The sequence below is a fragment of the Myxocyprinus asiaticus genome, chromosome 4, assembly GCF_019703515.2.
Source record: "Myxocyprinus asiaticus isolate MX2 ecotype Aquarium Trade chromosome 4, UBuf_Myxa_2, whole genome shotgun sequence".
Lineage (NCBI taxonomy): Eukaryota > Metazoa > Chordata > Actinopteri > Cypriniformes > Catostomidae > Myxocyprinus > Myxocyprinus asiaticus.
Window position 1 is genome coordinate 36,020,879 of NC_059347.1, and position 72,089 is coordinate 36,092,967.

Below are 72,089 nucleotides of genomic sequence, written 5' to 3' on the forward strand. Positions count from 1 at the left end.
TCCTACCCTCTTGATGGAAGTGAGTGCAGTCAGGAGGGCAGTCTTCAAGGAGGGTGCCTTAAGCTCAGCTGACTGCAAGGACTCAAAGGGGGCTCTCTGAAGACCATGAAGAGGCACAGTCTGAAGGGATTCAACCTCCTGGCGCCTCTCAGGAACCTGATGATCAGGTCATGCTTCCCTAAGGACTTACCGTCCACTGTGTTGTGATGTGCCGCTATAGCTGCTACATACACCTTCAAGGTGGAAGGGGACAGCCGCCCTTCCAACCTCTCCTGCAGGAAGGAAAGCACCGACCCAACTGCGCATCTCTGGGGGTCTTCGCATCGGGAAGAACACCACTTAGCAAACAGACGCCACTTAAAGGCATACAGGTGCCTTGTAGAGGAGGCCCTAGCCTGAGTGATTGTGTCTACCACCGCTTAAGTCTTCTGTGTCCCGTCCAGGTGCCAGACATGGAGATTCCAGAGGTCTGGTCACGGGTGCCAGATGGAGTACCGTCCCTGAGAAAGAAGGTCCTTCCTCAGGGGAATTTGCCGGGGGGGGGGGGGGGCTGTCGCGAGGAGCGTGAGGTCCGAGAACCACGTCTGGGTGGGCCAGTAGGGTGCTACCAGGACAACCTGCTCCTCATCCTCACTGACCTTGCACAGGGTCTGTGCAAGTAGGCTCACTGGGGGAAACGCATATTTGTGAAGTCCAGGGGGCCAGCGGTGTGCCGTGGTGCCTCGGTCAGGGCGTACCAGAGCGGGCAGTGGGAGGATTCTTGGGAGGTGAACAGGTCTACCTGTGCCTATTTGAATCGACTCCAGATCAGCTGGACCACCTGAGAGTGGAGTCTTCTCTCTTCCCTGAGGGTAAACTGCCGTGACAGCGCGTCCGCTGCAGTGTTGAGGTCGCCCAGGATGTGAGTGGCTCGCAGTGACTTGAGGTGCTGCTGACTCCAGGGAGGAGACGGCGGGTGAGTTGTGACATACAACGGGAGTGCAGACCACCTTGACGGTTGACATATGCTACCGTTGCCGTGTTGTCTGTCCGAACTAACACGTGCTTGCCCTGGATCAATGGCCGGAACCTCCGAGGGTGAGCAGAAGTGCCAGCAACTCGAGGCAGTTGATGTGCCAACGCAGCCGTGGGCCCTCCATAAGCCGGCGGCTGCGTGCCCGTTGCAAACAGCGCCCCAGCCCATTTTGGAGGCGTCTGTCGTAACCACGACGCGCCTGGAGACCTGCTCTAGGGGAACGCCTGCCCGTAGAAATGTGAGGTCGGTCCAAGTGCTGAAGAGGCGGTGACAGATCGGCGTGATGGCCACGGGCTGATGAGGGGTTGTAAAACCCCTTCTTCATCTTGGCCGGAGGGACAGGCTCTATCGCATCCTTCCGTAGGAAGGTAGCAATCTCCGCGTGGAAGGTAGCAGCATTCTTGCCCTTCACCGAGGTGAAGTGGATGCCGCTGAACCTGGGTGGATGCCTGGCGAACTGAATCGCATAGCCGGGATCTTGAGCCACACCGGGGCAGGATGTGCCAGATAGCCTCCGTCTGCTGCTTCACCGTCGAGAACTGCTGGGCAAAGTCCTTGACGGTGTCGCCGAATAGGCCAACCTGGGAAATGGGTGCAGCAAGGAACCATGCCTTGTCGGCCTCACCCATCTCGACCAGGCTGAGCCAAAGGTGGTGCTCCTGGACCACTAAGGCGGACATCGCCCGCCCGAGAGACTGCGCCGTGACCTTCGTCGCCTGGAGAGCGAGGTCAGTCACCGAGCGCAGTTCCTGCATCAAATCTGGGGTGTAACTACCCTTGTGCAGTTCCTTTAGCACCTTGGCTTGGTGGACTTGCAGGAGAGCCATGGCGTGCAGGGCCGAGGCAGCTTGTCCAGCGGCACTGTAGGCTTTGGCCGTCAGGGACAATGTAAACCTACAGGCCTTGGATGGAAGCTTTGGGCATCCACGCCAGGTGGCGGCGCTCTGCAGGCATAGGTGCAATGGAAATGTCCAAATAGCCCCTGGCTGCCCCGCCATCGAGGGTAGCAAGGTCAGGACCGGGCAGTAAAAGGTGCCTCCCACGATCTTGTCAGCTCCTCAAGCACTTCCGGGAAGAAAGGGACTGGAGCGGGGCATGGCTGCTTTGAGCGGCACCGCGAGCTCAGGAACCAATCATCGAGCCGTGAGGGTTCAGGGGAGAGCGGAGGGTTCCACTCTAGCCTGATGCTCGCGGCTGCCCGGGAAAGCATGTCCGTCATTTCCACATCAGCCTGTTACTGGGCAACCTTACCCAACGGGGGGAGCCCAGTTGAGGCTTCTGCGTCCGACTGGACGAGCCCGCTCTCCGATGCTGCGCTTGAGAGCTCATCAGCTTCGCGGGCTCCGAACAAGAGGTCGAACTCAACATAAGATGAGCCGGCGGACTCATCCGGAAGCCTGATCGGGGCAGATGAGCGTGCTGGGGAATGGGAGGTCCGTGGGGGGATACCCGGTGGAGGTGGTCCCATTGGGTTCCCCAAATCACCCCCAGTGCTAGCCGCGCTGGCCTCATACCCGTAGGTAGAAGGACCGAGGTGGGAAGCCCCTGGGGTGGCTTGCTTTCTTACTAAAGCAAGCCACGACCGCAACGTTGCCATGGTCATGTTCTCGCAGTGAGTACATGTTCCACCCACAAACGCTGTTTGCGCGTGGGTCGTGCCCAGACATCAAAGACAGCGATCGTGACCGTCAGAAGTTGAGAGGTAACGACCGCAACCAGGAATAACACATAAACAGAAAGCATCTTTAAAAAGATGCATCTTTAAAAAGATGTTCCGTGTGTGCCGCTCTTTTAGAGAAATATACTCTTTTAGAAAAATATACTGTCTTTTTTCTGCCAAAGCGCCCAGGGGCATTCTCTGCAGTGCACCAGTGCAGAGGAGGGAGAAACCACTGAAATGCGCCATCAGATCCAGCAGAGTTGAATGAACAGTCAGCTCAGTAAACATCGACCGTTTGGCTCAGAAGAGAAAATCTGAATGAGTGGTTGCATACTAGCTCCTTTTATACCCGGATGTCCGGGGGAGTGGTATGTAAATACCACTCGCCAATTTTCAATGGCCTTTTATCAAAGACCAGAGGTGTCTCGGGCTCCCAAGAGTGACCCCTAGTGTCACTACATCGACACAACATCGAGTGAGTGACAGATAGGGAACAAGCCATTGTATTTCCTGCTTGTTCTCTATGTCTGTTGTTAATGATAAATAACAAAATGATATTCATAATTATTTTGCTCAAAATTGTAATCACGATTATTAATCACTATTATTCTTTCATTTGATATTTATTTTTCTGTATTACAGGGCTGCACAATTTGTTGCCATTGCTTAGATATCAATTCTTAAAAGACAAAAAGAATAGTACAGTATTACATTAAACAGCAGCTCTCATGTTCAACAAGGTGTTAAAACTGCAATTTAGTACATTATTGCCATTATAATAGTTACTCTGTAGGGTGTTCACACCTGAGTCCTGTGTAAAAGATCAATTGTACTTATTATTATTGCGACATACAATAGTAATATATTTGTATAATTATTTAGCACACGGCATTGCTATATAGTCTCTAGCCTTTATTTTGACAGAAAACTAAAGAAGTGTGTGTTGCTGTTTCTGTGTTCAGTTTGGATGTAACATTTCTGGTAGTAGTGACACAGGAGCAGACGAAGACGATGATGATGTTAAGAACCCAAGTGCAGTTTATTTACAAGATGAGTGATATATCCAAACAACGTGAAATCCAAACGTGAACAGAAACAAAACATAAAAATGAACTTGACTTGAAAACATCTTGGTTACTGATGTAACCTCTGTTCCCTGATGGAGGAAACGAGACATTGTGTCGATGTAGACACAAGGGGGTTCCTATATTAAACGCCGCAGGGGTTGAACCGTGTCACGAGGTACGGAGGAGCGGACATGGTCAAGCTGCTGCGTGCCTCGCAGTGAGCGCTCGACCACGTCGTGACCTTCCAGCGTGTCAAGTAAGGCGCCTCCCTGGTCCCGTTAAGGGTGGGAGGAGGGCACTTACCAGAGGAGGCTACAGGCGGTGGCCTTTCCTGATTTTTGTATTAAGCAATTTCCCGCCGAGCACCTAATAGAATAGTGCTGAGGAAGTGCTCTTCCCTCTCCAGGAGGGAGAGCACTATGGAGACCACATCCTACAGGAGGGAGGTTAACATTTGGAGAATACCTCACATGGACTTACCGACCGGGAAGTTCACATATGGAACGAAACCCCTGGGGAGGACCCTATCTATGGAGAGGGTACACAGCCACAGTGGCTGAGGCAGAACAAAGCTCTGCCGAGGGGAATATGCGGAGCTTGTAGAACCTCGCAAAGGTATTGGGTGTAGCCCAACCTGCTGCTCTGCATATGTCTGTTAGAGAGGCGCCATTCGCCAGTGCCCAGGAGGATGCAACACCTCTGGTGGAGTGCACCTGAACTCCTAAGGGGCATGGCAGTTCTTGCGATTGGTAAGCCAAAGATATGGCATGCACAATCCAATGGGCCAGCCTCTGTTTGGAGACAGCCTTCCCCTTCTGCTGTCCTCCAAACAGACAAAGAGCTTCTCCTGTTGTGGCTTCTGCCACCTCTGTGAAACATCACTCTTGAAGTCTTGGGGTTTTGATGCCAGAAGATAGACTTTATTATCAGTGATAAAAAGCTGAGTTGTTCTCATCACAACAACTACAACAACTTGGTTTGCACCTGCATATATACATATCATCTACCAAGGAGTGGCCAATACATTCCATACATGTCACCATTCCTATTCTTTGACTCCAATCTGTTTATTTTAAGAAGTGGACAGGAGACACCTGTGGAGGAACCTCAACATATATTTTCTCAGCAGTCATGAGAGCAGTGTGGCTTCTCCACACACACACTAGGATTCATGCTTTACCATCAGAAATATTTGTAGAATAAAATGGCTATATTAACATTGATTATACTTGATTAATTTATACTCAACTTGATAAAAATATTCTACATTACCCCCCCTCTGAGACTTACATAAGTCTCACCTTCACTGTCCTTATTCAGAGTGCAGTTTCATAATTCACTCTCCTCAGTTATGCTTTCTAGCGACTTAGTTAAGTCACACAGCTTCACCACCAATGACCAGATTATGCATCCACACTCCGGTGGGGATTTCCGAATCAAACGTCTCCATCCAAGTTTGATTAAGAATGTAGTAAAAGTTTCTGTCTCATTTTTCCTTCATTCAATAAATGAAACCTATAAGCATGTTATACTGTAAGCATGAGCGTGAAATTGGTTCAGCCTTGTCTTTGGTTGTCACAGTTATGTAGAGTATATCAAACATAAAACAAAATATTCATCATCATATTAAGAGTTCTTTTTTGTAGTGTAGATATCTTCAACCCAGATACTTTGCGCATCGTAGAGGGTCACCCTTTGGGGAGAGGTTAGGCTAGCACTTACACCCAGGGTATGGCTCATTATTCATCTCCTCATACATATCTTCACTGGAGGAATCAATTTGCTCCCAATCTGGTATTTCTGTCCATCCAGAGTAGGTGTCATTGCATTGGACCGTTCACATTGATCGATGTCATCTGCTTCACTGTTGCACGGATCAAGCATGATTTTACTAATGGTATCACACAACAGAATATTATTCCTTCCACAAAGATTGTTATTCTAATCATTATATTAATTTTAGCCAATCATACACCCCATTTCTTCAAGAATTCTATTTAAATTGTTATAAACAAACAAGACAAGCAATGTCAATCTTTAGTCACCACAATGTTTTCTTTTTCCATTCTTCATTAATATTAAAATATACATGAGTTCAATAAAAGCATAAGTAAAAGTAATAAATCCTTTTTCACTCTTAATTCTTCATCATACAAACATTCCCAGGTTTGTTTAATATTACTTCAATAAGTCAGGCACTCCTTTGTCTGCAATGGCTCTCAAAACTTTACCCCTAAAACCAATCTATAAATAATCTTCTACACAGGGTATGATCCCCTGATGGCACAGCGACAGAATGCTTGGTGTTTAACACTGTGATAAGTTGTTTTAGTAAAGCTGTTATTAAAATGCAGCCGGGTTGAGTGGAACTCACTATTTTTGGGCAGATTTTTTCTAGACCTCCCATTTGATGCTTCCGATCTAAAAACATCCATCCACTTCCTTAAACCCATCTCACCCATTCTTGGACAGGCTAATAAGGGTGGTAATGCCCTGCCTTAGGTTGCCTCCCCTTCTTGCCATTGGAGAGTCTTACCCATCATTGGGTCATCACCTCTTGCCACTGGTCTCGATACCGCTCAGTCCTATTAGCCAATCTTTAACAATTTGGTATCAGTAAACAGACATTTTCTTTTGTTTCAGGGAGTATCACCTGAGAACCGTCACTGCTAATGGAACCATCTACAACTGCTTAAATATGGAGACAATTCAAAACATGGTCAAATTTAAAAAGCATTATTCAAAATGTAACAATCTATTACAATTGTCCAAATTAAAAGTAAAATAACAATGCTAAAATTGAACCCATTTACAGATCATTAATTTCCATTCAGATTGTATTTCTGCTCCTTTAGCAAGCATCACAAAAGACCATGTATCATGGTGGGGACTAACATCAGAACAAAACAAAATAAAGGTAGTCTTTCTCAAGCTTCTAGGAAGCTTAATTTAAAAACATCACCTTAATTCAATAATAGTCTCTAGATTGTTTTGAACCTACATCTGTTCTTTCAGATGAACTTTCAACTGAATCTCTTGTCTTTAGTATAAACCCTTAATTCAAATTGCCCTCTGAATATATAAAATCATTAATCATGATGAGGAAAGCTGTTTGAACCTCTCCTTCATATCACTGTATCTAACATTATTGTCAAATCACATCATTTTTCATATACAATAAAATAAAATCAAAAGAAAATAAAACAATTCAGAGATGTGCCTTTAGCACACTTCAAAAACTTAAACTGAGAGTGAGAGAGAGGGCAGGGTAGGAATTCGGAGGGGGACATTCCACTCCTTCACACTGTTTCTATTCTCATTACAGCTATTCCTTCTTTTTCATTTTAGAATCTCATAATAATTTAAATTATTCTTCAACAGTGAAAATAGTGATAATTATACAACACCTATCTTGTAGTCCTGTCATCTTATTACTAATATAATCCCCTCTTTTTTCTTTTTTTTTTTTAGTCAATTAACTCTCTTATGATTACTTTCTCCCTTGTCTCAGGAGAAGTTACTTTCATTCTATCTAATGAAGCAACACAAATCACCTTTTTAAATAAACAGAAAAGTAATTAAAAATTTTAAACAAAATAAAGTAGTAACGAGGCACAATGCAAATTCAAATAAATCTTTTTTTCTTGTGTTTTGAAATAATTGCTCAGTAAAATACACTACATCCTTTTAATTTCTCATGACTCTTATTTTTTATATCCTAATGTTTACCATCATTTAACAATAAGATTTTCCATTTATTATTTTCTTATTCTTCTCAGCATTTCCTGACAAATTATTCAGTTAAATAGTAGAGACAAACATCATTGTGCAGAAACTGTATGCCTCTAAAGTGATCATTTCATGGATTCATCTCAAAATAGAAATAGTTTACTAGAAAAAGGCACTCTATCAACTCTTTGTAGCACCCACTAACCATTTTCTTTAAAGTGAGGGTACTCTCTGGAAAATTTGGGGGGTAACCAATCCAATAGGTAACTCTAACTTTGCCATCAAGTTTGTAATATTTACTCTTTAAATCAATGAATCAGCTGTTAGATGCTGGATTTAAATTTAGACCCTCAGAACAATTTAGACATGGGTCTTGAACCCATTGATGGCAATCTGGAAGTATAAGACTGAAATCAACTTATCCAGAGAAATTTGAATCCACATTTGAAATGTCAAATTAGTATTGATTACCAGCAATCATGAGAGCGGGAGGGCCAATCAGATAATAGCCCACATCATTTTCAGTCTTTTTTCCTTCTGACTTCCTCCTGCAGTATTAATATCTTCAATAAATCATCTGGCCCAGCCATCTGCAATGGTGAGAGACTTGTTCCAGAATGAGTTAATGAAACAATATACACATAATGATGACAACAGAATGGGTAAAACATAGTTAGTATCAAAGACACTATCAGAATAGATGCATGTATATGAAGTATTAACAATTCATAGTTGAGGAATTTATGATGTTCAGTTTAATCTTAACGTTTCTCCATGGGTTTCACCTGCTATCCATGACCAATTTTTCCTTAGCATTTATCAATATTTTTTTACGGATACGTCACAGATATTTCTTAAATCTTCAAATCAGAACTTCTAGCATGAATAACATTATTTTATGCATGTCCAAAAGGAAAAAACTTTTATTTAGTTAAATATCAGAGCATCTGAGCAAAACTGTTTACAACGTTTGCTTAGTTCCTCCTCATTGTAGTTTGGGACTTTATTTTCCATTTTATATGGCATGATTGATCACAGAACAAACCCAAGGAAAAAGCATCACAATATTGGCAAGGGTGCAACACATAAAGATCAGAAAACAAATATTAAGAGCACAACTTTTCCAACAAATTGAAAAAACAGAGAACATGTAATGATCCAAATCATTCCTAATTTTCTTTCCTTTAATTTTAATCTCAAAGGCAGCTTCTCAGTGCACCCACAATCAACCAGTGTACACTGTGTGTTTAAAACAAGAAATAAAAAAAATAAAAAAAGATCAAATATTAACTAAAAGAATCTGCTATCTCTCTTTTCTAAATTCGGGGTGCCCCGTCTGAGTGGAGACACCAAGAGAGACAAGGTTCTGTAGACTATTCTTGGCGCCATTCTTACAGAGTAAGAGGTCATAGGTCTTTGTTTTATTCAGGGCCCTACCAACATCTGTCTCAGTCTCTCCATCAGATAGTCCCTAACAAAAATTATAAACTCTACCTATCTTAGTTTTGTTGGTTGAACAAGTTTACACCGATAAAGTTGCAACTCACATGTAAATTTGTTCTTCAGACATATTTAAACACATAGAAAATCAAAAACAAAACAAATAATCATGGGTTCTTACATTTAAATATCAAGACTTTATAGTGTTTAATTTAATATTAAAAAATTTATTCTCTCATAAACTTGACCAGACAGAACATAAAACAGACACATGAATGTTAAGTTTTCACATTTAAGGTTTACTTTTCATACTCAAGTTACAAAATATAATTTTCTTATTCATCAGTTTCACCTTTCTTTTTAATTTCTCTTTCCCATTTTCTTGACATCTTAGCATTACCATTTGCTTAACCGTGGCTTTGATAACTAATGACCTCCATGAAGGAAGTACACAACAAAACGATAGCCCTCCTAGCATTATTGCAATTCCCAAAAATGTTCCCAATTTACATAATGTATCTCTCCCTAACAAATTAACAGGATTCTGATTTGTATGGTTGGGCTTTTGATTTTAGTTTGTAGCATTTTCTCTTCCCTGTGCCCACCTTCTTATATTTTTTAGATAATTTTCTCCTTCCTTTTTGAACAGTGACTCCTCTTCACTTTCTCTTTCCCTACTATCCAGTAGTCTACTTCTATTTCTCAACTTATCTGTGTCTTTTATAATTTTTTCTGTTTCTATTATTTGCGCTTCTGCTTCAATCTCCTCTTGTTCTCTTGTTACTTGCCCTTTTTGTTTCTCTCTTTTTATTTTTTACTCTTATCTTTAGTTTTATAATTTTTTATCAAAGTTTCCATTTCCTTGCACAACGCTACATCAAATGTCCCTTACTTTGGCCATTTTGTCATCATATCTTTGTTCTCTTTTGCCATTTGCTTGAGAGCTTATCTATAATTCTCTACACAATGGATATTTTAATCCTAATTAGGGAAAATGTATCAGTGTATACATTTTTGTATTTTGTTCTAATATCATGATATTCCAAAAGAAATTCAATTATTTTTATGTATTTATAAACCAATTTCCCATATCCTCTCCTGTAACATGCACTTCAATTGTAATAATCGTTATACCATATACATGTACAAATTTTCCTATATGTTGTCAATTTACTTTTAGGATCACTCTGAATCCAAATAGTGCCAGACAACAATAACAGCAGCTTTTTCTTAGATAAGCTGAGTCTTTATTTCTTTCACTGTTATTTTGACTTGGCATATAAAGAATGAAAAATTATTTTATCATCATTCATTTAGATTAATCACTAAATTTAGAGAATAAACGTATATCTTACTATTTTTATTTATTTTTTACTACAATAATCTGCAAAGCCAATATATTGAAACATTTTTTCTAATTTGTTTCATCTTCACTCTTCAATACACAACGTTCATACAAGTCCCTTTATTATTTATTTATTTTGCTTTCTCATTTCTTTGAGATTTTATCAATCAATTATTTACACAGTGGATTTCTAGATTTTAGTATTTCCACTGGAGTGTTTGCCATAATTATACCTTATGTACTATAATAACACTTATCTTAAATACAACCTTTGTTTAAAATCCAATTACTTAGTTGACTTTAGTTTAATGCGATACACTGGACTCAAAGCTTTATTGTTTGTCCAGATAATGTGATTTCCCAAATGGAATTCAATCACTTTTATAGTTCTTTATAATTTCAATATTCTTATTTGATACTGTGATATGAACTTTAAGCACAGTTATACCACTTTTATGTATAAATGATCTGTATGAAGTCAAGTAAATGTCTATGCTACAGTCTAGTTTAGGAGTTATGACCTGGCACATGTCCAACAACAGCTGCTTTTTCTAAGTTTATTTAATCTTACTTCAGGCTTCATGGCATGAAAAGAACAGCCCAAGACTAAATTTAGTTTAGCCAGCTAAGAGTTAACTTTTTGCTTTCATGCATATTTTGTTTTACAGCTGTGTTGTCTCACCATTTTTATTCTTTTTCCTATTGTCAGTTTATATTGTATTATATTTACTCTTCCATATATATATTTTTATCATTTGTTTTAACTCCACTATACAACCAGAATAATTTTTAAGTGCCCTCTTTGCCTCTAATCATCATACCTCTTCTGCCTCATATATTGATGGAAGGTTGAAAATAAGCCTTAATAGATTTTCTTTGCTGTAAATTGCATATATACTCCTCATTAGTTACACAGCAAAGGTTGAGTCTCTCTATCTGGATCACAAATTCTACAATTTGAAGAATGGCCAAACAACCTACAAACCAATATCTCTTTTTTAGTTTTCTCTGTGTTAACAAAGGAAATTCCTTTCCAAATTTTCACAAAAGACAGGCTTTCCTTCCCAACATCCATTCAACATATAATAGACAAACCTTCTTTATTAGGCAACATTTATTTTATACATCGTATCCCTTTAATTTTTTATTTAATTTTTAGGGATCATATTACATTTAAATTCACACTTGTCCCCTTATTTATAGGGCTCATATTACATACACTCTGTGTTCCTTTTATTTTAAGGACACATCATACATTCCTGTCCTTCTACTGGGCTCATACTTGTACTCAGTCATACACTTCCATACGCAATTGTACTTCAGTCACACTTCACACACTTTCAAACACAGACACAAACACTCTCACAGACACAGAAACGTTCACACTTTTTACAGACACAAGGCCTTTATAAACACAGAGCTCTCAAAAAATACTATAAAATTCTAAAACGCAATTATTTTACCACCTCTCTTAGGTGACCTACCAAACAGCCCTTCTCGCCGATTCACTTCCTCAACATGACGAAAAGCCTATTTATTAGGCTTCTTGCCTACCCTGACCTCTGTGATTCACTTCCACAACACAACAGAGCATTTCCCACAGGGCTCTTGCCTAGGGCTTCCTTAAACGTTATCTACGCAATTATTGTTATTCATCTAGGCCTCTTAACAGAAAAAACAGATCATTGCATGCAATTATTTCTTCTGGAATCAAAACCCTTTATGTTCTTTAAATTTGGAGAAGATTTTTGAGTGTCCTTACCACCACGGGCAAAATTACCTAACTCGCTGGAAGGTCACGACATGGTTGAGAGCTCGCTGCGAGGCACACAGCAGCTTGCCCATGTCCACTGTTCCGTACCTCGTGACACGGTTCAGTGCCTGCGCCGTTTCCTATTGGAACCCCTAGTGTCACTACATCGACAAAACGTCGAGTGAGTGAATGTCTTGGTTACTGATGTAACCTCTGTTCCCTGATGTAGGGAATGAGATGTTGTGTCCCTCCTGCTGCGGTGCTGAACCAGTCGCTGACATGGCCGGGACTCTCTATCGGCTCCTCAGCATAAATCTGAATGAGTGGTGCATGCCATCTTGACAATGACAAGGTTGGGTCTTCTTCCTCTGAAGGGAGCGCTTGCAGGTTCACCACCTGATCCCGAAAGGGAGTGGTGGGAACTTTGGGCAAGTAACCGGGTCGGGGTCTCAAGATCATGTGAGAGTGTCCCGGCCCGAACTCCAGTTATTCGCTGGTGACAGAGAGCACCTGCAGGTCCTCAACCCTCTTGATAGTGGTGAGCACTACCAGGAGGGCCGTCTTCAGTGACAGAGTGCTGAGCTCGGCCTGCTTCAGGGGCTCAAAGGGGGCTCTCTGTAAGGATGGTAGAACCACAGAGAGATCCCAAGAGGGAATCAGGTGCAGTCTAGGAGGATTCAATCTCCTTGTGCCCTTGAGGAACCTGATGATCAGGTCATGCTGCCACGAGGGTCTTCCATCCAGTGTATCGTGATACGCTGCTATAGCAGCCACGTACACTTTCAGGGTGGAGGGAGACAGCCGTTTCTCCAGCCCCTCCTGTAAGCAGGGAGATCTACTGAAAATAATGAAAAATACTTTTATGCATCCTAGGCCTTAGTCCCCTTAGTATGTTGTTGAGGGGCACTGGACGTGTCACCGTGAGAAACTTGGGATCTGTCGGACCTACCAACGCAACCTGCCATGCCTTCATCCACATACAATGTTTACCACTTATTTCTATACTCTGTTTATGGACACCACTCCGAAACCTCCAAATGACTCCAATTTGAAATCTATATCTTCTCAGGGGTCCCCTAGACAGTGTGCAAAGTTTAAAGTGTGAATGAGTTGGTTAAGTGCTAAACTGGCTGACTTTTGAGTGAAAAGTGACAGTTATTTTTCTAGAATATTTTTCCTGATTTATTTCAAGTACTTGCCCTGCATCAATCAAAATAAAATTTCAATATATTGTTCATGAGGGCTCAATGAATAAGCATTCAAAGCCTAGGCACCTAGGTGTTTGCACCACATTTAAGGGTATTTTCACTCTGTCATGCAGGAAGGCCCAGCTGCAATGTATGTAATGCCCGCCATATACATGGTCTTTGGACACTCATTTTTTATGCATATTATACATATTAATGAGTTGTAAGTTACATAAATGGGTTCTACTGATATGTATAAGTAGCCTTAAAGTGGTACATTCACAATGATCATTATATATGTAATATTAAACCTCATATAAGAAAAAGCTCTAAGTCATTCAGGAAGATCCCAGCTGCAATGTATGTAATGGCCACCAAATACATGCTTTATGGACAGTCATTTTGTAAGCAAATTATAAAAAAATATGAAATGTTGGTTAGATGAATGGCTCTATGGAGCACACTGAGTGTCATACACATGTTTTAATCAATCAAGTTTAATGTCAAGACTCATAAAATGTGTTATAAGTCAAATGTCCACCAACCATGTATTTTTGACAATGTAAATACATTGTACGAGGGACCATCCAATTCCCAATGTATTTACATTGTCAAAAATTCAATACAATTTTACAAGGTCCATACTTAAAATATTGACAAAAAGCATATTTAGGTGACTATATGACTACCTCTGAACAACATGTACCCTTCAAAACCTCAAAAATCAACTGTCCACCAACCATGTATATTTTTGTATTGTATACATTGCAGGTGGGATCTCCATATTCGACACTGGGACCACTTAGAGAGCTGAAACCTGCACTCCTGTGCTCGTCTTGACGTCCCTGTTCATGTTTCATGAGTTCATCAAGAAGATTGGAGAAAGTCAAACATTTTGTGCAAAAAATTTGAACTGTCTGTGAATTTGTCCTAAAAGTACACTTTTTAGCACTTTTGCACAGTGCAATTCTCAATATGTGAGATATCTATCTATCTATCTATCTATGTATCTATCTGTCTGCTCTATTTTTGTCAATATTGTTATTATGGATCTTATAAAAATTGATGTCCACCAACTATGTATTTTTGATAATGTAAATACATTGGAAATGGGATGGTCCCTCGTACAATGTATTTACATGATCAAAAATACATGGTTGGTGGACATCCATTTTTAAAGGTACAGGATCAAAATACTGACAAAACACATATTTATGTGACTATGTGACTCCCTCTGAACAGCATGTACCCTTCAAATCCTCAAAAATCAACTGTCCACCAACCATTTATATTTTTGTATAGTATACATTGCAGGTGAGATCTCCATTTCTCAGACAGGGGACCACTTAGAGAGATTAAACCTGCACTCCTGTGCTTGTCTTTACCTCCCCTGTTCATGTTTTGAATATCAAGAAGATTGGAGAAAGTCAAAAAATGTTGGGCTCAATGAACTCAAAAATTCAATTCATTTAAATGTCCATAAACCTAGTATTTGGAGGCCATTAAATACATTGCATGTTGGATCTTCCTGTGTTTTGAGATGAAGTGGCATAATATATTGGTAAGTGGACAAATACTCTGTTTATGGACAGCCCCACCCCCTCCCAGACACACCCCCGGGTTTCGGGGCCCCCAGGGATGAAGTGGCGTAATATACTTGGTAAGTGGACAAATACTCTGTTTATGGATGGCCCTGCCCCCACCTGGACACACCCTGGGGTCTGGGGCCCCACAGGGATGAAGTGGCATAATATACTTGGTAAGTGGACTAATACTCTGTTTATGGACAACCCTGCCCCCTCCCAGACACACCCTGGCATCAGCCAATCAGAGCCTGATACCGGGGGGCTCTTCCCCCAAATAGCAGGTAAGGGGACAAATACATGGTCTGTGGAACATTGGGGGGTGTTCCCTAACCCACCTGGGTGTCCAGCTGCAATGTATATGAATGGAGAAAGCACCCACTGTTATAAATCTGCTGTGGGACGTGGTGTCGCCACCCTGTGGGTGATGGCTGAACTGCTTTTCGGGGGGGGGGCATTTTCAATGGCTCCTAGCATGGCCACCTTGGGGCGCAGCCGCTCGGGGACTCCTCTGATCATCTCTGGCGGACCCCCAGGCCGGCACGATAATGTGGAAGGCTTCAGCAAAAATCACCTAGGTGGTGCTGCGCAGCGTCCAGGAACCATGTACCATGGAGCTATAAAGTAGATTGCCCGTTATGTTCAGGTCTTAGAAAGGATAACACAGACCTGACCGTGCACATCTGTGGATCTTCCTCACAGGAAGAACACCAGTTCACGAAAAGATGCCACTTCAGAGCGTACAGCCGCCTTGTGGTAATCATATCTATCACCGCTGGCGGAATGCCTGCTAGGTTTTCCGCGTCCTGTCCAGGAGCAGACATGGAGGTTCCAGAGGTCTGGCAACAGGTGGCGGAGCATGCCCTGCCCCTGAGTGAGAAGGTCCCACCTCAGGGGAATACGCCAGGGAGGGGCTACTGCCAGGAGCATCAGGTCTGAGAACCAAGTCCAGTTGGGCCAGTACGGCGCAACCATCAGGACTTGCTCCCCATCCTCCCTGACTTTGCACAATGTCTGTGCAATGAGGCTTACTGGGGGAAATGCATACTTTCGCAGCCCTTGAGGCCAGCTGTGCACCAAGGCATCCATGCCGAGGGGAGCCTCGGACAGGGAGTACCAAGGGGGCAATGAGAGGACTCTCGGGAGGCGAACACGTCCACCTGTGCCTCCCCGAATCTCTCCCAAATCAGCTGGACTATGTGGGGGTGGAGTCTCCACTCAACATCTGCTGACTCCAAAGAAGGAGGCGGCGGGCGAGTTGCGACATGCGATGTGAGCGTACGCCGCCCTGGCAGTTTATGTATGCCATGGTCGCTGTGTTGTCCGTCCAGACCAACACATAATTGCCCTGAATCAACGGCTGAAGCCTCCACAGGGCCAGCGATACTGCCAGCAACTCTAGGCATTTGATGTGCCACTGAAGGCGGGGCCCTGTCCAGAGCCCCGATACTGCCTGCCCGTTGCACACGGCATCCCAGCCTGAATTCGAGGCATCCGTTGTGACCACAACGTGCCTCAAGACCTGCTCTAAGGGAACCCCTGCCTGTAGAAATACCAGGTCTGACCAAAGCCAGTGCTGGAGCGGTCTAATATGCATCAACCAAATGGGGAGTACTGCCGCTGAGCATGCCATATGCCCCAGGAGCCTCTGAAATTGTTTCAGTGGCACCACTGTCCTCCGCCTGAAGGTTTTCAGGCAGGCCAGCACTGACTGTGCATTTTTCCTGGTTGACCTGAAGTCCCAGTCGGTCGATGTGCTGAAGCACGAGGTCGCTGTACGCACACAATAGATCTCGCGAGTGAGCTATTATCAGCCAGTCGTCGAGATAATTGAGGATGAGAATACCCTTCTCCCTTAGCGGGGCCAGGGCAGCCTCTGCGACTTTGGGAAAGACGTGAGGAGACAGGGACAGACCGAAGGGGAGGACCTTGTACTGGTACGCTCATCCCTCGAAGGCAAACTGAAGAAAGGGTCTGTGTCATGGAAGGATTGATACATGAAAGTATGCATCCTTCAGGTCGATGGCCACAAACCAATCCTGATTTCTCACTGATGCCAGGATGCGCTTCTGCATCAGCATCTTGTATGGAAACCTGTGTAAGGCTCTGTTCAGGGCACGCAGATCCAGAATTGGGCACAACCCACCCCTCTCTTGGGCACGATAAAATAAGGGCTGTAGAAGCCCTTGTGCATCTCGACTAGGGGGACGAGCACTATTGCTCCCTTTGCCAGAAGGGTGATGACCTCCGCCCGAAGGACCGAGGCATCCTCGCCTTGCACCGAGGTGGAGAGGGTGCCACTGAACCTGGGTGGCCGTCTGGTGAACTGGATCATGTAGCCAAGATGGATTGTTCTGATGAGCCATCATGACGGGCTGGGAAGCGCTAACCAGGCTCCCAGCCTCTGCACTAATGGCACCAGGGGGACAGTTGGTTTTATCACACCCGGGGTGGGTGGTTCGTGGTGAGGCAGAGCCGATGCCCCACCGGGAAGATCATCCGGGGGAGGCGTGCTGCTCCACCAGCCCGCAACGGTGGCCAGCAGCTGGGGCAGGCGAGCGGCCCCGAGAACCACCAAACTTACCTGTTTGCCGGCTTCCTTTCGATGGAGAACAGTGAAAAGTGAGATGCTCACATCCCGCTTGCTGACTGGAAACATTTTCAGCGTCTGGCCGTCGCGAGCACGAGGGCCGGAAGGGCTGAGGATAAGAGAATGACCCAGGGAATGAGGAAACTGCTCTTTTACTGACAAATTGGGTGCCCCAGTGGGCACCTGGCGATGTTGTGAGTGGAGGCGTACTCACCTTGTGCTGGCCCAGGGTGAGCACAAGGTGCAGTGGAGCCCGTACGCTCACCTGGGTCAGACCAGGCAGAGTCAGCAACCTCATCCCTGGGTCACCTGTCTCAGGGCTGCTTCGAAGCCCGTCTGGGGTTCTTGGCAGTGCCACCTTCCTGCGGGATGATCTTCTACACAGAGGATGGCATGTGGGCTCCGATGGTGGGGGAGCCGGGGTTGACACCGCAGGAGGACGGCCTTGGCCATGCAAATTCCACTCACCAATTTTCATTGGCCTTTTCTGAATAAATCAAAGGTGATTGGGGCTCTCAAGAGCGAACCCTGAGTGTCATTACATCGACACAATGTCGAGTGAGTGACAGACAGGGAACCAAACCACGTTACATTAACACAATACTTGACAAATGACAATGGCAAACATGAGGGCTTAAATACATGGACAAGTGTAACATGACAACCAATGAACAGACAGAACTATAAACAAGATAACAAGACTAATAAACTTAAGCCAATGAAAAGTCTAGACTGCTAACAAGATACTTAAACAATGAACCAATGAAAACATGACACATGAACAGGGGAAACACATGACAGGATCACATGACAAGATCACATGTGGGAACAGGAAATCACATGACATGAACACATGACTATAAAACAGGAACTAAACTATTAACATAAGTCATGAAATCAAAACATGAACAAAAAGCACATTTCAGTGTGACATATTCCCCCCACTAGGGGTGGCTCCCGACGCCCCAGAACATAATAAGTTCCATCAGGGAGCTGGGTGGGGAATCTTGGAAAACATAGGGGATCAGACGGGGCTGGAGACCATAGTGGGACCGGTGGAGGATCTGGAGACCAGCATGGCTCAGGAAACCAGGGAGGAGCCGGTGGTGGGTCTGGCAAGGCAGGACGTGGAGGCAGAGACCCAGGGGATACAGAAGTGGTGGCCATGGTGACTTAACGTGGCAGGGGGGCCGTGGCGACTTGACATGGCAGGGTGGCCATGGTGACTTGATGTGGCTGGGCGACTTGACTAGCCGTGGCAGGTGTAGCAGCTTGGCTTGGCATGGCAGGTGGAGCCATGGAAGATGGAGCCGTGAGAGGCTCGAGGGGCAGAGCCATGGAAGGTGGAGCCGTGAGAGGCTCGAGGGGCGAAACCGGAGAACTTGGAGCCCGGAGAGTAGCCGAAGGCTCGAAGGGCCAGGGTGAAGACGGAGGCTTGGAGGACCAAGGCAGCGCTGGAGGTTCAGAGGACCAAGGCAGAGCTGGGGGATCGGAAGACCGAGGCGGAGCCAGTGGGGCTGAGGACCAAGGCGGAGCTGTAGGGATGGAGGTCCCTGGTGGAGTCGAAGGATCAGAGAGCCAAGGCAGAGCCAGGTGACCGACAGACCAAGGAGGAGCTTGAGGGACAAAGAACCCTGGTGAAGCCAATAGGATAGAGGACCATGGTGGAGCCGAGGGAACGTAGAGCAGAGGTGATGTTGAGGGATCGGAGGGTCTAGGCAGAGTCGGAGGGTCAGAAGTTCCCCTTGTCTGGGATGTCACAGGGGTGATAATCGAGCCAGTGACTTGGGGGGAACCGGCTGATCAGGAGGAGGAGGAATACTCAGGGTGGGCACAAGGGCGGGAACCAACTCCAGGTCTACTAGCTCAGTGAGAGCTGGCTCTGGGACTGACGAGGCTTGCAATGCTGGCTCTGGGATGGACGAGGCTTGTAATGCTGGCTCTGGGACGGATGAGGCTTGCAATGCTGGTTTGTTGGCTGTGGCAGGCGTGGGCGTTGTCTCGTTGGCTGTGGTAGGTGTGGGCATTGGCTCTTGGAACAGAGATAAGCCTGTGACAAGGCATGGAGCAGACTGAAGCTTGGCTGTGACATGGCATGGAGCAGACTCAGGAGTGGCTGTGACATGGCATGAAGCACACTCAGGCGTGGCTGTGACATGGCATGGAGCAGACTCAGGTGTGGCTGTGACATGGCATAGAGCAGACTCAGGCATGGCTGTGACATGGCATGGAGCAGACTCAGGATCCGGAACAGAAGGTGGCACAAGCTCTGCAACCATGACGTGGGACCCTGGCTCGGCGACCGTGAAGTGGGACCCTGTCTCGGCGACCATGACGTGAGACCCTGGCTCGGCGACCATGACGAGAGACCCTGGCTCGGCGGCCACTGTAGGAGTGCATAGTTCCTCAGCCTCTCCTACAGTGAAAGATGAACCACTCAGCTGCAGGGCAAAGTCAAGGTATTGAGCCAGAGTCCATGGAGTCTTGCCTTCAGGCATCATGGAGCAGACTGTTTCATTTAAGCCCACCCGGAACAAGTCTTTGAGGGCGATCTCATTGAAATTCACCTCACTGGCCAAAGCGCAGAAGTCCTCTACTTATTCCTCCATGGACCGGTTTACCTGGCATAACCGTATGAGGCAAACTGCTGGGTTCATGTTGCAGTCAAGTATTCTGTAACATTTCTGGCAGTAGTGACACAGGAGCAGACGAAGTCGATGATGATATGAAGAACCCAAGTGCAGTTTACCCTACAAGATGAGTGATATATCCAAACAATGTGAAATCCAAACGTGAATAAAAACAAAACATAAACATGAACTTGACTTGACTTGAAAACCAAACCACATTACATTAACACAATACTTGACAACTGACAATGGCAAACATGAGGGCTTAAATACATGGACAAAGGTAACATGATAACCAATGAACAGACAGAACTATAAACAAGATAACAAGACTAATAAACTTAAACTAATGAAAAGACAAGACTGCTAACAAGATACTTAAACAATGAACCAATGAAAACAAAACACATGAACAGGGAAAACACATGACAGGATCACATGACAAGATCACATGAGGGAACAGGAAATCACATGACATGAACACATGACTATAAAACAGGAACTAAATTATTAACACAAGACATGAAATCAAAACATGAACAAAAAACACATTTAAACGTGACAGTGGAAGGAGCAGGAGCACAAAGCTGTTGTGAAATGTTGTGAACTCAAAAATACGTTCATTTCCTCCTTGCTCCAGACAACCCTGGTGCCATGGGTTTACTTTAGATTTGTTTAAAAACTTGTAATAGCTAAACATATTTGGAATTACGCAAATTTGCATCTGAAATAAATCAGGTGTGCTTTAAATATAACACGTTTAGCACATGTAGCGACGTGCACAAACCGAAATTCAGAGCACAGCTGTTCTGTATAACACATAATAGAGCACAAGATGATTTCATGTGTATCGAGCACAGAACTAAGACCACCGAAACGCTGTATCATCAGACTTGTGTGTGCTCCGAGTATGTGTGGAACACTACAGATCAGAGCGACGCACATAAGAGACATACAATACTCGTAAACTCCTACACCTACGAATTTCCAAGCGTGTTTGAAAGTGAAAGAGTTGAGTGGTCAGTGGCAAACTTTTTAAAGAGAGTATGATAGGACAGTTGAAAATGGACTTCAGAAGAGCTTGTGAGTAGGTCTATCATCCGTAGACACAGCCCATAATGAAAGCGAACAACAATTTGCAACTTGACTTGCCTTAAAATTTTTGTTTGTTTGCTCACTAATACCATAGACAATTATGCTTAAGTAACCGTGAGAGCCAGAAACCGTGATCGTGGTTAAAATACGATTAACTGTGCAGCCCTATCTCCTTCTCTTCTTTTTTCTCAGTTACATTTGCAAGCTTCATAATTTTGGAAATATTGGACCAATATACTTTTATATACAGCTGAATATAGTTTAATATATAGTGTAAGTAACAATTTTGAAATTCTCTAGCCTAGATCTTGTATAGATTTATAGTAGACTCTACAAACAGCTAAGTCACATTGTCTACCACATTTATATTTCACATAAGTTCATTGCAGGGTAATGACTCCCTGGTTTTATTTGCTTTTTTGAATTGCTTAATTGTGCTGTAACAATGATTACAGAAAAAATACGGCGGTGATACAATGGTACAGTAATTGTTTCAGATTACTCCAAGGTACTTCTAATACCATGGTGTTCTTATAAGTACCTTGGAGTACCATGTAAATACCATGCACATGAATGTCAGTGCCATTGAATATATCAAAGTACCATGGTATTATCCTCTGAAACTCTCATTGTACCATAGTAGCATCACTGTACTTTTTTGTAAGTATTGTAACAGCACAGCTGAGCAATTCTGAGAAGCAAAATTCTAAGAAAACATGGTAGTACCTTGGTAAATTTTTTAAGAGATATAGGACTGGAAATAATGAATGAATCAGCCATTGATGTTACAAATAGCCTATTCCTTTTACTCCTTGAATCCTCCCTGAACCCAGAATTTTCTTTCAGTCTGTGTTCATCAGGTCTCAGCAGTCCTGCTTAATTCTGCATAGTGCTGTGCAGTCAACCCCTCACTTCTGAAGATGAGTTGTTTGGAATTAAAAATTACCATGTAAGCAAGGGTCAGACTGCCCCAGACACTCATTTTTCTTTCCTGTGATGTCATCAAAGAGTGCTTTGAGAACTGGCAGTGCTAAAAATGATAATGATGAAAATTCTGCTAAAATTCAGATGTTACCAGGTAATTCACTGAATCCTATTATCTTACTCTTTCTCTCTTTTCATGTCACTCCAGGGTAGTCTCATGATGAAGGTGCCACTGTAGAGAATTTGTACCTGCATCATGAAAACATCACCTCAGTTCAGACGATTCCATCATATGCTTGGTAATCTTCGGTTTTGTTGCACATTTATCCTCAATATGTTTTATTATACAGTACATATATTAGTTTCATTTCAAGATACTATCATATCAGTATTTTAGATTCATATTTTAACAGGCAGGTAAATGTAGTCACAATCATTTTATTTACATTACACTATAATAAAGATAACTTTGAACACCTAACTCCACACCTAAACCTAACCAATAATATAACAACAATATAGTATTTATAGGATTAAATTCTCGGAGGATTAAGCTTTAAGATTTAAGATTTAAAAGGATTAAGACTCGGAGGTCTACTTTAATACTGTAAATCTTGTTGAAAACAACAGAACTTGATTTTGATACATTAATCTTATGTTTGTCACATTGCATATTGCTGCTTCATTATCAATCAAGTTTATTGCATATGGCATTACCCCTACATATCATGCAGCCACTGGTCAGTTCTAAACCAAAGAACAAAATCTGGATAATATTTAATATGGTGAGGAAAAGAAATAGGAAATGAGACATGTTATATTAAGAAATAATGTTATTTAGCCTATATTACCAGACTGACTTTCTCGCATTTTCTTAGTACCAACATTTAGAATATTAGCCTGATAATATCTCCCTAAAAACATTCATAAAAGTACACACACACCACAGCAAAATTTTGTAAGGTGCTAAGTCAAAAAGTACTATATATATATATATATATATATATATATATATATATATATATATATATATATATATATATATAAAATAAACTAAAATAAAAAACAAACAGAGAAAAACTCTGTTTGAAAACAAACTTACTGCTCCAAAAAATTTGTCTTTAATAGATATCCATATTGTTAATGTTTCGACCCATTAAGAGTCTTCCTCAGAACATTACGACAAATTTTGTGATGTCAGTTTCAACAAAACATCCCATGGTTCCCACAGGTGCTCACAGTTACTCCACCCATTCAGAAATCCTAGGGTGGACATAGACAAATCAAAGAAGATTATATACATATAATTAAAAACAAATGGATATAATTTACATACAGTTGCACAATAACCCACACCCATAAACTCTAAATATATACCCATATACATACACATTCAGGACATACATATCCACATACATATATACATATAGATATATACATAACTGCACATCTGCACCTACATACAGTTTGAATACAGATAGCCCTGTTCACGCATCAAAAAGTACCAGAGATACAAACATCAAGAACCTATCAAGACCAAAACACATAAAGAATATGTCCCTACCAACTTTCAAACCAAACCAAACATATGCCCTTGGCAGTAACAGATGTATAAAACATGGTATATTATACTCTCTTTTGATAATCGTACACCTGTAGCACAAATGCTAGCGTTGCAGCATTGTTTATCAGTTGGGTTGCTAGGAGCCATCTCTGGTTACAGTCAAACAACACCTGCTAAGCTAATGTGAGCGTTGCAATTCTGTTTCCTTACACTTCATCTTCCGAGCATCTGGCAATGGAATGTCTTTATGATCAGAGATATCAAGTTGGAATATCCCACATCCGACTTGAATGGAACGCAACATAAATCTGATGGTGTAAGGGAAATGTTTTTGAACACAGTTTCTGAAGCAAGAATTGCTCTGCTGCTTACTTACCTACTTAAAATGGCTAATAGACAAAAATGACAAAATCACTAATAGAGCAGCTTTAAATGTGTGTGTGTACAGAGTATAACCACAGCATACACATTAAATATACAGCTTGTGTAGCAGTACATTACACAGTGTCCAATATTACGGCCTTGCACACTGCAGCATATACTGTAAGTGATGCATAACATTTTGCTTTTCATTTTGGCACCCATATTAACAACTAATATTATTCACACAGCATGCGTAAGCAGTATAGGGCTACATAGAAGTGTAACAGAAGCAGCAATGCAAGTAGAGTTTCAGTGTAGAGCCTATTTGTGCTGCACATTGCACACTGAATACACAGGGAATGCACTGTAAACATATATTTATCAAAATGATCTTTTACAAAACATGCTTTTATGAAGGAACAGAAAATAATAGAGTGAATTACCTACTAATTGTTTTTTAAGAAAAAAGATATTGGCCAGGCTTCATGCAAGTGGAATGACAGGGCACACAATTAGCACTTTGTAAACAGTAAGTCTGAATCCAAGTGTTAACTAACTCTTTGGGGTTTGGGTTTGTAAATTATTTACCATTTGAATGTAAATGTTGTGCTCCTCCTTGTGTACATGAGATTTCATGATTATCAAGTGAATAATTGTCATTTAGCAATGACTCACTCCCAATAACCATTTTATGATTTATTGCTGTTATCAAAGGAAATACACAACGGGGGGAATCCAGAAATAACAAACCTATATTTGCCTTATAGAGCTACAAATCTGTTTGTTATTCAGCAACATGAGTAAAACTAACTGACCAGTTGGCTATTAACCTTTAGTGTAAAATGAAACATGTTTTGAATCACAGTGAAAAAATAGAAAAGATCAGAATCAAATCAGTGACATACGATAGGGGCAAATATACAGTATATCTTCAAAGAAACAATGCAAAATTGTTCTGTGTTTAGTAAAAAAAAAATGTATGGCCAGCATTGGGGTTTATTTTGCATAACGCTGGCTGACTGTATTATACAGCTTATCACATGGTTACCACAAAAAAAAAACATATATAAAAAAATACAATAAAAAAAATGGGCATGAGAATGATTTAAATTGAAATGTAAAGTTATACTTGAGACATGAAATTAAAACAACGTTGACAGTCGGTTGCCAGGAACAACCGTCAATTGTTTAGTTAAGCGGTCATTACAAAAACATTTGTTCACAGAATGCTACAAATGATCAGTCATAATCAAGTTTTCCAGAAGCTATAATTCCAGTCATGCAATAAAATTATATAAATTCTGGAAACGGAATTTGACGCACAGCACTGAACAGAAAACTCTGTTACGTGTGTTACGATAGCAGTGTGGGCTGCGTTTCCCAAAAGCATCGCAAGTTTAAGTTGATCGTATAGACCATTGGCAACAATGGTTTCTGCGACCTACTTAGTCTTATAATGCTTTTGGGAAACGCAGCCAAATTAGTATTCATGATAGTGGGTGTTAAGTGGGCTGTATGAGAAAGCATGCTGTTTTAATGCATAAGGGAACAAATTTCCTCTGTCTGGCAGCTGGATGATGTCTGGTGTCATTCAAATGTGTCATCAGCACTCCAAACCTTACATAAGAGCATTTTTAAGTTTCCTTCGTAAGAGGAGGTTGGCAACACAGTTTTTAATGAGGTTCCTGTTTTATGTAATGTACAGAAGACACAAATTCAGCCTGGAATGTGAGAGGAGGAGATCTGGTGGGGAAGTTTTTTATTTCAGTTGGATGGTACATTTATCAAGTGTTCAGCACATCTTTCAGCATTTTCTGAATAACTAATTTTGGCTAATTTGCTCATTCTGAAAACTTAAAGCTGAAGTGTGCGATTTGTTATGTTAAAGTAATTTCTCCTAAACTAGCTTAATATGCAAATGAAAGTAAACCATTTGAATGAGGATTTACCCCCCAAAATTTAATGCTCTGGCTCTGTTGTGCTATCAAAACATTGCTCTGTTTGTTTGAGCATTATGACCTGCCCCACACAGCAATATTCATTACTTTTACATGCACATTTATAATCGAGCTACAGTTTTCATACAGCATGTAAATTTAAGTGTATATGACACAATGCGTAACTGAATATTTGAAGGAAGAACATCAGCTGAGGAAGTGTTGGTAATACACTTAATAAAATAAAATATTTACATGACATTTTAAAAAGACAAATTATTATTTTAGTTTGTTTGAAATTGAGCTTTTTAAAAGTGTATGTAAACATACCGATTGGCTCAACCAGTGGCATTTTGGGGTGGGACTATCTGTTTATCATACAGGGGAGTGTTCAATAATTATTTTCGCAATACCATTTGGTGATCCTAGTGGTGCCAAAATGACACAATTCAGCTTTAATAATCAGGCACTTGGATATAAAGTTAGTTTCCACAGAACAGCTTTGACATTAATTTGTGTTGGCTGTGTTGTTGTTGTTGTTGTTTTCTCTCAATACATTGAGCAAGCTTTCGTCTTTTTGATTTCACCTCATTTCAGATCCTTTGTAGTTCCATTTCACCTTCCTTCCTCCTTCCTACCTTTTGTTCTCCTCTCAGTCTCTCTCTGCTGTTTGGAGAAAAATCTTTTTTCTTCTTTTTTTTTTTTTTGGTGTGTTGGTGCAGGGAGCTACAGTATGCGGAAACTCAGACAAGAGCAGAACACGCAGCAATTGCTTCATCTCATCTCATCTCCCCTGGCTGAACTTAAAGAGGCCCTATTATACTTTTTGGGATTTTACCTTTCCTTTAGTGTGTAATATAGCTGTTTGAGCATATAAAAGGTCTGCAAAGTTACAAAGCACAAAGTCCACGCCAAAGGGAGTTACTCTCTCCTACAGAAAACACTGCTCCTGAACTGCCTGAAATACCTGGTTTGCAGTCCAGCCATTACTTCCGTGACTTAGCTATGTCACTATGTAACACATTTGCATAATGCCCACCTAAGGGCTACTTTAAGCTGAAACTCGGTTATGGTAAGGAGCATTACATTTCCGACACACGCTCTAAGCGGTTGACCAGTCACAACAGACTGGGCCAGCTGATCAATCAGAGCAGAATGGGCTTTTCGGAAAGGGGGGCTTAAAAGAGACAGGAGCTAAAACAGAGCGTTTCAGACAGAGGGTGAAAAGAGGTGCTGCCGTAATGTACAGTATGAGAAAAATAATGTGTTTTTTGAACATTAAAGGATGTAAACCTATTCTAGTAGACCCCTAAAATAAAATGATGAACCTGTAAATGAGCATAATGTGGGCTCTTTAACTTTACTCCCTTAAAGGGGATAGAACAACCCAAATATGGACATGTGTCATCATTTGTTCATTCTCATGTTTTTCCAACCCCATATGACATTCTTTCCTCTGTGGAACACAAAAGGAAATGTTAGGTGGAATGTTAGCCTTAGTCACCATTCACTTTCATTGCATCTTTTCTATACAAGTGAATGGTGACTGAGGCTGTCATTCTGCATATCATCTCCTTTTGTTCTATAGGCAGAAAGCAAGTCATACAGGTTTGGAGAAACATAATGGTGAGTAAATAATTTTCCTTTTTGGGTGAACTATCCCTTGAACTAACCACTGCACACACACACACACACACACACATACACACACACACACAGTGGGTAACTGAATTGCTTAAGTCTGTTTCTCAGAATGCCTCCTACAATCAATCAGCTATTACACAATTACACAAACAAACCTCATCAAGATGACATTGATCAACTGCTCAACACAGACCTGTGAAAATCTTATTTTCAATCACTCTGCCCGAGGAGCCTCGTATCCTCTTTTATACAGCCTTGTTATCGTTTTTGCTGTGTATTTTGTTCACTCACAACACTGGCAATATACTTCTAATCCTGCCAGCTGCTTCATGCATGTTATGTTGCATAAATGATCTCCTTTGTGTGGCTTTTGAAAACCAGCAATAAGTGTGGACAGTAGTTTTCATTAAATTGTAAATGAAAATCTCCCAAGGCAGATTGATTGAATAAATTGCAGGGTGGCAATCTTGGATCAATGGTTTTCAATCAGTTTATGACATTCTGTTATTGTATGTTGATACATTCCTTGCTAAAAGACAGATTAGGACCATTGCAATACAACAAAGCCTGGTTGTAGCTTATATGTTTGAAATTAACATGTTTTCATGTAATTTACATTTATGCATTTGGCAGAATATAGTGCCCTGATTACAGGGACAATCCCCCTGGAGCAACCTGGAGTTAAGTGCCTTGCTCAAGGACACAATGGTGGTGGCTGTGGGTATTGAACCAACAACCTTCTGCTTACCAGTTTAGTGCTTTAGTCCACTACACCACCACCACCACTCCAGACAACAAAGTGTAATAAAATGAAATTTTCAACAGAGTGGTATTGGTGTGAGGAATTTTCAACCAAATGTTGTCCTGTTTGACTGAACACCTCTTGATTTCAATGGAAATCACAGAGGACTTAATCTTTTACAGTAACCAATAGTCTAGTGGAGCCATGCATTATGATCCTGAGGTGTTACAAGGGGTGAAAAAATGTTCTGGATGGAAAAATAAAAAGATGGGCACTGAGCACAAAACATACTTTTTTATTTTATATTTTTTTTATTTTATTTGACAAATATACAGTGACTTAAATCATGTTGCTTCCAGAAGTATAATAAGCAAAATACACCAGATACAAATTCACCAGGATGGTATAATTTTTTTCTATCTGACACTTAGGAGATGACACAGAGAGAGAGAGGGGTACAGCAAATTCATAACATATTTTCATGTTATTCTTTTTTTTTTTTTTTTTTTGCTGGCCTATGATACGGGCCGTTCTCATTGGTGGTACTAAAGCTTGTTTTAGGTACTTTTCCATGGAACTAGTGGTTATCGTCGCTTTTGCACCTAAGGAAATGTAGTTCCTCAAAGCCGTTTTAGGGGACATTTTTAGCTTCTACTCCGGGGTAGATACTTTTGGGGTGACACGTTTTAAGTTTTCATTGCATCTGTACTGTGTGACTATACAGAAAATAAAGTTAATTCTTTATTACTACATTTACTTTTTCCTGGGATGACTGATATAAATAATTAGATGTTTATCGAGAGTGGGTAATTGAACTTTTTATACCCTAGACTGTCATTAAATCTAGTTTACATGAGGGAAGTATTGCATGCCTGTTACTGCGAGGTTAACTTGCATCAAGATGTCTTTTCAGTACAGTAATTTTTGTTGAGTCATAAAAGCCTTTATTGTAAAAGATTGTGTTGATAAATAGGTTTATAGTGCATTTTCAACATGTTGTCCACTAAGTTCAGCGTGTGCTCCGTGGTTAAAGAGCACCTCCGCCGCCTCGTCTCATCTCTCGCTCCGGCTGCAGCACGGAGCACCACATGCACGCCTTGCGAGTCCAGTTTAAACTGTAACCTAAAGACACAGGCTGCGTCTGAAAACTGGAAAATGTTGCCTTTGGAGGCTGTATAAGGTTGGATGAAATTAGGATGAAATAAGGTGCTTTTTAAACTGTTCAGAGAGTTCCATTCATCCAAGAACACTGTTGTTTAAACCGTTAACTGATAAGGCAGCTGCCTACATTTTCCGATGCAGCCAAAGTTTATATAAAACAGCCCTAAACAAAGTGTAGCTCTGATCCTGGCATCCTCTGACGGGGTTGTTGATTTTTTTGTTGGTGTTGTTGCTTTTGAAACGCATGTGCAAATGACGTCAGAATAAAAATGGCCGATACAAGATGACGTCACTAGGGGGTACTTTTGGGAAATACACGGCTGTGAAAGCATAGTCGGAAAAGGGGAAGGAGAGCCGGCGTTGTCGTCAGACTAAGACGTTGCGCAAATTGACACCCAGTAACCCAGTATTCTACTGGCAAATGTTCAGTCTCTGGACAACAAGCTCTGCGAGCTGAGAGCATGGATCTCTTTCCAACGAGAGACTGCTGCATTATCTGCCTTACAGAAACTTGGATGTCTGCGGAGGTTCCAGACTCAGCCATCGAACCCTTGGGGTTTTCATTGCACTGAACGGACAGAGTGAAAGACCTCTCGGGTAAAGTCAGAGGAGGTGGTGTATGTTTTATGATCAACAAATCCTGGTGTGAATAGAGGAACGTACATTCTATCAAGTCTTTCTGCTCTTCTGATCTAGAATTCCTCATGCTTCTGTGTCTGCCATTCTGGCTACCAAGGGAATTCACAGCGGTCATTATCACAGCTGTGTACATCCCCCCACAAGTCGACACAGACCAGGCACTCAAGTAACTGTATGAGAGGATAAGTAAGCAGGAAACCGCGCACCCTGAGGCCACGTTCATTGTGACCGGGGACTTTAACAAAGCCAACTTCAAGTCAATCACACTGAAATACTTCCAACACATCAGATGCAACACAAGAGGGGACTGGGTTTTGGACCATTGCTACTCTCCCTTCCGGGTTGGCTACAAATCCCTCCCCCGCCCACCATTTGCAAATCGGACCACTCTTCCATTTCCTTCTGCCCGCTTACAGGCAGAAATTGAAACAGGAAGCACCCACCCTCAGAACGATCCAGTGCTGGTTGGACCAATCAGATTCTATGCTACAAGATTGTTTTGATCACGTGGAGATGTTCCGGTCCGCCTCTGAAGATGACATCAAGGTCTACGCAGAAACCATGACATGTTTCATCAGGAAGTGCATAGATGATGTAGTGCCGATCAAAACAATATAGATCTATCCCAACCAGAAACCATGGATTAACGGCGATGTTCATGCAGCACTTAATGTGCGGACCTCCGCTTTTAATTCCGGGAACGCGGATGAGCATAAACAAGCCAGTTATGCCCTACGCAAAACAATCAGAGCAGCCAAATGCTAGTACAGGGACAAGATTGGAGGACAGTTCAACACCACCGACTCTAGAAGCATGTGGCAGGGAATTAATATCATCACGGACTTCAAAGGGAATAAAAACTCAGCCGTGAACACCGCTGCCTCTGTCCCGGATGAGCTAAACACATTTTACGCTCGTTTCAAGGGAAATAACACTGCCCTCGTGGAGAGAGCTCTCGCAGCCGAAGCTACAAAGGTTAGTTCACTCTCCATCTCTGTAGCGGACGTAACCCAAACCTTAGGTCCAGATGGCATTCCGGGCCATATCAACAGAGCGTGCGCGAACCAACTGGCTGGTGTTTTTACAGACATTTTCAACCTTTCCCTTTCCTTGTCTGTGGTCCCCACATGCTTTAAAATGTCCACCATTGTGCCTGTACCGAAGCAATCCAAAATCACTTGCTTAAATGACTGGCGTCCTGTTGCTCTGACCCCCATCATCAGCAAATGCTTTGAGAGGCTAATCAGAGATTACATCTGCTCTGTGCTGCCTGCCTCACTGGACTCACTGCAGTTTGCTTACCGCAACAACCGCTCCACTGATGATGCCATAGCATTTACATTACACACTGCTCTCTCCCACCTGGAAAAAAGGAACACATACTGTGTATGAGAATGCTGTTTGTAGACTACAGCTCAGCATTCAACACCATAGTGCCCTCCAAGCTTGATGTGAAACTCCGGGCTCTGGGTTTAAACAGCTTGCTGTGTTGCTGGATCCTGGACTTCCTGTCAGGCAGACGTCAGGTGGTCAGAATGGGCAGTAACATCTCCTCACCACTGACCCTCAACACTGGAGCCCCACAGGGCTGTGTTCTCAGCCCACTCCTGTATTCCCTGTACACACATGACTGTGTGGCAACACACAGCTCCAATGCCTTCATCAAGTTCACTGATGATATGACGGTGGTAGGTCTGATCACTGACAATGATGAAACAGCCTACAGAGAGGAGGTGCACACTCTGACATGCTGGTGTCAGGAGCACAACCTCTCCCTCAATGTCAGTAAGACCAAGGAGCTTGTGGTGGACAGCCCAATCACCATCAATGGAGCACCGGTGGAGAGGGTCAGCAGCTTCAAGTTCCTCTGTGTCCACATCATTGAGGAACTCACATGGTCTATCCACACAGAGGCCATTGTGAAGAAGGCTCACCAGCACCTCTTCTTCCTGAGATGGCTGAGGAAGTTTGGAATGAACCACCGCATCCTCACACTGTTCTACACCAGCACTGTAGAGAGCATCCTGACTGGCTGCATCAGTGCCTGGTATGGCAACAGCACCGCCCTCAACCAAAAGCCCTGCAAAGATTTGTGCGAACAGCCAGACACATCATCGGAGGTGAGCTTCCCTCCCTCCAGGACATCTACACCAGGCAGTGTGTGAAAAAAGCTCGGAGAATCATCAGAGACTCCAGCCACCCTAGCCATGGGCTGCTCTCACTGCTACTATCAGGCAGGCGGTATCGCAGCATCAGGTCCCGTACCAGCCGACTTCACAACAGATTCTTCCCCCAAGCGATCAGACTTTTGAAGTCTTAATCTCTCACGATCAATATACATCAGAACTGCACTTTATTAATCTCACACTGGACTGTCATAAATTATATTTTCTCTTAACAACACACTGGCAAATGACAATCATCCGACAGCCTGAATGTCAATACAACATTATACAATCTACTGTATATTTTATATATATTATTTTAATTGTATACTGTGTATTGTATATTGTGTGTATTGTATACTGTACATTGTATGTTATTATTTGTATATTATGTTGTGTGTAATTATGTGTATATTAGTTTTGTAAATTGTGTAAATCTGATGTTTGTTGTAGATTGGTATATGTCTTATCTCTGTCATAACTGCTATGTTGCTCGGACCTGCACCCAAGACTTTCACCCACTGTTGCACTTGTGTATATGGTTGAGTGACAATAAAGTGATTTGATTTGATTTGAATGTGAATGCAACAGGGGAAATGTCTCCTCGGGTGTTCCGTTCCTCATAAGAGTTCTCATCTAGAAAGTTACTAAGGGAAAATTACCAGGATTCTAGGTGGGAAAGGGCCTATACACAGTGCTGGAAATGGCCATTTCAGGACCAGCCTCGTTCATTTTTGGGAAATTGTATATGTAGCCGGTGGGCTGCAAATAACCACACTGGATACAAAAAAATACCTTTTTGGGGTTTTATCTGATGACTGTTTTAAAAAAAGAGGAAAAAACAGCAGTCCGTATTATATTTATAAAAAAAATTTTTTTTAAAAAAGGACAAAGAAAATACAAAAACTATGTCTTTGTGATAATGAAATATGGTAATAAAATTATGGTTCAACGAAATACAACAAATGAAATACAATAGAGGCTTATGTGAAAAGAAAATACAAACAAGGCATTAGTCTACCCATATGCTTCAGCACACATCACCCCAATACTTGCCTCTATCATTCTCAGCATTTTATGCCTTTAACACATGCTTAAACACATGGACATTTTGATTGACATTCTAGTCGAGGCGTGGCTGTGTTGTTTAAACGCACTAGGAGATGCAGGCGAGGGAGACGAGCAGGCATGCTGGTCAGGCTCCGTCGGCGCGGCTTTCGAACAACGCTGCCGAGCATTCATCTAGCAAATCTCCACTCTCTCCCTAACAAAACGGACGAACTACATCTCCTCACCTGCACAAACAAGGACTTTTCAAACTCTGCTGCCTTGTGCTTCACAGAAACCTGGCTGAGTGAAGCCATTCCGGACAGCGCGTTACATCTGCCAGGCTTTCAGCTGTTCAGAGCGGATCACATCGCGGAGTTAATGGGGAAAACGAGAGGCGGTGGAACATGCTTTTACATCAGTGAAAGTTGGTGTACAGATGTAACAACGTTAAAGAGGATGTGCTGTCCTAATTTGGAAGCACTCTTTATTAATTGTAAGCCTTTCTACTCGCTGCGGGAGTTTTCTCGTTTATTCTGGTGAGTGTGTATATCGCATCAAACGCGTGTTTGAACAGAGCGTTGCAACAGCTGGCTGATCAAATCACAGACACGGAGCAACAATACCCGGACTCAGTTATTATTATTCTTGGGGATTTTAACAAAGCAAACCTCACACATGAACTGACCAAATACAAACAGCACATTACATGCCCAACCATAGACAGAAATAAACTGGATCACTGCTACACAACAATAAAGGATGCATATTGCTCTGTTCCTAGAGCAGCTTTGGGACTATCAGATCACTGTCTGGTTCATCTTCTTCCAACCTACAGACAGCAATTAAAATCTGCTAAGCCTGTATTAAGGACTGTAAAGTAATGGACCAATGAAGCAGAGCTGGAACTACAAGCCTGCTTTGACTGCACTGATTGGAGTGTTTTTGTGGCTGCAGACACCAATCTGGACGAGCTTACAGATATTGTTACATCATATATCAGTTTCTGTGAGGATATGTGCATTCCTACTAGGACTTATTTAACATTTAACAACGACAAACCATGGTTTACAGCGGAACTCAGGCAGCTTCGTCAGGCCAAAGAGGATGCTTACAGAGTTGGGGATAAAGTCTTGTACAATCAGGCCAGGAACACACTGAATAAGGGAATCAGAGTGGCTAAAAGAAGATACTCTGAGAAGCTGAAAAACAAGTTTTCAGCTAACAATCCTGCATCAGTGTGGAGTGGCATGAAACAACTTACGAATTACAGGACTCCTGCCCCCAACCCTGTGGTGGACCAACAACTGGCTGATGACCTGAATGTGTTCTACTGTAGATTTGAAAGGCCCAATCTCACACCCCACACCCACTCTGACCTTCACTTCACACAAACACCAACACCTCCTGCAACCCCCCTCCTCCCCCCTCCTGCTACTCAACCTGCACTTAAGATCTGTGAAGATGATGTGAGCCGCGTCTTTTGACAGCAAAGGATAAGGAAAGCACAGGGCCCAGATGGCGTTTCACCTGCATGTCTTAGATCCTGTGCTAACCAGCTGGCCCCCATCTTCACACAGATCTTCAATAGACCACTGGGGCAGTGTAAAGTCCCATGCTGCTTCAAATGTTCCATTATCATCCCCATCCCAAAGAAACCAAAAATCACAGGACTTAATGACTACAGACCTGTCACCCTGACATCTGTGGTCATGAAATCATTTGAGAGACTGGTGTTGGCCCACCTGAAGAACATCACTGGACCCTTTCTAGATCCCCTTCAATTTGCTTATCAAGCAAACAGGTCTGTGGATGATGCAGTCAACATGGGATTGCGTCATATCCTGCAACATCTGGACAGACCAGGGACATATGCAAGGATCCTTTTTGTTGACTTCAGTTCGGCTTTCAACACCATCATCCCAGCTATACTCCAAAATAAATTACACCAACCCTCTGTTCCCTTGTCTATCTGTCAGTGGATTACCAGCTTTCTGATGGACAGGCAGCAGCTTATGAGACAGGGGAAACTCACTTCCAGCACCTGTACAATCAGCACTGGTGCCCCCCAGGGATGTGTGCTCTCCCCACTACTCTTCTCCCTCTACACCAATGACTGCGTCGCCAAGGACCCCTCTGTCAAGCTCCTGAAGTTTGCAGATGACACCACTGTCATCAGCCTCATCCGAGATGACGATGAGTCTGCATACAGAAGGGAGCTTAAACAGCTGGCTGTCTGGTGCAATCAAAACAACCTTGAGCTGAACACACTCAAAATGGTGGAGATGATTGTGGACTTTAGGAGGAACACCCCAACACTGACCCCCCTCACCATTCTAAACAGCACTGTGGCAGCAGTGGAGTCATTCAGGTTCCTGGACACTACCATCTCACAGGACCTGAAGTGGGAGACACACATTGACTCCATTGTGAAAAAGGCCCAGCAGAGGTTGTACTTCCATCGCCAGCTGAGGAAATTCAACCTGCCACAGGTGCTGCTGATACAGTTCTACTCAGCAGTCATTGAGTCTGTCCTCTGCACTTCAATAACTGTCTGGTTTGGTTCAGCTACGAAATCAGACATCAGAAGACTACAAAGGACAGTTCGGACTGCTGAGAGGATTATTGGTTGCCCCCTGCCCCCCCTTCAAGAACTATACACTTCCAGAGTGAGGAAAAAGGCTGGAAAAATCACTCTGGACCCCACTCACCCTGCCCACTACCTTTTTGAACTGTTGCCTTCTGGCCGACACTTCAGAGCTCTGAGCACCAGAACTGTCAGGTACAGGAACAGTTTTTTCCCTCAGGCTATCCATATCATGAACAGTTAAATTGCCCCATTGAGCAATAACTATGTGCAATACACAGTTTAGTCTTTCTTATATTTATCCAACACATCCAACCTCTTCTGTCATTTCATTCCTCTGAAAAAAAACAAAACAAAAAAAAAAAACATTTGCACTGTATATAACAGATTTGTATTTACACTGTACATAACAGATTTTATTAGATTTGCACTACCCATGTGTATGTGTGTATATATGTATGTGTGTGTCTGTACGTATGTGTATAATTATTTTTTATTTTTTATTTTTTATTATTCTCTATGTCTTGCTGCTGTTTTTGTATTGTTTTTGTATGGTTGTACACTGGAAGCTCCTGTCACCAAGACAAATTCCTTGTATGTGTAAGCATACTTGGCAATAAAGCTCATTCTGATTCTGATTCTGATTCTAATTAAACTCTAACAGTATTTTATGCATTGAACACATGCTTAAATCACTCAAGGCATTTTTTTTTTTATTTTCAACCAGGCTGTAAGGATATATATTGCAGTTTAAAACAACAGAACTCTCATTACACGTTTTCACATATAATACGTATTACAATTATTCACTAAACTGGAAAACACTCTGGGCTAATTATGACATATGATTAATTCTAAATTTACATACCCAGTTCTTACACGTGTGCACATAGCATGGTCAAACTTCACACATGCAATCCATATGCAAACTTCAAAAATAACCCATAACAAACACTCAGTTTTATCAAATTACTCTTTTGGACACATATTTAATGCAATTTTTTTCAAAGAACTCTCAAACAAAATGAACAAAACTGGGAGCTCCCATGCACAACGCATGCTCTGATGCTTCTAACATGAGAGAGTGCTGTCTTCTCTCTGGCACTATTTGACATTATACTGTTAATTCCATGGCTACTTAATTGTAATTATCACTGTTATTGTTAGTAGTCTTCACTGTTATTTACAGTATACTGTATATAGGACTGGCATACTGTAGGCTTTATATATGTCATCAACAGTAAATTGTAGGCGATATCTTACTTCATACATTATTCAGTTCAAGGGGTCACTCTGTCTTTATCATTCTTTATCATTAATATTATAACTTTGTGATTTAGCTGCACAATTGTAGTAATTGGACAGCCTACATTTACATTTAAATAACAAATTTTAAAGAAAAGTATACGTTTTTATAGACTTATTTTAGCCCTGCTATATGATCATTCACCTTATGAATTAATGTGTTTTTAATGCATTTGGACCCGCTCAAGCAATTTAAATACTTATTCATGCAGGTTTGTGATGCACGGTTTTGATGCATTTGAAACTGCTCAAGTGTCAAACATTGGATAAACTCAGGACCCCTCTCAACTGCACCTCTAACGCTCCTGATCCGCTGCACTGCGAAACAGAGATGCAACACAACAGCTGAAGATGGCCAACAGGCACATGTTTACATGAATGAACAATACAAAAAATCATGCAGACAGTGTTGTTCTATCCATCATCTAAATCGCTTTAACACAGTGGATATAAAGTGTCATCAAAAATGAATATGAAATTACTTTGCCTAGGAGGTAAAGGGGCAGTGGAACTCTGTCCCCCCTCGAAATACATTCCCCGGACTCATTCCCCCACATTTCCAGCCCTGATCATACATAAAACAACACAGAGGTTTTCCTTAGCTTTAAGATTTCTTTCTGTCTGTGCTCTAATTGTCTTTTTAGAACCTTAATCAGTGAGTATAACTACAGTTCCCTATCTGTCACTCACTCGACGTTGTGTCGATGTAGTGATACTAGGGGTCACTCTTGGGAGCCCCAAACACCTCTGATTTTGAAAAAAGGCCAGTGGGAATTGGCGAGTGGAATTTGCATGCCACTCCCCCGGACATAAGGGTATAAAAGGAGCTGGCTCGCAACCACTCATTCAGATTTTCTCTTCAGAGCCGAGTGGTTGTGTTCAGCGAGCTGAATTACTCTGCCGATCCATTCACCTCGAAAAGCTGTTGGATTTACGGCGTGGAGTCAGGAGCACCTCAAGTTGCTGCGAGCTACCGGGCGACCTCAACACCGCAGCGGACGCGCTGTCACGACAGGTTACGCTCAGGGGAGAGTGGAGACTCCACCCCCAGGTGGTCCAGCTGATTTGGAGTCGATTAGGTGAAGCACAGGTAGGCCTGTTTGCTTCCCGGGAATCCTCCCACTGCCCAATTTGGTACGCCCTGACCGAGGCACCCCTCAGTATAGATGTGCTGGCACACAGCTGAGCCTACTTGCACAGACCCTGTGCAAGGTCAGGGAGGACGGGGAGCATTTGGTAAGTATTTGGGGAAGCACGACTTGGTCATCAGGTTCCTGAGAGGCGCTACGAGGTTGAATCCCTCCAGACCATGCCTCATCCCCTCATGGGACCTCTCTGTAGTCCTTCGGAGTCTACGGGGAGCTCCCTTTGAGCCCCTAGAGTCAGTTGAGCTTAAGGCACTCTCTTTGAAGACTGCCCTCCTGACTGCACTCACTTCCATCAAGAGGGTAAGGGACCCGCAGGCGTTCTCTGTCAGCAAAACGTGCCTGGAGTTCGGTCCGGGCTACTCTGACGTGATCATGAGACCCCAACCGGGCTATGTGCCCAAGGTTCCCACGACCCCATTTAGGGATCAGGTGGTGAACCTGCAAGCGCTGTCCCGGGAGGAGGCAGACCCAGCCTTGGCGTTGCTGTGTCCGGTGCATGCTTTACGCATCTATTTGGATCGCACATAGAGCTTTAGAAGTTCTGAGCAGCTCTTTGTCTGCTTTGGTGGACAGCGGAAAGGGAGCGCTGTCTCCAAACAGAGGATCGCACACTGGGTCATTGACGCCATCGTGATGGCATATCACACACAGAACATGCTGCCCCCTGTGGGGCTACGAGCCCACTCTACTAGGAGTGTGGCGGCCTCCTGGGCCCTGACCAATGGCGCCTCTTTGGCAGACATCTGCAGAGCAGCGGGCTGGGCAACACCCAACACCTTTGCGAGATTCTATAATCTCCGGGTTGAGCCGGTCTCATCCCGTGTATTGTCAGGTACGAGCAGGTAAGTTCCGGGACAGCTGGCCGGGTGTACCACTTGCGCATAGCGCCTTTCCCCTCCCATGAGGTGAAGACATGTGATTTTGACTCCCAGTCGTGTTCACAAGTTGTGATCCCTGGATGACTGTCCTCCTTAGCCCTGTGGCAGATGAGTTTGCGGAGAAACTTGCTGCCAGCCCAATACATGTGCTAACTAAGCCCTGTACTGGGGTAGGTGCTCCACATGTGCTGGTTCCCCATAGGTGACCCCATGTGATATATCTTCTGCTAAATCATTTCCCTGTCGGTAAACTGTGTCTTCCTTGGGCAGAGGTTCCTCTGCCCCCGGTCACCATGTTTGTAGAGCTCCTCCCCCTTTGGGTAGGACCTACCATGGGACTTCTCCACATGACATACTTCCGACAAGACTCTGTAAGACCATGTGACCGTGAAAGGGTGTGGTCTCCGTGGTGTCTTCCCCTTGGGAGTGACACCCCCCCGACGTAGACACTTATGGCCCCCAGCCCAAACAAAATTCCACTCTTTTTGGGGAGAAAAGAGAGGAAAAGAGGCCACGGCTGGGCTAGCCTGTCCCTATTTGTTGGGCAAGTCGACTTGTTCCAAAAGGACCGTTCGACGCTCATAAGAGCGTTGGGGGAGGTTACGTGACAGCCAGGTGCACTGGCTACGAGGCACACAGCGGTCTGCCCATCTCGCACCGCCAGTCCACGTAATACAGTTCAGCTTATTGTGGCGTTTGTATAGGGACCCCTAGTGTCACTACATCGACACAACTTCGAGTGAGTGACAGATAAGGAATGTCCTGGTTACTTTCGTAACCTCCATTCCCTGATGGAGGGAATGAGACGTTGTGTCCCTCTTGCCACAATACTGAACTACCCGCTGAAATGGCCGGGACCTTGTCTCGGCTCTTCAGCACAAAACCTGAATGAGTGGTTGTGAGCCAGCTCCTTTTATACCCATATGTCCGGGGGAGTGGCATGCAAATTCCACTCACCAATTCCCATTGGCCTTTTTTCAAAATCAGAGGTGTTTGGGGCTCCCAAGAGTGACCCCTAGTGTCACTACATCGACACAACGTCGAGTGAGTGACAGATAGGGAACTGTAGTTATACTCACTATACATACCTGAATTGTGTATTTGTGTGTGCACAAAATAATTAATGGGTTTTTGAGTAATTGATTTGCACCTCATTTGCATTACAATTGCATAAATGATTTCCTCTCAAACTGCACTTTTAGATGCACTTCTGTTTTACAATCACAAGGTGTTCTTTAAAAAGGCAATTCCATTATAATTTACCTGAAAAAGGTATTTTCCACAATAGGTTTTTTTTCTTTCTTTTTCTTTTTTTTTTTTTCTTTATATTAGCTTGGACTTTGGCTATATGACTGACCCATGTGATAGCTCATGTTTGCAAGCATGTGTTTGAGTTTATTAAGTTTCCTAAGCCCATGGGCACCCATCCCTCCTCTGTTTACAACACAGGTGCACTAGGGATGTTTGTATTGAAAGGTTGGATGGGTCTCATGCTGAGCATTCATTAGCAGGATTAAATCAAGAGACAGAGCGGCAATGAACTCTACCCACACATTTTCAGGTCCCGGCTGCTCTGTTAGGTGCTCCATCACAGATGTCTCATGATTTTCTTTGATAAATGATTTGAAAATCCCATTTGGAGCTCAAAATATGACATATTATTAGTAAAATAGGCTGAATAAAAAATCACTCCCTGTCATCTCCTCTGCATATAGTGTATGCTTATGTTAATGCAAGGTTGTTTGAAGGTGTTTGAAGGCTGGGCTTAGCTCTCACTCTCAGTCTGCTGTAGTCGATTGGGTTGTTGATTTAAGCGCTCCTGCCAGTTTATCAATAGATCTGCTATGTGGGTGTCTCCCCATTTCTCTTTTATTTCCCATTAGGTAGTAAACTAACCCTGGAAATCAATCAATCGTAATTGACCTTTCTCATTTCCACCATGTCACATGGCACATAGGACACATTACATGTGGAGGAAATACCAATATGTCAACTCGCATGGCACAGAAAGACACATAATCAGAGGAAGGATGGATAAAACCTGTGGATGGATGGACCGTTGGTCCGTATGTTAAATGTCACTAGTTTCGGAGGATTCCATGCTTTACGGCTAAATCTTAATGAATAAGAAGATCTTAATGAATCTAAACTGAATAAAAATTCTGTCATCATTTACTTCATAATTACATTTTATTATTATTTCATTCAGTGATTTATTTGTTTTCAGAATGTCTATTCGGCTTAAAAATTTAGAAATGCAACATAAAATTATAATATATGTTATAATCCAGATCTTCCGATGCTGTGTGATGGCTTGTTGTGAGGAACAGACCCAAATTTAAGTCTTTAATCAATGATTTTCATTGCTTTGAAAGGTCAGCAGGAATGGGTTCAAAGTATAAATTGTTAGAACTTTGAGCAACGCATTTACAGACATTCCACTGGGAAATTTTTATTTTCAGGAACAATGTATGACGGTGGAGCAAAATGAGAAAAATAGTGCTTACGATAGATCACCCATCACACAGGCCAGAAAATATTTTATCTAAATTCAGTTGTTCTCAGAAAACAAATTGAACACATCATTACACTGAGTGACTTTGGAATGTTTCATTCATTATTTCAGTGACATTCTAAAGTCTGCTTGTGAGGTTCAGGCAGCACAAGAATCCTCATCATGGAGCAGGAGAGGTTTTTTAAACATCTGCATCTACCAGTTAGCACTCGCAAGTTCGTTCACATTCTCACAATTCATCTCTCTCTCTCTCATACACACACACACACACACACACACAAGTTGGTCTACCTATCATTATGAGGAATTTCTATAGACATAATGATTTTTATACTGTACGAACTATAGATTCTGTCCCCTAACCCTAACCCTACCCCTAAACCTAACCCTCACAGAAACCTTTTTGCATTTTTACATTTTCAAAAAAACATGGTTTAGTATGTTTGTTAAGCGATTTAAATTATGGGGACACTAGGGATGTCCTCATAAATCACATTTATAGCATAATACCCTAGTAGTTAGTAGTTTGTAACCTGAAAAATTGTCCTCGTAAACCACATAAACATGCCCACACACACACACACACACACACATTCTTGATAAGTGAAAGAGAACATAACTCACATAACCTTTGCTCAAATTTAGTGCTGAATATTACATTTATATTAAACGTACCCTGGAAAATATATAAACATATGACCCTCTTAAAAAAATAATTCTGATATGATTTATAAGTTAAGCTTGTTGGGTCAATTTTAATGGCTAGTAATCCATCATAATGTGTCCCACACTGCAAAGTAAAAAGGATGTGTGTATGGATAGCAAATGTTTTATGTGACACATCACATCCTTTTAATTGTTTTGGGTTGCATCATGATATACTCTCCCTCTCTCATCAGGTATATCAATATTAGTTTTTAGGAGCACAATGTTTATGTATGTATAATATTTTCAAATGTTATGCCTTCATCCATAATATAGAATTTAAACTAAATGTATTTTTTGTTTTTGTTTGTTTGTTTGTTAGTTTGTTTTTTTTGCTGGCACATCTGTTATTTTTTCAGCTTTTATGTGTAACTTCCTGATTCCAGGAATCTCAAGTCAAATTGTTTTTATAAGAGCTCAAAGGAAAATAAAATTAAATGAAAATGGTTTGATTTGCAACATCTCAAGGACTCAAGGAATTAGTGCAGAAAATTATAGCCGAAACAACACTGTCAATGAACTTTTTTTATGTGTGTCCTTAATAAATCATTCCTTTAACAAAATCTTGATTAAACACATTTCAAGCTAAAGCTGAATATACTGAAATAGCTGATATACAGTAATAAACCCTGAAGAATGTCAGAAAGCTGTTATTATCAAACAATCTGAATTCTAAGGTTGTATGAGAGACGTAGATTGCATGTAAGAAAATTCATACATGATTCAATACATATTTTTACAGCAGGTTTAAAAGTCATGTAGGAGCATTCATTCCAGCCACATTCAAAGTAATTTTCCCCATGTTGTTCCTCCTGTCACAAGGGAAGTGAATGAAAACAGAGATTTTCCATTTGGAATATTCAGGAACTGATCACAATTAGTTGAGAATGGTTACAAACTACCCCATCTGTTCTCAGTACACTCTCTATAATGAATCTCTTTAATTCTATGTGGAAAAATTATTATTTTCCACTATTAAATAAATACATGCATAACAAACCTACACCAAATAAAAGCTGTTTATCTAAGCCTTAAAGCCTTACAGGTGCATCTCAATAAATTAGAATGTCGTGGAAAGGTTCATTTATTTCAGTAATTCAACTCAAATTGTGAAACTCGTGTATTAAATAAATTCAATGCACACAGACTGAAGTAGTTTAAGTCTTTGGTTCTTTTAATTGTGATGATTTTGGCTCACATTTAACAAAAACCCACCAATTCACTATCTCAAAAAATTAGAATATGGTGACATGCCAATCAGCTAATCAACTCAAAACACCTGCAAAGGTTTCCTGAGCCTTCAAAATGGTCTCTCAGTTTGGTTCACTAGGCTACACAATCATGGGGAAGACTGCTGATCTGACAGTTGTCCAGAAGACAATCATTGACACCCTTCACAAGGAGGGTAAGCCACAAACATTCATTGCCAAAGAAGCTGGCTGTTCACAGAGTGCTGTATCCAACCATGTAAACAGAAAGTTGAGTGGAAGGAAAAAGTGTGGAAGAAAAAGATGCACAACCAACCGAGAGAACTGCAGCCGTATGAGGATTGTCAAGCAAAATCGATTCAAGAATTTGGGTGAACTTCACAAGGAATGGACTGAGGCTGGGGTCAAGGCATCAACCACACACAGACATGTCAAGGAATTTGGCTACAGTTGTCGTATTCCTCTTGTTAAGCCACTCCTGAACCACAGACAACATCAGAGTCATCTTACCTGGGCTAAGGAGAAGAAGAACTGGACTGTTGCCCAGTGTTCCAAAGTCCTCTTTTCAGATGAGAGCAAGTTTTGTATTTCATTTGGAAACCAAGGTCCTAGAGTCTGGAGGAAGGGTGGAGAAGCTCATAGCCCAAGTTGCTTGAAGTCCAGTGTTAAGTTTCCACAGTCTGTGATGATTTGGGGTGCAATGTCATCTGCTGGTTTTGGTCCATTGTGTTTTTTGAAAACCAAAGTCTCTGCACCCGTTTACCAAGAAATTTTGGAGCACGTCATGCTTCCTTCTGCTGACCAGCTTTTTAAAGATGCTGATTTCATTTTCCAGCAGGATCTGGCACCTGCCCACACTGCCAAAAGCACCAAAAGTTGGTTAAATGACCATGGTGTTGGTGTGCTTGACTGGCCAGCAAACTCACCAGACCTGAACCCCATAGAGAATCTATGGGGTATTGTCAAGAGGAAAATGAGAAACAAGAGACCAAAAAATGCAGATGAGCTGAAGGCCACTGTCAAAGAAACCTGGGCTTCCATACCACCTCAGCAGTGCCACAAACTGATCACCTCCATGCCACACCGAATTGAGGCAGTAATTAAAGCAAAAGGAGCCCCTACCAAGTATTGAGTACATATACAGTAAATTAACATACTTTCCAGAAGGCCAACAATTCACTAAAAATGTTTTTTTTTATTGGTCTTATGATGTATTCTAATTTTTTGAGATAGTGAATTGGTGGGTTTTTGTTAAATGTGAGCAAAATCATCACAATTAAAAGAACCAAAGACTTAAACTACTTCAGTCTGTGTGCATTGAATTTATTTAATGCACGAGTTTCACAATTTGAGTTGAATTACTGAAATAAATGAACTTTTCCATGACATTCTAATTTATTGAGATGCACCTGTATATGTTAGTCAAGGCTGAACCTCTAGGCCTTTTAACAAACCAGAGTTTAACACTGTTGTATTTATTGATTTTTATTGAAAACGCCACATACACACACTTAGGCACACACACTCACTGAAACGTACACAAAATGTACACAAGCTGTCAGAGCAACCTCTTTTCCGAAAACGTCAGCTAAAATTTAGTCTGCATTCTCTCATTTTCTCATAGATTCAGGTGTTTGTCATGCATAATTGCTGCAAAAGAGGTAAACAAGGTCACCCCTTCATCAGTGTCTCTGAACACAGGGACAGATGTTCCTATGATGAGAAAAATGTGTGAGAGTGTGAAGTTGAGAATATATACGTGTGTGGTTGGGTGGACGTGTGTAAATGCAGTAGGCTTTTACATTAGAGAAGTGTGTGTATGTGTAGGTTTGCTTGTGTAGGGCTTATCTTAACAATGCAGCAGGTTATGACACTTAGTTATGCTTCTATTTCCATAGACTGGAAGAAACTCCCTACAGCCCCTGTGAAAGGTAATATGTGGTATTTCTGCATCAGTTACCTGCAGCTTCGTATCTACAGAATCTAACAAGTGGTTGTAAGTTGACACTTCAAGGATTGTGCTCAACATTTTTATCACGTCTCCAATTTGATAAGTACAAAAATTATAGCATAGTTTTAGAATAAACCAACAGTTATCCTTAGTGCATTTTTGAATATAATTTGAAATTAAATTAAATACTAAACAGTAATGTGTGAGGAACAAGTGCATCTAATCTTGTCAATCACAATGTAAGGGCATATACTGTAAAGGGTATTAAAAGTTGCTTGCCTAGGTCTTGTGACAGTTTTTCCAGCATCCACCCCTACACTGTATTTCTATTCATTTGTATATGTATCAAAATTATATTATACTCATTAATTATGTAGTCCAGCGGGAATTTAGAGCTTGAATCGAGTCTTGTGCTCAAGCCTTCAATAACAAACAGCAAGCCATATATTTTTTTGGTCAGAAAATAAAGTGATTTTTGGGTTAATGTATTAAGATCATGATCAACTGGAAGTAGACTTTTTGCTAACAAATGTTCTAGTACCCTGACCCCATTCTGCAGAGTTACTGACAAGCACCATCACCCATAAGACATTTTTGCATTGGTTCAAGTGTGTTTAACTTCTCCTGTGGCGCGATTGATTGCGTGTTGTGTCTACAGTGTCTGCACCATCACAGACCTTGGCTTGCATCCTGCATTAAAACCAGGAAGTAATTGCTTTTGCATAATCAGTGATGAACACAATTTGAAGCTTGCATTTTCCTCTAAGATTTCCACTGACGGTTAGGCTTAGGGTTGAGGTTTGGGTTAGGGTAGAGTTAAATAAAACATGCATTCCTCTTGACTGTATGAAATCATTTATAACTAAAACTGACTAACTTTACAATTAGCTTTTGTCGCCCTTCTGTGGACATTACACCCGAACTACCGGAGCTTACATGAGCCCATACTCTCAAAAATACCCTCTGGTGATCGGTGCTACGCAGATTTTGCTCATCTCGAGCGAGCCTCTGTTTGACTGAAGGCTGCTTGTTTGACTGCTTTCGCTTGTGGTGTGAAACAGGCCTTATTGTTATTTGAAGACCAGTGATATCCACTTCTCACAAAACCACTCACATCCCCATCACAAATGCTAGCTGCATTTATTTAAAAAAAGGCTTCTTAGCCTCAGTGTTGAAAATTCAACCCTGTAAGTATATAATGGCTTGGCCATCGATTTAAGGCTGATACTGTGGACAAATACACTAGCTGAACAAACAAACAAACAAATAAGTAAATATCCATCAACCACATAGACTGTGGAGTAAACACTGACACAGGTTTAAAGTGTAAACTTTCCATCCATCCTCTTTCAAAACATGGAGAGTGTGTCTGTCATGTTGAACTCCATTATACAGTACTCTGCCCTAGTAAGACATTTCTTCTTTTCCTAGTCTCTCATCTGTGAGCAACACTAAGATCTCTTCAGCCCAAATATTTCTCCCTTTGAGAGTAATGGTAAACAGAAAAGAGGAAAGTGATAAAAGGAGTGACATTTGTAGTAGGAAAATAAATGTTTCTTTGCATCCATTCTCAAGGGGGATTTTACTCAGACACTGAGGGCCTTATTTAAGTATTATACGAAAGTAAGTAATTAAGTACGTTTTAGGGCCCTGTTTATTAAAGGTTCTAACTGGTTTGGATTACTTTTACCAGTAGCCACTAGAATGTACTAGCTCTTAGACGGGTTTTTGTTTAAAAGCAATTAGTGTTTGTAAATGTAAACGAATGAATGAATGAATGAATGTTACATTTATATAGAGCTTTTCTGACACTACACTCAAAGCACTTTACACAATGAACAAGGGACTCTACTCAACCACCACCAGTGTGCAGCATCCACCTGGATGATGCGACGGCAGCCATAGTGCACCAGTACACTCACCACACACCAGCTATTGGTGGAGAGGAGAGAGTAGAGTTATAGAGCCAATTAATGGATGGGGATTATTAGGAGGACATGATTGGCAAGGGCCAATGGGGGGAATTTTGCCAGGACCCCTACTCTTTACAAGAAGTGCCCTGGGATTTTTAATGACCACAGAGAGTCAGGACCTCGGTTTAACGTCTCATACTTTTTACAGTATAGTGTCCCCGCCACTATACTGGGGCATTATGACCCACACAGACCACAGGGTGAGCACCCCCTGCTGGCCTCCCTAATACCTCTTCCAGCAGCAACCTTAGTTTTCCCCAGAAGGTTTCCCATCCAGGTATTGACCAGGCCAACCCTGCTTAACTTCAGTGGGCAATCGGTCTTGAGCTACAGGGTAATATGGCTGCTGATATGTGCAAATATTTGGAGAAATGAGCACTTTTTTGTGTGCTAGAAGGCATCATGCATGTATCTAGGCATCATATGATATGCTGTAACAGCAGGTATATCAAACTGAGGATTTCTGCAGGATGTAACACTGAATTGACTATGTGTTTGATCTATTTTGGCTCTAGGGAAGATATAATGTGGATGAGTAGACAAAATAGATAACGCAAAGTGTCAATGTGGGTAAGTATGTTGTTCAGGATTGTTGCGTCACCCACCCTCACTGTTTGTCTAATGGCAGAGCTTCTTGAGCAAGTACCTTCTCAACAGAGGTGGGTAGAGTCGCCAAAAACTGTACTCAAGTAAAAGTACAATTGCTTGAAAAAAATAATTACTGAAGAAGTATAAGTAATGATGTTAATAATTACTTGAGTAATTACTTGAAAAAGTATACAATTAAAAGAAGTAGCGAATAACTAGTTACTTTCATATGTAACATAATGTTCCATTACACATTTAACATGTATTACAGAATAATAATAATAATAATAATTGAATAATAATAATTATTGTAATTATTGGAAATTATTTCATCATTCACCCTCATGTTGTTCCAAACCTGTATGACTTTCTTTCTTCAATGCAACACAATTAAGGAGATGTAAGACAGAATGTTATACTCAGTCACCATTTACTTTTCTGCATGTTTTGTTCCTCCATATTTTAAAAGGGAATGGTGATTGAGAATGTCAGTATCTAATATTATCTCTAACATCTTTTGGTTTCCACAAAATACAGAAAGTCACACAGGTTTGGTACAACATAAGGGTGGGGAAATGATGATAGAACATTAATTTATGGCTGAACTATCACTTTCAGGACATCAGATTTGGACGAATATGTCAATTATAAGAGAAGTTTGGAAACCAGTTTCTAATCATTATTACGGTGAAAAATGTGAACAATATTCCACAGGTCCAATCATATATAATGCTGAATAAAACAAAGAAAGATCATGTTTTATTAATGGCTACCTCCGCTATTTCACAGCGTTTTAAAGTCCTGTAGGATTTTTAGTTTAGTGTAGTTACAGTATTTTCACTGTAGAAAGAATTAGATCATTAGTTCTGTACAGTAAGGGTAAACTGCACCTTATCTCTGTATTTGGTTAGGCTTATTTAAGTTCAGAGCTTGTTCTCTGCTATCATTGAGAAAAATGTGCCACATCTGTCAAATGCAAAGTTGCTGTGCTGTGTACATGTGCAGAGATGCACTCCAGTATTCGGCAGAGAAAAAGGCATTTACACTTAATGCGGATGTTAACATGGATTCATACAGTAGGAACTGATATATTTCAGCACTGATGTAAAAATGTATACTTTGAAACTGAGGTTATAAAAGCCCATAGTTACAGAATTACAGAAAATGACCATCACCACAACACAGACAAGCTCACGTTATCACAATCGGCAAAACTCGCCGCAACAAATTTTCTTAAATTGGAGCTGCAGTTATAATCTTGAAATATCAGCATGTCTTGGTGTAAAATGAAGGCATTGCGTGACGAAAGAAAGTGTTTGTTTTGGGCACTTACATCTGCTGAATAAAAGTAATCCATACGACTCCAGTGGATTAATTAATTCCTTCTGAAGCAAAATGCTTGGTGTGTGTAAGAAATAGATCAATATTTAAAACATTTTTTACTAATAAATTTCGACGTATGCACGTTCACGAGGGTTGAGTTCAAGCTGCCTCATGTGTGACGTAAGCGTGTTGGCATGTTGACATCGTCATATCCCTTGGCTGGTCTGAAATCTGGAGGGGAAAAATGTTCATTGCACACCCTCATATTTGTTTTATTCTTTTTTAATTAAAAAAATATAATGTTTTAATATTCCAGTGAACAGCGAGCAGACGTAGCATCGGTCGCTCAGATCCATTGATAGGGAATCTGTGAAAACACAAGCACCATTTTGAAAAAGACAGATACAAATACAAATCTATAACAATTCAGTTTCTGTATAACATTCCTCCTCCTCTGTTGTAAACAACACTACGCTTTTGTTCTCGACCATCGTGAATGTGCATAACACAGCTGGCCGGAGGTGTACATTTTTAGTAAAAGAGGTTTTAAATATTGATCTATTTCTTACACACATTTAGTGTTTTGCTTAAGAAGACATTAATTAATCCACTGTCGAATGGATTACTTTTATGATGGCTATATGTGCTTTTTGGAGCTTAAATTTTTTTGCACCCATTCACTTCCATTGTATGGATCTACAGAGCTGGAATATTCTTCCAGAAATCTTCGTTTGTGTTTTGCTGAAGAAAGAAAGTCATACACATCTGGAATGGCATGAGGGTGAGTAACTGATAAGGGAATTTTCATTTTTGGGTGAACTATTCCTTTAACCAATCAGCACACATAGATTTTTGCCCATTACCTTGTTTTCGCTTTGTGTGTAAAAACCTTTACTGGCATTTTAACCGGTTTATACAATGTGTGCAAGTGTTTTGTGTGCATGACTGTTAACGTTTTGATGTCAAAAGCAGAGGATCTCATGTAAACAGGTTTTTTTTCATTGCAAGATTTTTTGCATATGCTGGTTTTTACACACTCACTGTTTGGTTATTAAGTATAGCCAGTGTAATATTACTGTTTAATTGGTTGGAATGCGGTTACATATATGTAATGTTTCAAAGCATTGGGAATACTGCAGGAAACACAACTTGTAGCATCTCAACTGAGGCTAAAAAGACTGCTGACTGTGATGACCACTGTGTGTGTGTGCATGTATGTGTGTGAATGCTTAATCCCCTATCCCTCTACCAACTAGACAATTCTAACTATTGCTTAGTTCTTGCTGTTTTCATCCCTTGTTTCCAGGCTGACTTATTCATTTCTGTCTCCTCACCACCATTCTTCTTTCTTCTTTCTGTGTCCCACATAGCAGACGGACTTGGCCCGAGTGTGGTCTCAAGCTGGCACTGATGGCCTCATGTCGGCAACGGCATGTGTCCTGTCAGCCAAAGATGGGCCATGTCTGGCAATGGCGGCACTGTGTATGTGACGGCAAACAACATGAGGGCTGATGATGTGCCAAGCAGCAAGATTCTAATACATATGGCATGCATAGTTTACAGTTAGTGGTGGTTCGGGACAATATTTAATGAAAATTGAGACAGATTTGCAGAGCGATCCCAACTCTAATTATAGCTGGGGCAAGCTGACCAATCAGATGAAAGGGGCATTTCAGTGCCGCTTACATGTGCGTATCAAATATTCAAGGCGTAAACTAATATTTAAACACTAAAGGAATTTTTTTTTTTGCCTTTTCCCCCTTTCTCTTTATTCCTTTTTAAATAGAAAATGAAATGGTCAACAGGAAATGAGTTTGTATCTGCTTATTTTATTAATCAGTGTTAAACCCAATAAAGAAAAAAACAAATTTATAGTTTTTAAATTTTGGGTTAAAAAAAGAAAAAGGAATGGATGCAAAAGTACACGGACCTGTGTATCATTCATTCATTTCATATTCAATTAGGAATTCAAAATCGGATAAACAAAAAAACGACTTGTTATTTCTTTATTTGTTTACAAAACCAATATTAAAAAACAAATAATGACTTGTTTTTCATAATTTCGATTTAATGCTCAAGTTAAAATAGGAAATTGGAAAAATAGCCATGGGACACTGTGCGTTTTGATTATTTGATTTTGCTAATATATGGCTTGAATATTTGATTTGTACATATGGGTGGACCTGAAACGCCCCTTTCTTCTGATTGGTCAACCTGCACTGTCGTCTTCTTAATGCTGTGAGACAGAATAAAATTTATCTGCTGTTTAATTGTTCAGATTAGTGATGGGAAGATCGGCTCATTTTACTGACTTGGATCTTTGAGTCTCATTCAGCAAAATTAACGAATCTTTATTCAAGTCATTTCGTTCATTTGAGCAGAATTAAATTTAAATGTTACATTTTCAATAGCCAAACCCCCCCCCCCCCCCCAAATTATGAGAAACAGAAAGATTAGTTCACCTCTGGAATCTTCTTGTCCGAGTCATTCATTCTTTTGTCACGTGACAGTTGTATACACTATGCACACACACAGGAAACAGAAATGATTAGTTCACCTCCTGAGTCATCTGCTCTGAGTCGTTTGTTCAGCTATCACGTGACAAAATAACGAACGATTTGGACAAGAAGACTCAGGAGGTGAGCTAATAATTTCTGTTTCCTGTGTGTGTGCATAGCGTATACGACTGTCACATGACAAAAGAACAAATGACTCGGACCAAAAGAGCTGAAAGGTGAACTAATAATTTCTGTTCCCTATCTGTCACTCACTCGACGTTGTGTCGATGTAGTGACACTAGGGGTCACTCTTGGGAGCCCGAGACACCTCTGGTCTTTGATAAAAGGCCAATGAAAATTGGCGAGTGGTATTTGCATACCACTCCCCCGGACATACGGGTATAAAAGGAGCTGGTATGCAACCACTCATTCAGATTTCCTCTTCGGAGCCGTACGGTCGATGTTTACTAAGCTGACTGTTTATTCACCTCTGCTGGATCTGCCGGCACATTTCAGCGGCTTCTCCCTTCTCTGCACTGCGTATATGGCTGTCACGTGACAAGAGAACAAACAACACGGACCAAAAGAGCTGAAAGGTGAACTAATAATTTCTGTTGCCTATCTGTCACTCACTCGATGTTGTGTCGATGTAGTGACACTAGGGGTCACCCTTGGGAGCCCGAGACACCTCTGGTCTTTGATAAAAGTCCAATGAAAATTGGCGAGTGGTATTTGCATACCACTCCCCCGGACATACGGGTATAAGAGGAGCTGGTATGCAACCACTCATTCAGATTTTATCTTTGGAGCCGAACGGTCGATGTTTACTGAGCTGACTGTTCATTCACCTCTGCTGGATCTGACGGCGCATTTCAGCGACTTCTCCCTCCTCTGCACTGCGTATACGGCTGTCAAGTGACAAAAGAACAAATGACTCGGACCAAAAGAGCTGAAAGGTGAACTAATAATTTCTGTTCCCTATCTGTCACTCACTCGACGTTGTGTCGATGTAGTGACACTAGGGGTCACCCTTGGGAGCCCGAGACACCTCTGGTCTTTGATAAAAGTCCAATGAAAATTGGCGAGTGGTATTTGCATACCACTCCCCCGGACATACGGGTATAAAAGGAGCTGGTATGCAACCACTCATTCAGATTTTCTCTTCGGAGCCAAATGGTCGATGTTTACTGAGCTGACTGTTCATTCACCTCTGCTGGATCTGATGGCGCATTTCAGCGGCTTCTCCCTCCTCTGCACTGGTGCACTGCAGAGAACGCCCCTGGGCGCTTCGGCAGAAAAAAGACAGTATATTTTTCTAAAAGAGTATATTTCTCTAAAAGAGCAGCATACATGGAATGTCTTTTTAAAGATGCATCTTTTTAAAGATGCCTTTCCATTTGTGTGTTATTCATGGTTGCGGTTGTTACCTCTCAACTTCTGACGGACACGATCGCTGTCTTTCGTGTCTGGGCGTGACCCACGCGAGAACATGACCATGGCAACGGTGCGGTCGTGGCTTGCTTTCGTAAGAAAAGCCACCACAGCGGCTCCCCGCCTCGGTCCTTCTACCTACGGGTATGAGGCCAGCGCGGCTAGCACTGGGGGCGATTTGGGGAACCCAATGGGACCACCTCCGCCGGGTATCCCCCCACGGACCTCCCATTCCCCAGCACGCTCGTCTGCCCCGATTGGGCTTCCGGATGAGTCCGCTGGTTCGTCTCACGGCGAGTTCGACCTCTTGTTCAGAGCCCGCGAAGCTGATGAGCTCTCGAGCGCAGCATCGGAGAGCGGGCTCGTCCAGTCAGATGCAGAAGCCTCAGCTGGGCTCCACCCCTCGGGTAGGGATGCCCAGTCACAAGCTGATGCGGAAATGACGGACATGCTTTCCCGAGCAGCCGCGAGCATTGGGCTAGAGTGGAACCGGATTCCACCCGTCTCATGGCCGGCCGCCAAGAACCCACGGAAGGCTTCGAAGCACCCCTGAGACGGGTGACCCAGGGACGACGAAACCCACCTTGGAGCTGGTAAGCAGACCACTCCATCCCCCAGTGGAGGGCCGGGAGGAGAATCTTTTGTTGCTTTTTCATTTAATTTTGCCGCATGCCCAAGTGGCTGCGGTACCCAAAAGTTGGGCAAAAGAGCGGTTTGAAAAGACACGTACCCGGTGTGCACGGCCGTCATCACGACCACCGTCCACCTTTTCATCCTTGCAGGTTTGGCGCTCCAGCAGCGGTCTCCCCGGGGATGGTCACAAGGAGCCAGGTAAGTGCTTCGATGTCCCTGAACTCAGCACGGCCACAACATGGCGTGGCACCTCAGGCTCCACCCTGCCGTGAGGCCCCACCTGCCAGTACGTCCGACGAGATTGTCCCCTTGGTCCCTCTCACCCGGAGCTTGGATGCGTGGCTTGCACTTTCCAATCCATCGCGATGGCTGATCCGAACCGTCTGACTCGGCTACGCGATTCAGTTCATCAGGTGTCCGCCCAGGTTCAGCGGCATCCACTTCACCTCTGTGAAGGGCGAGAACGCTGCTATCTTGCGCGCGGAGATCGCTACCCTCCTACGGAAGGATATGATAGAGCCTGTCCCTCCAGCCGAGGTGAAGAAGGGGTTTTACGGCCCTTACTTCATTGTACCGAAAAAAGTCGGTGGGTTGCGGCCAATCTTGGACCTGCGAGTACTGAACCGGGCTTTACACAGACTCCCATTCAAGATGCTGATGCAAAAACGCATTCTGGTGAGTGTCCGGCATTGTAAGGCTGGCACCAGGATGTCTACAACCAAAAGGTGCCATTTCCAGTAAAAGTCAAAGAACTCTGCGAGAATCAACATCATAGAACTAGTGTCACTACACTAGTCCTGTGCTCTTCTGCTGCTGGATCTTAGTGCCGCTTTCGATATGGTCGATCATGACATTCTCATTCTCAGAGACCAGGTTGGTATTCAGGGGTTAGCCTTGGATTGGGTCTCTTCATATCTCAAGGGTAGAACTATTTCAGTCTGTTAGAGAACTGTTCTTCATCAGTTGTTCCTTTAATGTGTGGGGTTCCTCAGGGCTCCATCTTGGGACCTGTTTTATTCTCCCTTTACATGCTTCCATTAGGAAAGATCTTTGATAAGCATGGCATATACTACCATCTGAATGCTGATGACTCTCAACTTCACTTTCCTATTAAACATGGGAAGCAACCCTCTTTTGAGTCTCTGTATAAATGCATGGCCGATGTGAAGTGTTGGTTGGCAAACAACTTTCTCCAATTAAATGAGGATAAGTCAGAGTTTATTCTTTTTGGTCAAATTTAGATGGCAACTTGTCATTGCTTCCAGGGAAAAACTTTCCTATGTGAAAAACCTGGGTGTTATTTTTGACACTGAGCTCAAATTTGGTCGGCAAATAAATGCTGTTGTTAAAAATAGCATTTTCCATCTTAGATTTATAGCAAAGTTGAAGTCCATCCTCTCTTTTGATGATTTGGAGAAGGTTGTGCATGCTTTTGTGTCTTCTCATTTGGACTATTGTAATGCTTTGTATCTGGGTGTGAGTCAGGCCTCTCTCTCTCTCACCTGCAGCTGGTCCAGAATTCAGCTGCTAGGCTTTTAACTAGAACTAGGAAAATAGACCATATTACCCCAGTATTGATTTCCCTACATTGTTTACTGATCCAATACAGAATCCAGTACAATGTGTTGCTATATGTATTTAAGGCTCTCCATGATATAGCACCAGAGTACATCTCTGATTTAATAAGTTTGCATCAACCTTCATGGTCTCTCCACTCTGGTGATCAGCTGTGTCTGTCGGTTTCTCGATCTCGTCTTAAAACTCAAGGTGATAGAGCTTTTGCGATGGCAGCCCCTAGACTTTGGAATGAGCTTCCATTGGCCATGAAATCATCTCCGTCTCTAGTGTCTTTCCAGGGGGGCTTAAAAGCATATTTATTTTCCCTAGCTTTTAATTAATTGCATTATAAATTGTACTATGTCAATTTCTCTTATCCTGTCTTTTTCGGTTTTAAATGCTTGTTGTATTCTTAAGCTGTATGTATGTGATTTTATTTTTTGTAACTCCATGTACAGCACTTTGGGAGTTGGTACCCAGTGTGGTTTTTGAAAGTGCTCTATAAATAAAATTGAGTTGAACTGAGTTGAGTTGAGTCATTGCCATGTGAAACAATTGATAAGAGTGACACACACACACACACACACACACACACACACACACACATTAAGAAATTTATTAAGATTAATCCCTTGCTCTGTATGCCAAAAGATCACTCTGACATCCATGTTTTTGAATGGGAATATGGGTGGCCTTTACCTACTGGGTCGTATACGTGGCAGTTTTGTGTGCATTTTATTATCAGACAAATCTGAAGGCTATGTGTAAATGCCAAATTTAAATTCACTGTTTGAGATTTTGAGAGACGAGCATTCATGAAATTCCTTTTGTATAATTTCCATGATGTGTACATCTAAGCTCCCAGATCAGGGTAAAGTTAGTTTTAGGTTCAGTATTTTGTGGATAATCTGTTTCTCATACCCACGTTCTCTGCCGGCGGCAAGTTTGCAAAGATTTCGCGCATGTGGCTTGATGTTATGGTATAGAAATATAAATGTTTTATAGCTATAATACACAGACATAAAACACTGCACTCAGAACTGTCAGATGGTGTGGATGCAGAATTATGACTTAAAATGCTCCTATGCGCTTTAGCATACTTAAGGGACCATCTGAAAATTCCACTCACTATTAAACACAGGCAGTGTCCAATCACTCATTCAGCTGACGTGCAAGTTAAACATAAAACATTAAAAGTACACTTTTACATTCCAAATGTTGTAGTAGGTTGCCAATTAATAGACTGAGCTACAATAAGTGATATTTTTACATTAAATCCAATAATATGAATACAGTAGGCTATTAGATTATTTAAACTAAATAATAATTCACCAAAATGTTATTTCACATTCCAAAGGTTGTGGTAAATTCCCAGTGGATAGACTGACATACTACAGATTAGATGTTTACCGTAAATCCAATAATGAGTACAGTATTAGATTATTTTCGAGAAAAAAAACTAAAATTGAGGGGGGTGCTGCCCACCAACAACTGCCCATGTCACCCCTGCCTAAATCCAAATAATCAAATATTCAAGCCATATAATAGTGAAATCAAATAATCAAAACGCACAGTGTCCCATGGCTATTTTTCTAATTTACAATTTTTAACTTGAGCATTAAATCGAAATTACGAAAAACAAGTCATTATTTGTTTTTTAATATTGGTTTTGTAAACAGATAATGAAATAAGTCGTTTTTTGTTTTTCTGATTTAAAATTCCTAATTGAATATGAAATAAACTAATGATACATGGATTTTTGTGTCTTCTTGGAAGTTGTTATTTCTGTAGCAGGGGTGGACTGGGAAGAGAAATCGGCCTGGGATTTTTCATAGAAACTGACCCAGGGAGATAGAAATCGCTGTCCTTTTCTGCATATCGCTGCCCCCTTCGGCATATTGCGGCGCCGTTTTGTGGCCCGTTCTGCATAACGCGGTGGCATCTTGCAGCCTATTAGGACCCGTTTTGTGTCCGGCCCTTCGGGAAAAGTCCCGGTTCTCCCGATGGCCAGTCCACCCCTGTTCTGTAGTCTACGTAAATGAGGAATGAGACCACTTTCATTGTTTTAATGCTATCACACAACGCCTGCCAAACAAATTAATTAGCAACTAATTTATTGCCATGCCTAATATATAATGTAATTATTATGAAACAGTAATCAATTGTATTATTCAGATGTAGTCTGTTGCACCCAGCACTGGCCATAAGTAACTTTATCTCACATCTCCAGTGATGTAGTCTGTTATAATTTACAGTGCTTTATTGTTCAGTTGCTTATCGTATTTTTGCAGGTTCTGATAATGCAGCATGATTTAAAAATAACAAGTGCAGAAATATATATATGTTTTAGTATGCATCTATGTAGTACATCAGATATTATTGTGATTGTAATGATGATTCATAAGGATCAGTGTCTTAAAACAAAACAGTTTAGTGATTTTGAATGTATATCTTTCATTTTTCTTCCCTGCAGGTGCTGTTTTTGGTGTCAATGAAAATTGGAATTGATACAAATTGATTTAGGTATGGAGAGTAATTGGATTTCTAATAACAGGAGCAATATGAGATGACAAGTACTAAACAAAGTTTAATGTAATGTACAAACAAATGTACTGTATGTATCAATAAAAAATGAGGAAGAATCTGGAGAATGATGGACCCCACACCATACTAGAATATTCACATCAGGTTAGTGCAATCTTGCAGATTCTGTTTATGTTGGCAATCAAGCGATATATCTGTGTATTCATTAGTAAACATGTCATATAATATCTTACCTTGACATATCATATAGCCATACTGTATAATTTCACATGTTATGTCAGAGTTCTGTCAAATTGATTAATCAAATCAATGGACTGTATGGGGACTGTCCTTTTTTGTAGATAATTACAATGAAGCAAAGTTAAAGCTACCAGATGCTGAACACACAGACCCTGGGACAGAGGGTTCTCCAATAGAAGTCAAACGAAGAAGAATGTAAGTTATCTTTAATTTTTTTCTGTGTGAGAAAATTTATGAATTCCAACCAAAATTTAATAAAGTCTGTCATTAGACTGAAGAACATCCTTTTTCTTGGGGAAGATGAAGTTGAAAATTACTTCTCAAGCTAATCAAAGTAAAATGTTGGTTTCTGTAGCATTTCTGGGTTAAATTTTCTGTAAACAATATAAAAACATTGATATTATATTTGCTTATCTCTCTCTCTATTGACAGATCTCAAGAACTGCCTAGTGCACCAAACATAATTTACTCTTTGTTCCTAACTCCCAAGGGTATTTGTTGACCCTTGAAGTTTGTCTTGGCAAAAATGAAGCCAAAGAAAATGTAAGTTTCATTTGTGTTTGACATTTTTTTTTCTTCCTATAAGCAATTTATGAAATGTCTATTATATTTGCCTCTCACTCTCTTTCTGTACAGACCAGAAAACCTGTTTAGTGCACCGAAGATCTTACACACATTGGTTCCTGACTTCCAAGGTGATTTCTTCACTAAGAAGAAACCAAAGTCAAGGAAAGCATAAGTTTCAGTTGCTATAAGTTTGTTTTTCTATAATGAGTTTATAAACTGTCAGTTAGATATCTCTCACTCTCTCTCTTTCATTTAGTGTGCGGACTAGAAGAACTGTCTAGTGGACAGCAGATTTTTCACTCATCTCTTCCTAACTCTCAAGGGGCTGTCACCACTGAGAAGAACATCTTGGCAAGACCAAGGAAAACATAAGAATTTGTTAATTTGCGATTTAATTATTTATTCAACCTGTAAAATGTTCTGATATGCTTTGTTCTGCAAATCACTCCAGTCACATTTATTTATTAGAGTGAAATAACTTTAGATAATGTTGATTTGTCTATCATTAACTTGCGACTCGATTCTTTTGAATTTGTTCACCACAAATATTGATTCACTGATTCATTAAGTGACTGTTTTTGTAAAAAGAGTATATAAAGGAATGGTTACCCAAAAATGAAAATTCACTCATTATTTATTCACTCTCATGACATCCCAGATGTGTATGTCTTTCTGTAGGTCCATACAATGCAAGCGAATGGTGATGAGAAACTTGAAGGTCCAAAAAGGACATAGAGGAAGCATAAAAGTAATCCACATGACTCCAGTGGTTAAATCCATGTCTTCAGAAGTGATATACTGTATGTGTGGGTGAGAAACAGATCAATATTTAAGCCCATTTTTACTGAAAATCTACACTTTCACATTCTGGTGTGGAAGTGACTTCCACACATTCAGCCACATACTGGTCGGGGCTGATCAAAGGTTGAGATTAATTGTAAAAAAAGGACTTAAATGTTGATATTTCTCACCCACACCTATCATATCGCTTCTGGAGACATGGATTTTACCACTGGAGTCATATGGATTACTTTTATGCTGGCTTTATGTCCTTTTTGGACCTTCAAGGTTCTCATCACCATTCACTTGCATTGTAAGGACCTACAGAGATTAAATATTCTTCCAAAAACCTTCATTTGTGTTCTGCAGAAGAAAGTAAGTCATACACATCAGGGATGGCATGTGGGTGAGTAAATGATTAGTTTTCATTTTTCTAACCAACTATCCATTTAAACCATTGACAACTTAGTGAGTTGTTCATGACTAAAACAAGTATAATTATACTTTATTAATATTTGCATGTGTACAAATCTACCAAGAGAATTTAGCAGTGTTTAAGCATTACAAGAGTTTTTCCCACAAATCAAAACAAAGCATATCTTTCATTTTGTGAACTGCTGTGCATGACTATTCAAAAAAGACACCAATGTGGCCCAGAAAGTATTCAAAGTTCAATTACGTCCTAATGACACTGTCATGTCATAAGTTACTTTTACTCATAATTTATCCAGCCCCTTTCTCTTGTTAAACAAGATTTCTGAACTAAAAGAACAACAAGCTGTCTCCTCTCGTTAAGTCGGTCAGCAGATCCTGATCTTTGCTCGTCCTGCACTCGACCCTGCTGAAGCACCCCTAAATAGTAACTAGCAGCGCATGTGTTTTAATGATTTGTATTTATTTATTTATTAATTTTGTGCCCTTAGCTGCTGTGAGGAGGAAAAAAATCGCCTGACATGCAACACCACCGACCAGGAGACTGAAGTTAATGTAAAGAGATGGCTTCAGTTTGTCCCTGAAAGAGATTGTAGAAGGAGGAAGCGGTTGAGGAGAAAAGAAGGGCAGGACACTTTTAACTTACTTGTTTAGGACAGTTCTGACTAGACTCTCTCTCTCTCTCTCTCTCTCTCTCACACACACACACACACACACACACACACACACACACACACACGTGCACACACACACACACACACACACAGAGAGAGAGAGAAAGAAATGCAGCTATAAGGGTGGGCAATAAAATAACTACTGTGATCATACAAATGTATTGTTTTTTATCTGTTGTTTGATCCCTTTAATTTGTGTATTGCATTAATGCAATGCTTTCCTTTTGTCCCCTCTGCAAATGTATAACTGTGATAATTTGAAAACATTGAATTAATTGCATTTTACCTGTTGCAGGTGTTAATTTGATTTATTTTAGTTCAAATTTGTTTACTGTACAGGATAGTTTATTTTACTTTTAGTTAAGATAATTGTAAATATTTTGTGTATGTGCATTGAACAAAAAACACAAAATTAACAAAACTGTAATTTGTCTAAAAGACCTAATTTTTTTATATACAAAAATAAAACCTTTTCATGCAGTAGTTGTTTTGTGGTTTATTCTACATATATATGATTTGGGGATATTATGGCTGAGAAGAGATTCTGTGCAGTGCAGGGCTGGTTATGTGCTACTGATCAGCTGAGATTTGGGCCAGTTATGGCCCACGCATGGCCCTTGTCTGAAATCCGGATCTGGGCCACTAGAGGGCCATAATTCATTGCTGTATGTGGGCCGAGGTAAAACAGATTATGTGGACCGGAGCTGGGCCAGACAAAAATTGCTATGTGGGGTGCCACACACTGTTGGCTGGTGGTAACATTAGCAGCAGCTGTTAGTTTTTGTAATCCAGCCAGATTTAGAGGGAAGCTAGGCGTCTGCTCCATTAAGGAGAGAGAGAGAGAAAGATAAAAATTAAAGAGCAAGGAAATGGGATGATTAATAAATATATAAGAGAGACTGAAGGGGGTAAAGGAGGGCAACCAGGGAGGGGCAGGCAGGGACACATGTACACATTCACTGATGGTAAGAGCAAAGAGGATAAGCAAACAACAAAAAGCAGGGTGGAAAGCAGGTCTCACAGTGGTGGAAAGTAATGATAGTTGGAGACTGAGTGCACAGAGGGAGGCTAATGGTAAGATGGAGGGGGCAAAATGAGCAGAAAGTGAAGAGAAGAGAAAGCAATTTGCACCAGAAGATGGTGGCTGAAGCTAACGACAGTAAACAGTGTGTCTGTGTTCATTCCCACATGGGTCGTTTAATTCTAGTGTTTGTACTTATTTCCCAAATGACCAACCGTGTGACACCGAGCTAAACTGAATGCACAGGAACACAATGAATTGTTCTGGCAGAAAGGACTGTTAAACCAGAATTCAGATTGTGTTTCTTTTTTTTTTTTAGCACGTGCTCCGAAATAACCTTTTTAAAGCAATACTTCACCCAAAAATGAAAATTCTGTCATCATTTAGTCATTATTTACCTTCATGCTGTTCCAAGCCTCAGTCACCATTCACTTCCATTCCGTACAATGAAATGGTGACTAAGGGTAACATTCTGCCTAACGTTTTCATTTGTGCTCGCAAGAAAAGAAAAAAGACAGAAAAGAAAACTTCGAACAACTGTGTGTAAATTACAAGAGAAATTTCATTATTGGGTGATCTATACCTTTAAAAGACACAGTATTACATACAAGACCCTTTGTCAACACATGATATGCAAAGATACACTTTAGAAATATACTATAGTTTCTCTATAAATGCACTGTGTTTTTTAATTTTTTTTATTTCTTATGCTGTTTACACTGACAGGGAATTTATCTCTGGGGGTCACCAGGTTGCTGTATTTTTGGTCGCTAGTGGGCATTCCTGCCGCTGCATGCCCTAGGGACACTGGATGCATCATTTTTATCATATCCTTTTGTGTGGGCTAAGACAAATCATATGGAATGGTAAAATTGCTCACATAACTTCTCAGTCTTGCATACTGTACATTCCACTAAAGTATTTCACAGGAGATGGTTCATGTGAACTCATAATTTCACACGTCACCAATTACTCACCCTTATTGACCTCCCTGCTGATGTCACTGCTCTCGTCACTGGACTTCCTGTTCCTGTTGCTGACAGCACAAGTGTTTGTAGACTGCTAGCCTGCTTAGCATTGCTTATTCTTATTCTCATACGTTCATCATTTTATCCTTTGTCATTTTACTGTGTTTCGGGTTTTTCCGCTTTTCTACTGTTTCATCTGTGTGTATTTTACCTGTTGCTGCTGGCGCCTAGCTCGAGTCTGTGTTTGTAGCCTGCTAGCTTTTATTTAGTACCGCTTATCTATCTGTTTTCAGCTTTTAATCCTAAACATCTGCCATTTTTCAGCGTGCATCAGGTTTCCACCGCATTATTCTCTTATGTGCATTTTCCGCATGCATCCGCTTTCTGTTTTTATCATGATTAAACTGCGTGCATTTTACAGCACGCACCCATTTTCCCCTCTGTGTTACACGAATTATTGCATCAATCTCAAAGCACCGCTTATCAAGAACAACCATAACAACTAACAATTGTGTGAGGGATTCACTCAGTGATGCACCCACTGAGAATCATGTTGAAAGAGCCTTAATAATTGGTGATTCTATTGTAAGGAACATGGAAATAGAGACTCCAGCCACTATTGTTAAATGCATTTCCAGTGCTCGAGCATCTGACATCAGATCAAATTTACAAGTGCTGGCTAATGCTAAACATAGATTTTCTAAAATTGTTATTGTGTCATATGGATTACTTTTATGTAATCCATAGTGCTCCTATTATTATTATTATTATTATTATTTTTTTTTGTCCTGTGTTTAGTAATCTTTTTCCGATCAGTTTTACCAGGGACGAAATGCTGAACATTCGGCAGCATATACCAGACAATCTTTTCCTGGTTTTTGAATATTCGGACGCTTTGCTGGACATTTTAGTCGGAGGTGCAGCTTTGCTGTTCAAGAGACGCAGATGAGGGAGACGAGCAGGTGCGCTGGTCAAGCTCCGTCGGCGCAGCTTTCGAACAGCGCTGCCGAGCATTCATCTAGCGAATCTCTGCTCTCTTCCTAACAAAACGGACAAACTACATCTCCTCACCTGTACAAACAAGGACTTTTCAACCTGTGCTGCCTTGTGCTTCACAGAAACCTGGCTGAGTGAAGCCATTCCGGACAGCTTGTTACATCTGCCGGGCTTTCAGCTGTTCAGAGCGGATCGTATTGCGGAATTAACGAGGAAAACGAGAGGTGGTGGAATATGCTTTTAAATCAGTGAAAGTTGGTGTACAGATGTAACAATGTTAAAGAAGATGTGCTGTCCTAATTTGGAAGCACTCTTTATTAACTGTAAGCCTTTCTACTCACCACAGGCGTTTTCTGCATTTATTCTGGTAAGTGTGTATTTCGCGCCAAACGCATATGTGAGCACAGCGCTGCAACAGCTGGCTGATCAGATCACAGACACGGAACAACAATCCCCGGACTCAGTTATTATTATTCTTGGGGATTTTAACAAAGCAAACCTCACATGTGAACTGCCCAAATACAAACAGCACATTACATGCCCCACCAGACACAGAAATTCATATATACTGATTCAAATAAACTGGATCATTGCTACACAACAATAAAGGATGCATATCGCTCTGTCCCTAGAGCAGCTTTGGGACTATCAGATCACTGTTTGGTTCATCTTTTTCCAACCTACAGACAGAAACTAAAATCTGCTAAGCCTGTAGTAAGGACTGTAAAGCAATGGACCAACGAAGCAGAGCTGGAACTATAAGCCTTATTTGACTGCACTGATTGGAGTGATTTTGAGGCTGCAGACACCAATCTGGATGAGTTCACAGATACTGTTACATCATATATCAGTTTCTGTGAGGATATGTGCATTCCTACTAGGACTTATTTAATGTTTAACAATGACAAACCATGGTTTACAGCAGAACTCAGGCAGCTTTGTCAGGCCAGAGAGGATGCTTACAGAGTTGGGGATAATGTCTTGTACAATCAGGCCAGGAACACACTGAATAAGGAAATCAGAGTGGCTAAAAGAAGATACTCTGAGAGCTGAAAAACAAATTTTCAGCTAACAACCCTGCATCAGTGTGGAGTGGCATGAAACAACTTACGAATTACAGGACTCCTGCCCCCAACCCTGTGGTGGACCAACAACTGCCTGACAACCTGAATGTGTTCTACTGTAGATTTGAAAGGCCCAATCTCACACCCCACACCCGCTCTGACCTTCACTTCACACAACACCTCCTGCAACCCCCCTCCTCCCCCCTCCTGCTACTAAAGCTGCACTTAAGATATGTGAAGAAGAGGTGTCCCATGTCTTCCAAAAACAAAAGATAATGAAACACAGGGCCCAGATGGCGTTTCATCCATGTGTCTTAGATACTGTACAGTGGAGTCATTCAGGTTCCTGGGCACTACCATCTCACAGGACCTGAAGTTGGAGACCCACATTGACTCCATTGTGAAAAAGGCCCAGCAGAGGTTGTACTTCCTTCGCCAGTTGAGGAAGTTCAACCTGCCACAGGCACTGCTGATACAATTCTACTCAGCAGTCATTGAGTCTGTTCTCTGCACTTCTTTAACTGTCTGGTTTGGTTCAGCTACGAAATTGTATATCAGAAGACTACAAAGGACAGTTCAGACTGTTGAGAGGATTATAGGTTGCCCCGTGCCCTCCATTCAAGAACTATACACTTCCAGAGTGAGGAAGCATGCCCACTACCTTTTTGAACTGTTGCCTTCTATATATATATATATATATATATATATATATATATATATATATATATATATATATATATATATTGTCTTATTGTGTATTCTATATATACTTTATTTTCTATTCAATTTTTATTTTTTTATTCAATTTTTTACATTTTTTCATTATTATCTATGTCTTGTTGCTGTTTTGTATTGTTGTGCACTGGATGTGTAAGCATACTTGGCAATAAAGCTGATTCTGATTCTGATTCTGATGTCGGCACTAATGATGTCCAGCTTCGCCAGTCGGAGATCACTAGAGATAAGTGTGTGAGCTTGCAAAAACGATGTCAGACACTGTAATATGTTCTGGCCCCCAGAACGAGGTTTATAGTAAATTAGTGTCACTGAATGGCTGGATGTCTGAGTGGTGTCTGGAGAATACCATAGGATTTATAGACAATTGAAAGAGTTTTTGGGGTAGACCTGACCTGCTAAACAGAGACGGACTCCATCCCTACAGGGAAGGTGCTGCTGTCCTCTCTAGTATTTGGCTCATAGTCTTAATAATAATAGTATCTAACTAACTGGGGCCCAGTTCAGGAAGCAAACAAACTGGTTAATCAGAACGTCTGCTAGCTGCCTTGAGATGTCACACCTAGATATCTCATAGAGATTGTGTCTGTTCCCCGAACTACCAAACACAAAACCCTTACAAAATATTTAAAAAAAAAATAAAGATAAAAATCATATGAAGGTAGGGCTACTAAACATTAGATCTCTTTCTACCAAAGCACTAATTGTAAATTAAATTATTACAGATCATAGTTTGGATGCGCTCTGTTTGACAGAAACCTGGCTTAAACCGGATGAATATATTAGTTTAAATGAATCTACTCCCCCAGGTTATTGTTATAAACATGAGCCTTGTCTGAAGGGTCGAGGAGGAGGTGTTGTTACAATTTACAGTGATGTTTTTGGTGTTACTCAGAGGACAGGATATAAGTTTAAGTCTTTTGAACTAATAATGCTTAATGAGACACTGTCAGATATAAATAAAAAAAAACTCTTGCCCTTGCTACAGTATATAGATCACCCAGGCCTTATTCTGATTTCCTTGGTGAATTTGCTAATTTTTTTATCAGATCTTGTAGTTACTGTAGATAGAACTTTAATTGTTGGTAACTTCAACATTCACGTAGATAATGAAAATGACATATTGGGATTAGCATTTATCGATATTCTTGTCATGTTTATTCTGTTGGTTCATGTTTTTTATTTTGAAAATCTAGTTCCTGTTTCATGTCATGTGGTCCCCTGGTCATGTGATTTCATGTTTCCCTCCATGTTCATGTGTCTTGTTTTCATTGGTTTATTGTCTAGTTATCTTGTTATCAGTTCTGTCTTTTCATTGGTTAACTTGTTTGTCTTGTTACCCTTGTCCATGTATTTAAGCCTCATGTTTGCCATTGTTCATTGTCAGGTATTGTGTGTTAATGTATTGTTGTTGATTCCATGGTCAAGTCAAGTCAAGTCAAGTCAAGTCAAGTCAAGTCAAGTCAATGTTTTGTTTCATAGTCTAACCAAGTCATGTTTAGTTTAGTACATTTGATGTTTTGTTCACGTTTAGAGTTAGGGTTTCTGGATATCGCAATTTATAATAAACTGCACTTGGGTTCTGCACTTCATCATCTTCGTCTGCCTGTCATTGCTGAACAATCGATACAATTCTCAACTCTCTTGGAGTCAGACAAAATGTGACAGGACCAACTCATCGCAAAAATCATAGCATAGATTTAATTCTGTCATATAGAGTTGATGTTGATACTATAGAAATTATTCCACAGAGCGATGACATCTCAGATCATTACCTCGTCTCTTGTATGCTGCGATCAGCTAATGTTACTCAATCTACACCACACTATCGTTCAGGTAGAACTATTCTGTCGACCACTAAAGATAGCTTCATTAATAATCTTCCAGATCTATCTCATACACTCAATAAGCCCCAAAGTCTAGAAGAACTTGATGAAATAACAGAAAATACAGTCTTCTCTAGCACTCTTGATAGTGTCGGCCCCCTTCGATTAAAGAAAAATGCCCTGCACCATGGTACAATGATTACACTCATGCTCTCAAGATCTCAGTAAATGGAGCACAAGTGGAAGAATACAAAATTAGAGGTATTTTGTGGTGCATGGAAGGATAGTGTCTGTAGCTACAGACAGGCACTAAAAGCTGCCAGGTCAGCATATTTTAGCAAACTCATAGAAAATAACCACAACAATCCTAGGTGTTTATTCAGTACTGTGGCTAAATTGGTTAGGAATAAAGCCTCAACTGAACCAGATATTTCGTCGCAGCACAATAATAATGACTTCTTGAATTTCTTTACTGATAAAATTGAAATAATCAGAAATAAAATTGGAATTATGCAATCATCTGTCACAGTACCTCAGAAAAGAGTGTCATAATTTTCCTCATGTGCAACTTCAATCCTTCGCTGTCATAGGTCATGAAGAGCTAACAAAACTTTTCGAAACATCAAAAGCCACAACATGTATGTTATATCCAATACCAACTAAGCTCTTAAAAGAGGTATTCCCTGTTTTTATGTCGAAAATACTAGAAAAGTTAGTGTCCTTCCAACTATGTTTATTTCTACAGAGAAATAGTACATATGAAAGATTTCAGGATTTAGGCCCCATCACAGTACAGAGACTGCACTTATCAGAGTTACAAATGACTTGCTTTTATCATCTGATCACGGCTGCATTTCACTTCTAGTGCTTTTAGATCTTAGTGCTGCCTTCGACACGATAGATCACAACATTCTCTTAAATAGGCTAAAGAATTATGTTGGCATTTGTGGACTTGCATTAGCATGGTTTAGGTCCTATTTAGCAGACCGCTACCACTTTGTCTATGTAAAAAAGGAATTGTCAAAGCAAACAAAAGTTAAGTATGGAGTGCCACAGGGATCAGTTTTAGGGTCTCTGCTTTTCTCCTTGTATATGCTTCCCCTGGGAGATATTATCAGGAATCGTGGAATAAGTTTCCACTCTTATGCTGACGATACTTTATATTTCTTCAAAACCTGACGAAATTTCACAATTCTCCAAATTAGTAGAGTGTATCAATGAAATCAAATATTGGATGGCCAGAAATTTCCTTCTACTCAATTCCGACAAAACAGAGGTACTAATTATTGGACCAAAAACCTCTAAAAAAAAAAGCTGCTAAAATATAATTTGACTCTCGATGGATGTACTGTTACATCGTCTTCTACAGTTAAGAATTTAGGTGTTATATTTGATACCAATCTGTCCTTTGAAAATAAAATTACCAATGTTTGTAGAACAGCATTTTTCCACCTAAGAAATATTGCTAAATTACAACACATGCTCTCTGTTGCCGATGCCGAAAAACTAATTAATGTGTTCATGACCTCAAGACTAGACTATTGCAATGTATTACTGGGAGGATGTCCATCTTCGTTCATCTTACGTCATCACAAACACGCGTGAAGAACACAACGCGACTCAACATACTTTTTTTTTTGTTGTTGTTATTTTGGTGCCATTATGCACAGCAGAGTGAACGACATATGTGTGCTTTATGGCATAACTCATCAGATGTCCAGGGGAAGGCGGCTTGCTCCTGCTCGCAAACGGCATTTTTTGAGGAGACAGATGATTGCAAGGAATTCATTTGCAACTTTGTTTACCACACATGCTTACTCACGCTCTTGTCCAAGGTGAAGTTATCGCCACTGTCATCTCCTATTCTACCCTATATTTATAACCTATAATAGTATTTATATATAGTATTTATAAGATAGATAGATAGACAGACAGACAGACAGACAGTATTTATAGTATTGATTGTACTTGTATGTCATTGTGGTGTCATTACATTTTTGGGACTTTCAGGAATGAAAAATGCATGCTCAGGTTACTTTACTTCCTGAACGAGTGCGTACCTGAGTCCGAGTTGCTTTCACATTCACGCGAATCACGCTAGAGTTCCATTGCAACCGAACTCAGACCACATCCTACAGGTAGTCTCGGGTTCAGTACCGCGGTGCGCTCCCCGGTCCGCATGACAGCTTTCACATTACCAATTTTTCATGCAAACCGTGCTCTGTTTCGAACTAAACTGCCAGTGTGAAAGCACCCTAAGTCTAGACTAAAGACTCATCTATTTAGCCAGGCATACACCTAATTTATCCATCAGCCCACAATTAGGCTGCTTTAGTTAGGTCTGCCGGAACAAGAAACCAGAAACATTGATCATGATCTATAACTCTGCAATAAATTGAATGGCATCTATGCTAATATTATTCTATTTGTATCTCTGTCTCACCAGAACCGGCTGGATCCAGCTCCATTCCTGCTTCGTGTTGGACTCCACTGCTACATGTCTCTGAGTGATGATGACTAAATGCATTGAGCCTGGTTTCTCCCAAGGTTATTTTTCTCCATTAACCGACATCTTATAGAGTTTTGTGTTCCTTGCCACAGTCGCCTTCAGCTTGCTCACTGGGGTTCTAAATACAATTATTATTTATTCTGTAAAGCTGCTTTGAAACAATGTGTTGTGAAATGTGCTATACAAATAAAAATGACTTGACTTGATAATTTGCTTAATGTTAAGCATTTCTCAACTTTGGTGACTTGCTTGACACACATCGTGCCAGCAACTGTTGCCGTCGTTCATGTCACCAAGCCCCACTGAGTATGACTGACTTCTGGTTGCTTTGTTTTTGTAAATAGCAGTCAGTGCAAACACCCCTTAGATGGCAAGAACAGTGTGTGTCATCCAATTTATATATATATATATATATATATATATATATATATATATATATATATATATATATATTAGTTTTCTTAATAGCGGTGAAATTAATAGACATAATACACAATTTAATCAGTTATGTTCTCTGTAGTTACTGTCATGATGCATCAAAGATGTCATCTGTTAGAAACACATACACTCACACATACAACATTATATGCACACTATGTTGTTGTGGCTTAACTAGCAGGAATCCCTTGAAGGCTTCCTCCCTAGAGTTGACTAATCAGAGCTCTGAGCTATGAGAGATGGAGAACTGGGAATGCAAATGAGAGACTGCAATATTAGAGTGTGCGGTTAAGCGTTTGTGTATGTGTGTGTGTGAGTGTCTGTGAAGGCTGCTGTAGAGAGATGGCAGATTCTGTTTAACAGGCTAATTAAGCACTAAACTATTTCAGATCTGGATATGAAACAGTGAGGTGTGGAGAGAGGAAGAAGGGAGAAAAATGGTTTCCTTTCAAACAGTTTTTAATCCTGGTTAGAGATCTTCTGGTCAACTCCCTCATGTAGATGATGCATCACAGCTCTCTCCTTCTCTCCTGCACCATCTCACTTCCATCTTATCAAGAAATCAATGTGTCTGCTGGGCCCATTAGTCCACACAATACATCAGACACATGAACATCATATAAACATTCAAAAGAACTGTGCTATTAGTGAAGGATCTTACAAATGCATCACTTTTGAATGAATTGTTTTACATTTCACTTTAACCTTAAAGCGATAGTAACCCAATAATGAAAGATGATGTTAGGAAGAATGTTTGCTCCACTCACCATTCGCTTTCATTGAATCTTTTTTCTCAATACATTGAAAGTGAATGATGACTGAAGCTAACATGTCTGCGTAACATCTCCTTTTTAAGAGTTTACACTGCTTATTCTCGTATACTATTGATGGGGAATTGCTTGGTTGGTGAATTGTGTTCCATATGTCTGTCACATGTCTTGGAGGCAAATGTGCTTGGTCATATGTCTATTAAAACTAATGATGTGTGGTTTGTGTCTACTTTTTGTTGATGTTGTTTTGCACCACCACCAAGTGGTCCTAATTAAGTAATATGGATAAGAAAACAATTGATTTACGATGTATGATAGTATGAATATGAATTATTGTTGTATAGTTGTTGTAAAAAGCTGACTTTACCTGACTTCTACACAGAATATACTTTATATACTGTTATATGTAACAATAAGTATATTAGTATATTTAAATAGATACAGCATAACTGTACTGTATCTGTTATAGTTTAAATAGCATGTGACACAGTATGTAATTATTAATCTTTTAAACTGCAGTATAATGTGTTGTCACGTGATCTCAATCCATTGAATGTTTACATCAGTGGGAGGTGTCCAGTTATTATCCAATTTAATGCAAAATATCCTTTTGGCAGTCTAATCAAATTAGTTTTATATGTTCACGAATTATATAACTTCTAGTTCATTCATCACTCTTGAAATGAAAGTTCTAGGAGAGTTTATTGTATTGTATTTATTGTATTTACGGTATTCTCTGTTTGTACAGAGCACATTTTAGCAAATGCAGAACATCTATGTATACAGAAAATAGCTTATATGCACAGTGTACAGTATATTCTGCATGCTCTTTGCTAAGTAATCACTTTCATATTCAGAATTTTTGTTACTCAATATAATTGCATGTCTTTTCTCTTTGTGAACTAGTTCAAGAGAACATTAAAAATGTCAGCGCCTTTTGTTAAT